This window comes from Nicotiana sylvestris, chromosome 11 (genome assembly GCF_000393655.2).
Source record: "Nicotiana sylvestris chromosome 11, ASM39365v2, whole genome shotgun sequence".
NCBI classification, from domain to species: domain Eukaryota; kingdom Viridiplantae; phylum Streptophyta; class Magnoliopsida; order Solanales; family Solanaceae; genus Nicotiana; species Nicotiana sylvestris.
This window is the reverse complement of record NC_091067.1, coordinates 4,846,714-4,917,639: the sequence shown is the minus strand read 5'-3', so window position 1 is coordinate 4,917,639 and position 70,926 is coordinate 4,846,714. Positions and strand designations below refer to the sequence as shown.

Sequence of the window (70,926 nt, the reverse complement as noted above, 5' to 3'; positions counted from 1 at the left end):
GAAGGAATGCTACCACCCTCGCGATCATCCTTTTCGATGCACAACTACTGATGTTCTTTTTGATAATTATATGGCACTTGTGTATAAAGATTTCAGTGAAGATGCTAGTGATGAGTTTTGGTGTGCTGGTGATAATCAGTTATTTCTGACACCATATGTGAGGGGGGACAGCCGTAGATGTGGAATTGCATGGACTGAGGTTGACAAAATCTTTTTTCCATGTCGGCTTCCTTCAGAAGATGATAAAGTTGTGACACACTTTCTGTTGGGAGTATTGGACTTGAATCAGAAAAAGATTGATGTATACGATTCCATATACAGTGAGCCATATGAAGCAGGAATGAACTACATGCAAATGTATGCACACATGATCCCCCATTTGCTAAAGTTCTCACAGTTTGACAAAAATCACAAGTCTTTTGGGAATGTCTTCAACAAATTTGATATACAGTGGCAAAGATCACCACACCAAACTGGATCAGACGTGTTGTTATTTGTTATATTATTTATATGTACTTAAGATTTATTGTTTAATTCATTACATATCTTACATTTCTCTTAGGACTGATTGTGGTGCATTCCTGGTCAAATTTGCTGAGTTGCTGATGATTGGAAAGGACGTGCAGCAATTCCAACCCGAAGACATAAAAGACTTTCGAAAAGAACTTGCTGCAAATCTTTGGGCACATGGTGAATGGAAAAGAAATTCTGGTTATGATACTCCACCAGAAAATGTTGGTGATGATTATGAGAGTGAAAATGAAACATTCTGTCCAAAGGAGTTGTAAAGAAATTGTGGTGTTATTTTGTATAAAATTGCTGTAAAGGTGACATCTGAATTATGCCAGTTTAGGATAGTTCTGAAATATTCTGTAAATTTGTGAAAAGGCACTTATATTTTGTTTTGTTGGCATAGCGTAATTTTTTGTAACAGCTATGCAAAATTACAATTTCAAAAGTTATGTCAAGGCATTTTGTTATTTATTTCGTTGTTTCTCTCAACTGTTGATTTGTCCATTGAGTTTGTTAGTATTTGTTCATGACTAAGTATAAGTGAACTTCAAATTCAAAGTTAAGGACCAAATATCCTTAACTTTTGAACTTGAAATTCAAAGTTAAGGACCGACAGTCCTTAAGTTTTGAACATGGGACTATAACTTAAGGACATCATGTCCTTTACTTTTGAACTTGTATTTCAAACTTAAGGACTCCTGTAGTTAATGACAAACAGTCCTCAAGTTTTTAACATGGGACTATAACTTAAGGACCTCATGTCCTTAACTTTTGAACTTGAAATTCAAAGTTAAGGATAGACAGTCCTTAAGTTTTTAACATGGGACTATAACTTAAGGACCTTATCTCCTTAACTTTTGAACTTGAAATTCAAAGTTAAGGACAGACAGTCCTTACGTTTTTAACATGGGACTATAACTTAAGGACCTCATGTCCTTAACGTTTGAACTTAAAATTCAAAGTTAAGGACAGACAGTCCTTAAGTTTTTAACATGAGACTATAACTTAAGGACCTCATGTCCTTAACTTTTGAACTTGAAATTCAATGTTAAGGACAAACAGTCCTTAAGTTTTCAAAATTGCAAGTTGAACTTACTGACTCCTGTTAATAACTTTTAATTGTTGAACTCAAAAGAAATTAAAAGAACGTAACAAGATATAAATATTGAAAATCTAGGCATCCGCTCAAATTAGAATAATAATGAATACAATCTATAGCAAAAACTTAAAAGAGTCGATAAACATAAGTGTATATTTCTACTCTTCTCTATGCTTTCTTGAAAATGGATGGAGTGCCGGAGAATATATACAAGCTGTTCTATTATGACCAATTCTTCTGCAACGACCACATTTGAATGTTATTTTTGATGGCTCGGTAGCAGGAATATGCCTTTTCTTTTGCCTTCTACCTGGTGGCACTTTGAAATCTGGAGGTTTAACAATTTGTGACTTAACACTCTCTGGTACAATCCAAGAATCAGTATGTCCTACAAGATGTATTTGTGTTTCATATGTTTTCAGCCAAGATTCCTTTAAGTACCAGTACGAACAAAAGTCAGACTTCTTGATGTTTCTCTTCTCGATAGCTGCAATTGCATGTATGCATGGTAATTCATCAAGTTGAAATTGAAAACAATCACATGTTCTTTTGTTTAAGTCCACCAAGAAAGTTATTCCTTCTTCTTCAACTCTAGAACGCCATGAATCAACAGGGAAGACCTTCAATGTTGAAAAATTATAAGTGAGTACATTATGTTAAAAAATGTCAAAATCATAATATAAACATAAAACATAATACTTACGTTCAAAGTAAATGCTAAATCTATTCTGTTCTTCAATTCCTCCTCTACCCAACAAGAAACATCATAAAATGTTCCTTCTGCTTTATTTCTTCTTTCATAAAACCAATGTTGTAGCTTCACTTGAATGAAATCCATCATTCTTAGTATAGGCAGCTCCCTTGCTTCTAATAGCACTGAATTCATCGACTCAACTATGTTTGTTGTGAGCATGTCATATCTTCGTTGTGGACTACAAGAACGTGCCCATCTTTCCGGTGGTTCTTCCATCAAGTAGTCATAAGTTTTCTTATCTACATTTGCAATATCTGACATGTATATGTCAAATTCTTTACGCTTGTATACTCTTGCAGCACTTTGGAAAAGTTTTATGACCTCACTTTTCACCTTTCTTCGCTTTAGGTTCTGCTCCAAATGATAGATGCAAATCCCATGATGGCTTTCAGGATATACCTTTACAATGCCATTTGCAATAGCTTGATGCCTGTCTGATAAAAAAATCAAATTCTCACGGCTCCCAATTGCATTGCGAAGCTGACTAAAGTACCACTCATAGGAATTGTTGTTTTCAGATTCTGCTATTCCAAAGGCTAATGGGAAAATTTGGTTATTTGCATCTTTTGAAACTGAAATCATTAAAACACCACGATATTTTGACTTCAAAAAAGTCGCATCAATAGCAATCACTGGTCTACAATGATTCCAACCAGCTATCGATGATCCATATGCGTAAAACATATAAAGAAACCTGAAAATACAATATAAAACAAGGTTAAAATACCCGAAGTTTAGGACAGTCAGTCCTTAACTTACATTTACAAGTTATAAAGTTAAGGACATGTTGTCCTTAACTTTTATTTCAAAGTTCAAAACTTAAGGACTGGAAGTCCTTAACTTTTAATTACAAGTTCAAAACTTAAGGATAGGCAGTCCTCAACTTCTGGTTATAACTCAAAAGTTAACAAGGCTAAAGACAGCATGTCCTAAATTGTTTACCTGTTGTTGTCGTCTATCTTTATGTTAGTATAAGTTCCCGGGTTTTTACTTGTCATCATATACAAGTATGAACACAATAATTCATAATTTTCTTCGGGACTTCCTCTTATTAAAGCGGAAGCATGTTGAATAGCACGCCACGCCTTGTGATATCCAATGTCTAGTCCATGCAATTTTTGCATCTCTGCCATGACAAAAGCTGGTGTAACTTCAAATCTTGGGTCCCGAAGATTATCGATAATGTAACCACTAATCAACTTTGAAGTAGCATGCCTTTGATCTGCTTTCCTAGTGTTAACAGAGCAGTCATGCTTTTTCTCAAGCTTTACTATCTTGAATAATGTTGAGTCTTTAATTCTGAAAGCACGCACACACCAATGACACCTATCATCATTGCATGCCAACGAATATCTTGTTGAGCTTGATCTAACAACTTTGAATTCAAAATGTCCTTTGATTGCTATATTGGAAAAACAGTTAATTATGCTCTTCTTCTTGTCAAATACTGATCCGACTTTTATTTTATCCAAAGAAGTATTTTCTCTTAATATCATAGTTGGGGATTCTTTTTGTTTCAAATTTGATCTTCGTCTAGTTATTTGAGTGCAGGTTTTGTCAGCAACTACTTCGATTACCGGTGCACTCTCTAAGACTTGAATACCCAAAGCTTGTTCGTTGTCAATCTCTATAATGCTTTGTCCTTCTACTTGAATAGAATCAAATGTTTGATGCACCTCTTCATTTAATGGTTGAGCTTCAACCATATCTACTTCAACTATCTGTTGGCATCGCTCTTGATTGTCATGTTGAGTTTTTGTGTTGGCATGTTCATTGCTTGTTGATGCAAAAACTCTTTCCGAAATATCAACTATGAAACGACAGCTCTTGAAGAGTGAATGAGTTTTTAGCAACTCTATACATGTGTGAAGATCTAAATCTTTGGATACAAGCATTCCTTTGCTTGTTCCAAGGTTGATATCAAACCATATCACTATTTCAAACTTTTCTCTATCCAATTCAATAAGCTCAAAAATCTGTTTAACGAAATCTTCAAACTGAATTGACTCAGGTGCTAGGAAAAGCTTTGTTTGATGATCAAGATATTTATAGTCTTCAGTCCATCTACCATTAAAAGCAACTATTATGCATATTGTTTCCATCCTACAAGTCAAGAGAATGGGAAACAAAGAACATACGTTATAAAGCAATCCTTGTAGAATTAAGAACATGTGTACTGTAAGTGCAAGACCAAGATAAGGACTGTCCGTCCTTAACATTTAAACATGGAATTAAAAGTTAAGGACTGTCTGTCCTTAACTTTCGAACCAGAAATTAAAACTTAAGGACTGCATGTCCTTAACTTTTGAACCAGAAATTAAAAGCTAAGGATTGCCTGTCCTTTAACATTTAAACATATAATTAAAGTTAAGGACTGCTAGTCCTTAAGTTTTAAACATGGAATTAAAAGTTAAGGACTGTCAGTCCTTAACTTTTGAACCAGAAATTAAAAGCTAAGGACTCTCTGTCCTTTAACATTTAAACATGTAATTAAAGTTAAGGACTGTCAGTCCTTAACATTTAAACATGGAATTAAAAGTTAAGGACTGCTAGTCCTTAACATTTAAACATGGAATTAAAAGTTAAGGACTGTCAGTCCTTAACTTTTGAACCAGAAATTAAAAGCTAAGGATTGTCTGTCCTTTAACATTTAAACATGTAATTAGAGTTAAGGACTGCCAGTCCTTAACATTTAAACATGGAATTAAAAGTTAAGGACTGTCAGTCCTTAACTTTTGAACCAGAAATTAAAAGCTAAGGACTGCCTATCCTTTAACATTTAAACATGTAATTAAAGTTAAGGACTGCCAGTTGTAAGCACGTGATTTTTGCCCTATATGAGAATTACTCCCAAAAATTCAAAATAAAACAATTTTCCTTTATGTGCAATTTTGAGGATTTCGTGGCATTTTTGATAATTATTTGTATTTATCCATGCATGTTTATTTGTTAAAATAATAAAAAATACAAAAATATGTCGCATTTGCATTTAGGATTTAATTCTACAATTATGAGTAATTAAGTTTGTTTTACAAGAATAAAAATTACAAAAATAGGCATCTTTTGCATTTTTAGCCTTTAATGTCCAAATTTTGTGATTGTATTTTAATTGTCATTTCATTTTATATGATAATTGTTGCTAGGAATTAATTAGTACGTTTAATAATTTAATTTAGTTTGTAACTTAATTTAGAATTTTAGTTTTAGAAAGTAAAAGAAAAGAAGCAATAAAAGAGGAAGAAAATCGGATTGGGCCACCTTCTAATTTAAATCAACCATGGCCCAAACCAAATAAACTCCTACCGGGTCGACCCGACCCGGTCCGCCCCATAACCCCAAGCAAACACCCCCCACCCTTTCTTCCATTTGGACATTTGTTTTGAAAAAAAAAACCCTAAAAAAGAAAACCTAACGCTACCCGCCCCTCCCCCTCTCTTCTTCTTCTTCTCCAAAACCACCCCCCCTTCACCTTCTCCAGCCGAGCTCGAGCTCGAGCTCAACCATGGCTGCCCCTTCCCCCCGCCTCTTCTCCTTCAACACACACACACGCACGAGCAGCCCCACGACCATCCTTCATCTTTTTCGTCTTCGACAACTCTAGTCGAGCTCGAGCCCGTCAATGGCGACCCTTTCACCTTCTTCTACTTGGTCTTCACGTCGTCATGGACACAGCAGCTGCCCCATCGTCCATCTTCCTCAGCTGAACGACCAGCCATGAACGACCCCCCTCCTGCTTCGTCTTCCAGCTGTGAACAACACACACAGCGCCACCAATACACCACCCAAATCCGCCATCGTTTTTGCTACGTGAAGCAGCCCAACGACCACGACAGCCTCCAGCCATCGACGGACTGCCCAGCGACGCCACTGTTATGTGCAACTTCACCAGCTGCTTCATCTCCCCATCGTCAACCTCCCGTCTCCGTCGCCCAGCCTGCTGCCCGCGTTGTTGCTGCTGCTTCGTCCAGTTTCTGCCCTTTCGACACATCTGCTCCTCACGCCAGCAGCAGTCCGGCGAACTCGTTGTCATCTTCGTCATCCGGTTCGTGGTCGTCTTCGTCATCCAGTTTCGTCTTCTAAAATCAACCGGAAAATATACAAAATTTCCGGGCAGATTCGAGTTGTTTTGGTTTCAAAGTTTCCGAGCAGATTGGTTTCTGTTTGAGTTCGTCGTTGTTCCGATCCGGTTAGTTGGTTTAAGTTTCATTTCTGTCCGTATTTTGCTTGATATTCTCGGATCCGAAATCAGTGTATGTTTGTTTCTTTCTTGTTCGTGGTTTATCGTTTCTTGATTATTTCTTCAGTTTGTTTTTATTCATTTAAAAGAATTTAGTTTTAATATAGAAGTGTGTTAGTTTGATAACTTGAATCCTTCATCTTGGTTGCAATATTGTTAGATTTAGTTTGAGGTTCAATTGATTATTGAGTTTAGTGATTTGAATCTGTTTATTTATTCCGTTTAAGTTTAATTTGAATTTGAACTCAGTGATTTGAATATACTTGTTTGTTGTTGTTGAATCTGAAGTTAGGTTTGTTGTTTAAAAATATTGTCCAATCAAAATAATTCCAGTTGTTTCTTTGTTGTTCATCATTTAGTTTGAATTTGTTGATTGAATTTGATTAAGAATTGGTTATAGCTGCTATATTTTGGTTAATTGATTAGGTGAATTGGTTATAGCTGGTAATTTGATTTTAGTTCTGAGATAATTTTTGAAGTTTGAACAAATTTTTTGAATCAGGGCAGTAACAGTAGTTTTAAGGGTAATACGGGAATTAACCAATTGCAGATTTATTTAATTTAAGTGCTTTGTCCACTAAGCTCTAATAATAGTAAAATATTATAGTGAGGAACAACACATATGGTAGTGGGAATCTAATATATTTATTTAAGTGGTAGTGGGGAACAAGACATAATGATGTAAAGTAAAAAGGAGGGGGGTTAATAACGAGGTCTTCTTTGACCACTGAAAAAGGGGGGAACCGTGGGGTCCGTGTTGACTGCTTTTACTTAATTAAAAATCAGAAATAGTATAGGTAATAATAAAAGTTAAAAGGTACACATAGTAGAAGAATATTGAGCTGAAGAGTAAAAGAGGTAAAAAGGGGTAGTAATAATAGTTTAAAAAGTAAAAAGGAAATAGGTAGCAATAATAGGCCAATAATGTCATAGAATCAGCAGGCTTGATGCTTTTAATGTGTGATTCAACGTAGCAAGGCTAAGAACATTAATCCATTAGGTGCGAGTTTGAGCAAGATGAGTCAACGTTTAAGTTTAATAAACTTTCTAATAAGCTTTAGCAATTATGGTTAAATCTAGTTTTAAATGGTTGTGAATAATTAATCCCAATAGTTTTTTTTATATAACAATGTGAGCTTTAATCTAGCTATAATTGATTTCTTTTGAATATTAGTTGTCGAATTTCGTAGTTTATTTACAATTTCAAATTTTTCTTTTTTTTAGTAAAATTCCTTTCCATTAATATTTGTCTTAATCTAGCAATTAGTATGTTACGTTTTCTTATTTTTTAAGTTCGTAATTAATTAGGATTTTTTTTCTCTCTCTTTATTTAAGAGACTAATTTAAATAGAAATGTAGTCACTTTAGGATATCCTTAAAATAAAGGAGACGTGCCTCGCCACAGTAAATCACAAATTGCGGGGCCCTCAATAAAAGGATTCAATAACCGGATAGACTTTGGAGTTGGCCGTCTAGTGAATTTTTACGGCCTCTTCCCAAAATAACGATACGATAGTTTCTTTAGGACGCGCCTTAATTAATCTTACCTTCCTAAACTCGGGTGTGCATTTATGTGACCTAAATCCAAATCTCAACGGAGTCGAAATGTGTCGATAACCACGGGTACATTGACTGTGACGTGGTTCGAGATACGTTTTCACAACGTTGCAATTCTCCGTAAAATAATAACAATGATAATACAATTGATAAAAGCGGTTCAAATTTAAAATTTGCATATAAGTTCTTAATTATTAAAAATCAGATAAATAAGCTGAATATAACAGTTGAGCGACCGTGCTAGAACCACGGAACTCGGGAATGCCTAACACCTTCGCCCGGGTTAACAGAATTTCTTATCCGGATTTTTGGTTCGCGGACTGTTAAACAGAGTCAATCTTTTCCTCGATTCGGGATTCGACCGGTGGCTTGGGACACCATAAATCTCCCAAGTGGCGACTCTGAATTAAATAAACAAATCCCGTTTCGATTGTCCTTTAATTGAAAAAAACTCCCTTCTGTGCCCCTTCGTGGCGGCGCGGGCAAAAAAGGAGGTGTGACAGCTCTGGCGACTCTGCTGGGGATCAGACCCAGAACCACTGGTTCAGGGTTAGAAATTCGAGCTTAGAATAATTGTTGTATTTGGCTTTATCGTGTGATTGAGCTTAAATGTGCAAAATGATGCTTTTTACCGCTTTGATATTATTTGAACTGTACATATAAACTGTGTCGAAACCTTCTCTTCTCACCTACGGGGATGTGCTTACTGGTTGAGACTCCCTATTCTGTTAGTGTCATACCCTGAAATAAAAGAGGCTCGGAAAGTTTCTAAGTCGGCTGGCCTTTTGGTTCCCGGAAAGGAGCTCCTTCCTCAACTCGAGTTGTCCGCTCGGGTACACTGTCTAGAACATATACCCAGGTTGAACCTAGAATAACTTGACTTCATGCTGGAAACCTAGTAGGAACGTTTATTTGCATCATATTGCATTTTACTTGGGGGACTCAACACAGGGGTTGGGTCCGTCTAGGACAAGCAACCTGAAATGAAAAAAGACCATCATACGGCATCCTGTTTGTTTTGCACATTTATTTGCTTCAGATCTGCATGCTGACCGACTTCTGAAATCGGGAATTTTTAAAAAATTGTGAAAAAGAAAAAAAATAGCAGTGTAGAAAGATAATTCTGAATTACCGGCAAACTCTGCCAAAATTTTGTGAAAAAAAAATGTTTTTTAGTGTAATTTGTTTAAACAAGTTTTGTTGTCAGAATTAGTTTATTGTCATGGCCCAAACTACGCCGGTTTGATTCTCACAGGATGTGAGATACATAGGCAGCCCTCATCGGGTCCAACCTCCCTTTTTGCAAAAATAGCCAAAAAATGTCAAAAATTTTAATTTTTTCATAGAGTTGGGTAATGATGTTTTTGTCAAAAATAGCCGAATGTTTCCAAAAAGGACGCCGGAAGGCTGACTTTGCATAAACGGCCACCTTTGGTCATGTTTTTAGGATTTTGGTCGGTTAGCTAAAGCAGCCTTAAAATCTTCGTCCCCGAGGTGCTGAAAGGCCGCGTTGGCAAAACCCGGTCTTTTATTTTAATTTGAAAAATAATAAGAAAAAGAGTCAGTGGTCAAGAATACCGTTTAGATTTTTCAAGCCGAGCCAGCTTCGGCGGTGTCTTAAACCGTTCTTGCCGAGATAGCCTTAGAGTATCTTTCAGTTGGCAAAAGGCTATTTTTGTAAAAGAACGGACAAGTTTGTGAAGTGTCATAAAATAATCTTTCTGGCCTCAAAATTCATGTGAAATTGGGAAGGGGCCACGTTTGCAAAAACAGCCGTTTGGTCAAAATCGGCATATAGGGGAAGGAATCTGTCATTTTATTTTGCTTGAGTTTGTATTTCTTTTTAGAGAATGTGGGCCGTTTGACTTTCGAGTCTGTTGTTCGTCTTTAAGTGATTCCAAAAATGTTTTATTGTTGTTTACCTTTTATGTGTCTGAACTACGCAAGGTCTGATTCATGCGGGGACATGACGCACGTAACTGAAGCAAATGCATGATAGAAAGGGTTAACGGCCTAGTTGCATTGCATCCTCAATGTGTGTTTTTCCTATCTGTGAAAAACCCTAACGCTAACTGGTTGCTCTCATTTTTGTTCCCTTTTCAATCTTTAGAAAGGTGGTTGGTTGTGGTTCTGAAAGTAACGCTTCCCTGCAACACAAAGGCAAAAGGCAATGGCAGAGAACAACAGAGCTAAGTGGGTTGGTACCGATGCCCGAAAGCGGTTGGTTGAACAGGACTATGGGTTGGTAGAAGAGGTAAGAATGTTGAGACAGCATGTGGCAAACATGTATCAGGCATGGATGACTGGGAAAGCACCACCCCCGCCACCGCCTAGCTTCTTGAACTCTGTCCTTACCCAAGCACCCAACACCATAACGGATGATCCCTCATACTCTCCATCTCAACCCACTTATGATAGCTTTCCCAGCCACCCGAGTACCTCCATCACTCGTCAACGCTACTCCCCTCCCAACCGCCACTTCTCTCCACGAAACTCCCAAAGACATGCTTCGCTTTCCAAATACCCAGCTCCACAAAATGCCTATCCATCCTTACAAGCCTACCTAAAGCCCTCTGGATCAGGTTTCCGGTCCAATCAAGCATTTAGGAACGAGAGGTTGCTGAAACGAGAAAAGGCTCTCACCCCGATCGGAGAATCTTATGCAAGTCTGTTTGAAAGGCTAAAGCATGCTGGCCTGATTGAGCCGCTCCCTGGATATACTCCAGATCCACGTGCAAGAATATTTGATCCTACTGCACGATGCACATACCACTCCAATGTCCCAGGGCATAGCATTGAGAGTTGTCGTTCGTTGAAAAGGGAAATAGAAAGAATGATTCACAAAGGAGTGATTACGATCGATAACAGTAATAAAGAGCATGGGATATTGACTAAAGCTGAAGATGTTGAAGCAGATGGTGGTCTTAGCAATATCGATGCGAAGCTTAGTGGCTAAGATTCCAGGTTTGATAAGTGGGAGGACGCTTTGTTCCTTGGTTAGCAAGAAAGAAGCTATTGGTGGCTTATCTTGTTGTCAGGATTATTCTTAGGGTTGTAATCCGGATATTGTCTTGTGTCGAACTTTCTTATCTTTCCATTTTTGTCATAGCGGTTTGTTTAGTTTTGTCCAGGTTTGTTTCGGGATTTTATTCTGGTTTGTTTTTGTTTATTTTATTATCAAACCATTTCACCGTTAGTCTAATGCCAAATCCGGTCTTTTATTATTTCCAGTCATCTTTTTGTTTAGTTCTTTTATCATTTTGATCAACGCCGATTCTAGTGACATGACATGCGCACACGGTTTGGGCCTAATCTTAAAAGTTAATCATAAAACCATTGAGAGGTGATCAGAACATTTAAAGGAAATAAGGACGGTTTGAGATTATTCGGAGCTCGAGTCATGTGGAACTGGGGCAAGTAAAACATAAAGAAAACCATTAAAGGCAGGATTCGCCAAGTTGACATGAGGGTCGAGAGTGAGAGTGTTGTCTAACGGTGCTTTAGAGATGATAAATGAAAAAGCAAATGTGTGAATATAATTGTCAAGTCCAACACCATCGGAAGAGGCTACAAATCTTTGTTTAATTGTGTTGTTTGCACTTGGCATGTTTTGAAGACTGAAATGACGAAGGCATTTTGTTCTGCTACCTAAACACTTTATCCTTCGTTACCCCTTTTGAGACTTATTCATTTTCTTTCATACCCCTCGTTCAGAATCAGTAGCAAAGGTTGGAAACACAAACGTGGAAAAAAAAGAAGAAGAAAAAAGGAAAAAGAAAGCAACAAAAACAACAAAAAAACAAGAAATGAGAAAAAGAAAGAAAAGAAAAGAAAATAATAGGTAAATGAAAAAAAAGGAATTGGGAACTACGTTTGACCTGATTCCTCAAAGAGGATACGTAGGCGCCTCACGGCTCGGTCATAGTGTGCATAGTGTGCATAGTGTGCATAGTGTAGCATAGTGTAACAAAAATAAAAATCCCTAGGCAAGAAACTAGGGCAGAAGTTGTGCTTGATGTAAAGAAATCTGGTTCCGAAGGTTGTAAATTTTGAACTCAAATCGATTTGTTTTGAGCCTTTAAAACCCCTTTTTTAGCCTATCCAAAATCCTACATTACAGTCCAAAGAAAGACCTTCTGATCAGTCTTCAAAAAATGTCAAGTTAGACAAATGAGAGAGTCTTACCGGTGAACACTCTAATCTCCAGCAGAAAAGACTCTGATCCCGACAGAAAAGAAATATGAGAGAGTCTAGTGGTAACACCCCAATCCCCAGCTGGAAAGTGATACAAATGAGAGAGTCTTATCGGTGAAAATCTTCACGGGCAACATAAGGCGATGAAAGCTGAGAGAAAAACCAAAATGAGAGATGTTTGACAGTGAAAACCCTTCGGGCACTACAAGTCGAATAAAGATTGAGAATCAGATGGAAATAACCAGATGAAAGTTGTGAAAAGCGATTAACGACGGAGGATAGTCCATGTGTGCATGTCATGACCATTAGAGTTGGTATCCGTATTTGATAGGTTTTTATTTTATATTTTCCTCATTAGAGAGTCATCTCTTTCCTTTGTCTTTTATTCTGTTCCTTTTTATCTTTCTCCTTCCCTAGAAAAAATTCCCCAGTAGAGTCTGTTTGGTCAGAACAAGTGAGAAATGGCTTCAAAATCTGCCATCCGCTTTCCAATTATGCAAGACGAGATCTGACTAGTATATCCAAGTGGTATATTCAGCAAGGAACAAGCGTGAGGCCAGTGTCAAGAAAAATATCCCCCAGCAAGAGGGAATTGACAAAAGGATGAACGAGTGTCAAGAGGGATATCCTCGCCGAAATCAAAAGGTTATAGACCTCAAGGCCAAGGCCCGTGGACAAATCAAGAAAGAACAACGTGGAGAGCAATGGGCATGATTTGAAAAATTCATATGAGACTAAAAGATCGAGGAAATGCCAGTTTCCGAGCTATGCCACAAAAGAAGAGGGATATCCCCAACAGAAAAGGTTGTTTTCAGTGACACGAATAAACAAAGAAAGTGGTTAATCAATGAACATGCAAGATCTGCAAGTGAAATCAGTTGTCATGAAAATACATGAGGTCAGATAAGGAGACTAGGAAAATGGTCAAGAGGTTTGAGAATAAGGAATAGTCAAGAAGGTCGAAAGATATCATCCCAAGCTTCAAGATGGACAGACAACGCATAGATAGAGAATGGTTGATGGCATCCCCAGCAGGAGTATCACAACCAACCACCACGTTCTAAACTGACCAAATTTTCTTTGATTTGAAGCAGGGACAGGGAATGCTACCGATGACGGAAAGATGCGCCACAAGAAAGATTGTCAAACTGGGGCAGAAAATTTTCGTTCATTTCGAAAATTTTCGGGAAGTATAACACAAGTTTGGTGAAAAGCGGTATCCCCAGCAGTTTTTCGGGAGAAGGCAAAATGAGTTTTAAGGGAGGTAGTCTTCGAAGGAAGAAGATAACAAAACAAAATAATAATAATAATAATAATAATAATAATAATAATAATAAAAACTAAAGAAAGATTTTTTTTAAAAAAAAAAAAGAGAAAAGAAAAAAAGAAGAGAAAGACCAGTTTTGCAAAAGGAAACAGTTTGCAGAGGAATGAAAGATCCTACTTAAAGGAAGTAGTCTTGGAAGGAGTAAGATAACATATTTTACTCAGTAGAGTTATCCTCAGCAGTGTTATCCCCAGCAGTGTTACTCAGCGGTTTGCAGTGTTATCCCCAGCAGTCCACAGAGAAGACAATACAAGTTTTAAGGTAAGTAGTTTTGAAGAAAGATAATTCAAGTTAGAAGGAAAATGTTGTTGAGGTCAGGAGCCCCCCTGAAGAACAGAATGGCGATTTATTTTTAAAGTTGTTAAGGTCAGGAGCCCCCCTGAAGAACAAAATGGCGATTTATTTTTCGAAGTTGTTGAAATCTCGCCCGCCTGAAGAAAGGAATGGCAATTTATTTTCAAAGTTGTTGAGGTCATGAGCCCCCCTGAAGAACAGAATGGCGATTTATTTTTAAAGTTGTTGTTGAGGTCAGGAGCCCCCCCGAAGAACAGAATGACGATTTATTTTCAAAGTTGTTGAGGTCAAGAGCCCCCCTCAAGAACAGAATGGCGATGAATTTTTCGAAGTTGTTGAAATCTCGCCCGCGTGAAGAAAGGAATGGCAATTTATTTTCAAAGTTGTTAAGGTTAGGAGCCCCCCTGAAGAACAGAATGACGATTTATTTTTAAAGTTGTTGTCGAGGTCAGGAGCCCCCCTGAAGAACAGAATGGCGATTTATTTTTCGAAGTTGTTGAAATCTCGCCCGCCTGAAGAAAGGAATGACGATTTATTTTCAAAGTTGTTGAGGTCAGGAGCCCCCCTGAAGAACAGAATGGCGATTTATTTTTAAAGTTATTGTTGAGGTCAGGAGCCCTCCTGAAGAACAGAATGACGATTTATTTTTAAAGTTGTTGTTGAGTTCAGGAGCCCCCCTGAAGAATAGAATGATGATTTATTTTCAAAGTTGTTGAGGTCAGGAGCCCCCCTGAAGAACAGAATGACGATTTATTTTTCGAAGTTGTTGAAATCTCGCCCGCCTGAAGAAAGGAATGACGATTTATTTTCAAAGTTGTTGAGGTCAGGAGCCCCCCTGAAGAACAGAATGACGATTTATTTTTCGAAGTTGTTGAAATCTCGCCCTCCTGAAGAAAGGAATGGCGATTTATTTTTCGAAGTTGTTGAAATCTTGCCCGCCTGAAGAAAAAAATGGCGATTTATTTTCGAAGTTGTTGTTGAGGTCAGGAGCCCCCCTGAAGAACAAAATGGCGCTTTATTTTCAATGTTGTTTTGAAGTTGGGAGCCCGCCCATATAACAGAGGAATACATTTCAGCCTTTAAATTTCAAAGTTTTGAAGTTGGGAGCCCGCCCATATAACAGAGGAATACATTTCAGTCTTTAAATTTCAAAGTTTTGAAGCTGGGAGCCCGCCCATATAACAGAGGAATACATTTCAGTCGTTACATCTCAAGTTTTGAAGTTGGGAGCCCACCCATATAATAGAGGAATACATTTCAAGTCAGTAAAGCAGAAGAATACAACCGAAATCCCCAGCAGGAAACAACAAGAATCCCCAGCAGAGGAAGGAAGTCCAACACTCGATGGAAAAATAATCCAAAGCTCCCGAAAAGGAAATAAGCAGTTCGAGGTCGGCAGTCAAGGGAAAATACAAGACAAGAAATACCAGAGGAGTCACCGAGACATCAAAGCAACAAGAGACACAAGAGCATGGTTGAAGATCTAGATAAGATTTTTTAATTCATAGACTATAGTTTAGTCTAGCTTCTTGTTTTCTTTCAGCATGGTGTAATAAGGTGGTCGGCAAGCAGTAATAACAACATGCAACAGTAGTAACATTGCAGTCTCAGCTACCAAAACTTCCCAAACTACATTAACCTGATTCCCTTCTAGCCAGGGATATGTAGGAAACCTTTGAAGCAAAGGTTCGGTTAAAATCTTTTTCAAAAAAATGCTTCACACGGAGTACTCGGATGAGCAAAAATCGCTCACTTTATCTTTGCACGAAAACTCTTCGTGTCTTCGGACAAAGAGGGGCAGCTGTAAGCACGTGATTTTTGCCCTATATGAGAATTACTCCCAAAAATTCAAAATAAAACAATTTTCCTTTGTGTGCAATTTTGAGGATTTCGTGGCATTTTTGATAATTATTTGTATTTATCCATGCATGTTTATTTGTTAAAATAATAAAAAATACAAAAATATGTCGCATTTGCATTTAGGATTTAATTCTACAATTATGAGTAATTAAGTTTGTTTTACAAGAATAAAAATTACAAAAATAGGCATCTTTTGCATTTTTAGCCTTTAATGTCCAAATTGTGTGATTGTATTTTAATTGTCATTTCATTTTATATGATAATTGTTGCTAGGAATTAATTAGTACTTTTAATAAGTTAATTTAGTTTGCAACTTAATTTAGAATTTAGTTTTAGAAAGTAAAAGAAAAGAAGCAATAAAAGAGGAAGAAAATCGGATTGGGTCACCTTCTAATTTAAATCAACCATGGCCCAAACCAAATAAATTCCTACCGGGTCGACCCGACCCGGTCCGCCCCATAACCCCAAGCAAACACCCCCCACCCTTTCTTCCATTTGGACATTTGTTTTGAAAAAAAAACCTAAAAAAGAAAACCTAAAGCTACCCGCCCCTCCCCCTCTCTTCTTCTTCTTCTTCTCCAAAACCACCCCCCCTTCACCTTCTCCAGCCGAGCTCGAGCTCAACCATGGCTGCCCCTTCCCCCCGCCTCTTCTCCTTCAACACACACACACGCACGAGCAGCCCCACGACCATCCTTCATCTTCTTCGTCTTCGACAACTCTAGTCGAGCTCGAGCCCGTCAATGGCGACCCTTTCACCTTCTTCTGCTTCGTCTTCACGTCGCCATGGACACAGCAGCTGCCCCATCGTCCATCTTCCTCGGCTGAATGACCAGCCATGAACGACCCCCCTCCTACTTCGTCTTCCAGCCGTGAACAACACACACAGCGCCACCAATACACCACCCAAATCTGCCATCGTTTCTGCTACGTGAAGCAGCCCAATGACCACGACAGCCTCCAGCCATCAACGGACTGCCCAGCACCGCCACTGTTGCGTGAAGCTTCACCAGCTGCTTCATCTCCTCGTCGTCAACCTCCCGTCTCCGTCGCCCAACCTGCTGCCCGCGTTGTTGCTGCTGTTTCATCCAGTTTCTGCCTCTTCGACACATCTGCTCCTCACACCAGCAGCAGTCCGGCGAACTCGTGGTCGTCTTCGTCATCCGGTTCGTGGTCGTCTTCGTCATCCAGTTTCGTCGCCTAAAATCAACCGGAAAATATACAAAATTTCTGGGCAGATTCGAGTTGTTTTGGTTTCAAAGTTTTCGGGCAGATTGGTTTCTGTTTGAGTTCGTCGTTATTCCGATCCGGTTAGTTGGTTTAAGTTTCATTTCTGTCCGTATTTTGCTTGATATTCTCTGATCCAAAATCAGTGTATGTTTGTTTCTTTTTTGTTCGTGGTTTATCGTTTCTTGATTATTTCTTCAGTTTGTTTTTATTCATTTAAAAGAATTTAGTTTTAATATAGAAGTGTATTAGTTTGATAACTTGAATCCTTCATCTTGGTTGCAATATTGTTAGATTTAGTTTGAGGTTCAATTGATTATTGAGTTTAGTGATTTGAATCTGTTTATTTATTCCGTTTAAGTTTAATTTGAATTTGAACTCAGTGATTTGAATATACTTGTTTGTTGTTGTTGAATCTGAAGTTAGGTTTGTTGTTTAAAAATATTGTCCAATCAAAATAATTCCAGTTGTTTCTTTGTTGTTCATCATTTAGTTTGAATTTGTTGATTGAATTTGATTAAGAATTGGTTATAGCTGCTATATTTTGGTTAATTGATTAGGTGAATTGGTTATAGCTGGTAATTTGATTTTAGTTCTTAGATATTTTTTGAAGTTTGAATAAATTTTTTGAATCAGGGCAGTAACAGTAGTTTTAGGGGTAATACATGAATTAACCAATTGCAGATTTATTTAATTTAAGTGCTATGTCCACTAAGCTCTAATAATAGTAAAATATTATAGTGGGGAACAAGACATATGGTAGTGAGAATCTAATATATTTATTTAAGTGGTAGTGGGGAACAAGAGATAATGATGTAAAGTAAAAAGGAGGGGGGTTAATAACGAGGTCTTCTTTGACCACTGAAAAAGGGGGAACCGTGGGGTCCGTGTTGACTGCTTTTACTTAATTAAAAATCAGAAATAGTATAGGTAATAATAAAAGTAAAAGATACACATAGTAGAAGAATATTGAGCTGAAGAGTAAAAGAGGTAAAAAGGGGTAGTAATAATAGTTTAAAAAGTAAAAAGGAAATAGGTAAAAAGAAAAGGAGGAGTCTTGCTTTGGGTATAAAAGAGGACTCATTTGACACTTAAAAGGGGACTGAATTTGGAGATAGAAATTTCAGAACTAAAGAGGAGATAAAAACAGACTTTTAATCTTGAGAGTTGAGGATTGAGAGAAAAGGACTGATTTTTTCAGAAATCATAGAGAGTCAGTAGTTTGAAAGTGTTCTACTTCGAGTCTTAAAGAACAGAAAATTAGAATTATCACATTGCCTCTTCTGTTTTTTTTTGGGTTCATTTTGTCCTTCCTTTGAGAGTTATTGAAATTTCTAGGTCCTCGCTTGGTTTTTTTTCCCTAAGTCTGGTTGGTTTTTGGGTTACTGCTCCACCGGTTTTCAAACTCTGTTTCTGGACTATTGCATTACTGCTACTGGTTGTTTGTTGTTGTTGCGTTGTTCCTACTGCTGCTGATCCTATTCTTCCTTTCCTTGTATTCAAATACCAGGTACACTACTCTGAATCATTTTGACATATGCATTGAAGCTGAAATGAAATGGCCAGAAGATTTATGCTTCTAATTATAGAATATTCGTATTTTTTAGTTAGATATTCATTATGTGTTTCATGTTATATGAATGGTAGAAATATGTATAATGTGAAGCGTTAAATTGCGGAACTATTGGATGAGTGTCGATATGAACACCATAAGTATTAGTTTCGCCTTTGTTAAATTTTTAGTTTGAAATCACATTCAAATCAAATTGGTAAATAGTCAATATGGGAAATCGATTTAATTTGGGGGGAAAGGTTAGTAAAATCTAGATTTGAATTTGCAAATATTGGAATAGAAGCAATTTGAGGTTTTCTTTTTTTTAATCTTTGAATCTTATTAGTAACGAAGATCCGCAAATATTAGGCAAATATAATAGGCCAATAATGTCATAGAATCAGCAGGCTTGATGCTTTTAATGTGTGATTCAACGTAGCAAGGCTAAGAACATTAATCCATTAGGTGCGAGTTTGAGCAAGATGAGTCAACGTTTAAGTTTAATAAACTTTCTAATAAGCTTTAGTAATTATGGTTAAATCTAGTTTTAAATGGTTTTGAATAATTAATCCCAATAGTTTTTTTTTATATAACAATGCGAGCTTTAATCTAGCTATAATTGATTTCTTTTGAATATTAGTTGTCGAATTTCGTAGTTTATTTACAATTTCGAATTTTTCTTTTTTTTTAGTAAAATTCCTTTCCATTAATATTTCTCTTAATCTAGCAATTAGTATGTTACGTTTTCTTATTTTTTAAGCTCGTAATTAATTAGAATTTTTTTTTCTCTCTTTATTTAAGAGACTAATTTAAATAAAAATGTAGTCACTTTAGGATATCCTTAAAATAAAGGAGACGTGCCTCGCCACAGTAAATCACAAATTGCGGGGCCCTCAATAAAAGGATTCAATAACCGGATAGACTTTGGAGTTGGCCGTCTAGTGAATTTTCACGGCCTCTTCCCAAAATAACGATACGATAGTCTCTTTAGGACGCGCCTTAATTAATCTTACCTTCTTAAACTCGGGTGTGCATTTATGTGACCTAAATCCAAATCTCAACGGAGTCAAAATGTGTCGATAACCACGGGTACATTGACTGTGACGTGGTTCGAGATACGTTTTCACAACGTTGCAATTCTCCGTAAAATAATAACAATGATAATAAAATTGATAAAAGCGGTTCAAATTTAAAATTTGCATATAAGTTCTTAATTATTAAAAATCAGATAAATAAGCCGAATATAACAGTTGAGCGACTGTGCTAGAACCACGGAACTCGGGAATGCCTAACACCTTCTCCCGGGTTAACAGAATTCCTTATCCGGATTTCTGGTTCGCGGACTGTTAAACAGAGTCAATCTTTTCCTCGATTCGGGATTCGACCGGTGACTTGGGACACCATAAATCTCCCAAGTGGCGACTCTGAATTAAATAAACAAATCTCGTTTCGATTGTCCTTTAATTGGAAAAAACTCCCTTCCGCGCCCCTTCGTGGCGGCGCGGGCGAAAAAGGAGGTGTGACACCAATCCTTAACATTTAAACATGGAATTAAAAGTTAAGGACTGTCAGTCCTTAACATTTAATTCCATGTTTAAATGTTAAGGATTGCCAGTCCTTAACTTTTGAACCAGAAATTAAAAGCTAAGGACTGCCTGTCCTTTAACATTTAAACATGTAATTAAAGTTAAGGACTGCCAGACCTTAACATTTAAACATGGAATTAAAAGTTAAGGACTGTCAGTCCTTAACTTTTGAACCAGAAATTAAAAGCTAAGGACTGCCTGTCCTTTAACATTTAAACATGGAATTAAAAGTTAAGGATTGTTAGTCCTTAACATTTAAACATATATTTAAAAGTTAAGGATTGTCAGTCCTTAACATTTGAACCGGAAATTAGAACATACAATTTGAAACTCAAGCTACAGGACTTTGTATACAGAAGAACAGCAACAAAGTGAAGGACATTTTATCCTTAAGTTTTTTTATTCAATTTGCAAAATGAGGCCAGTAGAATCAAAGTTAAGGACATAGTGTTCTTATTTTTTTGAATTCAATTTCTAAAATGAAGACACTATGTCCGGAATACAGAATTATCATAGGAGGCGATGCCTATAAATTTATCAATCCAGAAATTCAAAAAAATCAAATTCTTATCTAGTATATAATCAAATCAATACAGATCTAAAAAAGTATAACTATAGCGAAATAAAAATTGATAGAAACACATGAAATTACAACTTACTGTTTATCTATGTCATTTTTTGGATTAGAATGCTGAATTTTTGAAATCGGGAAGAGAAATGGTGGTTCGTCCTCAGTTGATCGCCACTGTGGTAACTGCTGCTGCTGCTCGCTTCTTCTCTTTGTGTAACTGCTGCTTGTGTTGATAGCGTAGGTATAAGTTATACCAGAAGGGTATTTTCGTCCAGTCAGGTATAAGTTTTTAAAATGAGTGACTAAAGTCTAAATACATTGAAAACAATGGCTTTAAAATAAAAGCCACTGCTTTTAGTGGCTATTTGTGTCGTTCGCCCGGTGTATGGTCCATTAATTAAAGATTTACACAAATAGCCGATTTGATTTACTGTTTAGTTCCCCTAGCCGACATACATAGATTTTATATTGTTATACATAACATATGAATTATATGTATGCTATACATTCACCGACTATTTTTTATTTTAATGATTGGGTGGTTGGCTATTTAAGTTAATTCTTCTTAATTGATTAAAAGACATACTTTAAGTCTTCAATTAGGTAAAGGAGAATTTGCAGCAGTATCCTATATTTGTGTCACCTTTTAACCTGTAACCTATTTTTAAATATTATTAATTTGGTAGCCAGCTGACAAAAAATCCGTAATAATATGACAATTACACCCCTAACATCATATATTAATCGCGTGATCTGCAACCTCATTCGTGAAAAAAGATCTCTTCCTCTCCTCTCAGTAGCTTTATCAAAAAATGAGAAACTTGTCCAGATTTATCTTCAAAATCACACTTGCATGAAGTTGTTTCATGTTGAAGCTAAAAATTCAAATTAGCATGAAGTTGTTTCATGTTGAAGCTAAAACTTCATGCTAATACAGCATGAAGTTGTTTCACATTAAAGCTATACTGAAGTTATTTATCCTGCAGTCTACAATTTTATGAGTTTTATCCGAAACTTCAGTCTAAACATGCTGAAATTATTTAGTTCATTTGCTAAAACTTTAGTCTAAACATGCTGAAATTATTTAGTTCATTTGCTAAAACTTCAGACTAAACATGCTGAAGTTATTTAGTTCATTTGCTAGAACTTTAGACTAAACATGCTTAAGTTTTTTGTCTTGCCGTATGTATTTTCTAAAGAGTTTTTGCTAATGCATGCTAAAGTTATTTAGTTCATTTGCTAAAATTTCATACTAAAACATACTAAAGTTTTATAACACAGTCTATAGTTTTGTCCTGATTTTTATCCGAAACTTCAGTCTAAACAAGCTGAAGTTCTTTAGTTCATTTGCTAAAACTTCAGTCTAAACATGTTTAAGTTTTTGTCCTGCAGTATGTAATTTTCTAATGAATTTTTCCTAATGCATGCTAAAGTTATTAGTTCATTTGCTAAAACTTCATATCAAAACATGCTGAAGTTTTGTGCTGCAGTCTATAGATTTGACAATAGTCTTTTATTAAAAAAGCGCAAAATCATCTTTTTAAAATGCTTTTAACAAAAAAATGGATACGAATGCAAACGAAAAAACAAAATGGGTATAAGTTAAAAAGGGACGATCAAATAGAGCGCTCCATGCAATTTTTACTTGGGTAAAATAACCTACAGTTATTTTTTATTGGATGGATGACCCTTTAACTAGATTTAAAAAATAAAAAATAAAAAATAAATAAAAAAAGAAGTGGTCTTTTTCTTTCCCTGTTTTGATTAGTTATGATTAACTTAACTAGTAATCGATTTTATCTATTTTATTCTTTATCGATTATTTCTATTGTCAATAATCAACCTCCTCCTTTAATTGTTTCTCAATTATGGTCGCTAATCAACCTCTTTTTTGGTCGATAGAGATTCAACCTACTTCTTGATTGTTTCTTAATTATGGTCGCTAATCAACCTCCTTCTTGGTTGACAAAGGTCATTTTCTTAATTTCAAACTTACGAGAAGAAGAAAACGATTCATTTCCTTAATTCAAGACTTATGGGTCCATTTGCCAGCATTTTTCCTTTACAGCAACACTTTCTCATAATTGACAGAAGACCAACACTGAAGTGCTTAACAAGAACAACAACAAACCCAGTTTGATCCCAACATGTGGGGTCTGGGGAGGGTGGTCTGTACGCAGACCTTACCCCTACCTAATGCAGGTAGAGAGGCTGTTTCCAATAAGTGCTTAACCATATAACAAAACAAAGATAACTCGTCGCCATATAGCTAAAGTTCTCAGCTTCACAGGCAGTAGTCTTTCAAAGTTCTCAGCTTCATAAGCAGCAGTTAAGACCTTGTCAAGATGGCTATCGATTCCCACTCCAAACTACAAACAATGTCCTGCAACGTAGCGTTCTTGATGTTATAAATGTATGCATAACATTAACAGGTTGCTAAGAAAATGAAATGTCAACTAAAACACAGAGACGAAATGATTCTCTTAAAGAACATTAGCACATCAAAGTTGTCAGATAAGGTTTCACTTACTGATGGGTTTTGTCGATCAATGTCAAAGCTGTTGATGGCACAAGGTTCAGCAAGAAGCTCAACGGGTTCTTCACCTGTGCAAATGAAGAAGAACCAGATCAGTCTCAGACCATCAGAAATAATACATACGAAATAACATGCAGAAGAAGTCTGAACGCACTATACCTTGTTCAATTACGGCAAGAATGCCATCTTCTGAGCAAATCATGGCAGGAAGAACACGTGATTCTGAGATGTTGCGGTAGTTGGATGAAGTAGTATAGTTGTCATAGTGGACCTCCCAAACATCACTTTCCGATGGTGAAAGAGCAGAAAGATCACTGGTTCCCACGCCAGCAAGTATTATAGGCTGCTGTTGCCAGCGAAGATCCCATGCAAACACAGTACCAGAAGAACCTCCTGCCTTCAAACAAAATAGAATTAGAGACGTGAAACTTGAAACAACCTTGCAAGCCGAACAAGAAAACATCCAGGCATTCTCAGTCATAACGCAGAAAATGACCTTATTACTAGTTACATGGTTCTTTTGCTTCTAAAATTTTCCAGGCCACTCTCTGGTTGCAACTTCATTCACTCCCCTCCCCACTATACCTTCCCAACCTCCAAAAAAGATGAAGAAATATAAGAAGAAAGAAATGAAACTTCATTTAATTGGTCCTTTGAATTTTGGACTTCTGTTGATTTCTTGGAAAAGAACTTTAATTTAAGAAGTTTTCCAAGGGCAGGCCCTCAGATCTATCATGGGTTAAATAAAATAACATATTCATTTGAGACATTTGTATAGTTATGCTATTTAGCTGTAGTTTCTCGATGTGAAATTATTCTAGTCTAGTTATGACGTCAAACGGCACTGAACTCCTTGTCACCGATGCAACTAATGATTCCCTCACTCCTCTAGAAATGGTAATTGATAATATCTTTACATGTTTTAACCACATTGAAGTGGCACAATGTTTCATTTTTATCAGCAACTGAAAGCCAAGGTAGTCACAACTCACAAGCTTTCTTCTCTAAATTATCACTTCTCATACTTCTGTTCAACTCTAGCCATAAGTTCACCTCCTACTAGCTTGTTAAGGTAGTGAATGAGGGGTGACCTTAGTGGTCAAAGAGCTGAGATGACGACCTCGGCCACAGGAAAGGCAATCGAGGTAAATTTTTCCCATTTGCCTAAATCTTGAAGAGTAGATTTCCTGGTACCTCCGCCGGTAACAGTTACCTGGTGGACTAGACCAGGTGCACACAAGTTGACTCAAATAGCACCGTTATCAAAAAGGAAAAAAAAGGTTGAGGAACGAGAGGTGACAAGCGTTGTCGATCAAGAGTTCAAGGTAAGGCAGGAATATCAGCTTACAAGACAAGTATGCTTTCTTGATGGATGAATATCAATTGAATGTACAATGCCAGAAGTTGATCCATGAGTCCTGCAATGTAAATAAACTTTCAGAAAAAGGACTTACAACAATACAGAACAACACTCTTGGCCAGTTAAAGGATGTAGACTATAGAATCACAAAAAAAAAAGTCTTCATGCTATAACTAAGGGACATATGGAATTATTCGGCCTAATCAACTTGTCCACCCCAAAACCCGTCCTCAATTCGGATTGCAGGATGAGAATAAACATGTCACTTTCTAATTTTGACATTTTACGGTACGAGACGAGCCCTAACTGCAAGTTCATGCTATGAGAAAGGTTCCAAGATTACATTTTTCTCCTCCTTGATTTTTTTCCTTTCGATGGGTCAATTCCAACACAATAGCACAGGAAAAACTAGTATGCTGACACATATCATCTGTGAAGTATATACTGGCTCAACTTCTATATTCCAGACAGGCTCACACTTATTTACCTTAACTAAGATTTAGACCTATAGGTTACAGCAGAGGTGCCATTGTAAGAAGTCAGTGTCTTGTCTTCACATCAATTTCAGCTACTTGTTACTATCAATTATTCCTCAAGTAAGAAGTCTAACAAAAGCAATCAAAGAAATGCAAAAATGAACCAAAAATATACACCATCGATATACATTAACTACACCAACAAAAAACTTGGACAGAACTCAGAGATCAAAATAGACAAAACATGAATAGCAACAACAACTAATACGACTCAATTCCAAACAAGTTTATGCCGGCTATGAGTCCTCACTTACCACGTTACTTCATATAAATCATCTCATGCCAATATTATGCAAATACAAATAAAAAAGATTAGAAGTTCCGTATATTTTCTAAATGCATAAATCTCTGAAAGGTTAAACCACTCATAGAATGCATAAAACCAACATTAAATGTACTAACATCTAAAACATATTCTCAACTAACATGTATCGTCTATATAAATCTTTTTCTTCCATTATGCTCTATTACAAAACATAAATAGCAACAACAATTATTCCTACTATGCCTCCGTCCTAAACAAGTTAGGATCAGCCACATGAATCCTCACTGACCACGTTACTCCATTTAAATCATCTTATGCCACAAATAATAAGTATTAGAAGTTCTGTATATTGAGCCTTGGAGCAACGGTCAAGGTGTATCCGGGCCCTATAAGTCACGGGTTTGAGCTGTGGAATCAGCCACTGATTCTTGCATAAGGATGGGCTGCCTATATCCCACCCCCTTATGTGCGACCTTTCCCCAAACCCAACGCACGATGCTTTGTGCACCGGGCTGCCCTTAAGTTCCGTATATAAGGTATAAATCTCTGAAAGGTTAAACCACTCTTAGAAAGCATAAGACCTACAATAAAAGTGCTAATGTCTAAAACATATTCTCAACTAGTATGTATCGCCTATTACAAGAAACGATTAACAATTAACAAAAAGTTCAATTACCAGTTCCCTTTAAACTGCGAAACGGGTCCACCGGGTCGTCGTTGATCCCACCATTGAAGACCAAATCCCAATCCACCACTCACAAACTCCACAGGAGAAGCCCATTTAACTGCCCCGTATGAAACCAGCCCATTCCCATCAAAAACTCTCTTAGAACTCAACCCCCCATTAACAAAACTCACCAGATTAATCCTCCCATCCTCCCCAACACTCACAAACTCTGACCCATTTTCACTCACATCAATACCCGCAACCCGACCCGAATGAAACCCTTTTACCGAATTGAGAAAATCCAACGACCCATTAACCAAATCAGCTTTATAAACCAACAAATCCCCAGAAAATGTAGATGCCGCAATTAGGGGTTTATTGGGGTTTTGTGAGGTTTTTAATGAGCTGATTCTTGATGGTGTTGTAAGTGAGGACTGAAGTGTAATTTCTGGTGAGTTTGAGTCTGAATTTGAAGTTTTTTGTGTTAAATTAAGGAGTTGGAGTGATGAGTTAGAGGAGTCGGAGTTGAAAGTGGCGAGGAGGATGTGACGGTGAAAAGAGGAGAGTTGCGGGAGAAAACCGAGGGAATCAATGTAGTTGTTTTGAGGGAAACGATGGACCTGGAGTTGTTGAGAAGAAGAAGAAGAGGTGATTACTGCCATTGTTGAGTGAGGGTTTTTGCTTTGAGGGTTTTAACTGAGAGTGGACTGTGAGTTAAAAGGAGGGAGAGAGGTTTTGGTGTGTTTTTTGCTGCATTACTATTTGAATTGAAGGAAAAAGAAAAATGAAAACCTTCTCAATGAAAAAGATAGATGGATTCCTTTTTCTTTTTCTTTTTTTTTTTTTTAAATCACTCTTACTTAAAGATCATGATTTCGAGCCGTAAAAATAGTACAATAGACTCTTATTGTTCGGTCTTTCCTCGGACCCCGCACATAGCGGAAGCTTAGTGTGTCGAGCTGCCCTTCAATTGGTCTTACTTAAAGTTGGCAGGTGGACCGAGCTATCCCGATCTCGAACCAGCCCGATCGGGTCCCGCTATCGGTTCGGCTCGATTTCATGTTGGCAGGAGAGAATGGGATAGAGGTAGGTGCGGGGATCGATATGGGCCGGGCCGGGACACTCATCCTATCCCCCTTGTCCCCCAGATAATCCGACATGTCCTAGTCCCTCACTTCCTCTGTTCCATCCCGTTCCAATCCCCCTTCTCCCGTTCCGTCCAGTTCCGTCTTTTACCCCCTAATAACCCTAGTCTTACTCTATCCGTGTTGTATTTAATTGGGAATAAAAAATTTAAAAAAAAAAAAAAGATTTTTAAAACTATGGTATTAAACATTATGTCATGACATGGTTTATAAAATGATAAAATTGAACATAAGAAGTATTACTTATGAAAATTGGAGACCTAGAAAAGAAAGAATGAGGTGAAGAAAAGGAAAATAATAATAATAATTGTATTACAACATACTATTATGTTAAGTTCTCATGACATGATAATTTATAGGTATAAAACTTAATGATAATATTTACTTTATTAACATGCACATAAAGCTAAAAAAACAGATCCTTAAAGAAGCAAAACTATTTTCTGGAAGGAAAAGGTCTGTTATAAAATTCAAAAGCAAAAAACAGAGAAGAAAAAAAAACAGGAAAAACATATATATGGAATGATAAATATTATCATCCCCTTTTTTTTCCTTATCATGTGCTCTTTCCTTTACATAATATTTTTATGGAGAAAAAGAGTGATGAGAGTGAGTAATGGTATTGGAATTACAGCTTTCACAATATATAAAAAAGACTGGAAAATCAAGGTGACAGTGCAGGAAAAAAGGTTTGCAATCTGAACCATTTGATTTGGTAGGTGGACACGTGGCTCTATTATAGACTTATTGAGGGATTTGTAGACTTGTACCTCGTATAATTTTAATACAAGGCATACGTTTGGCTATGTTTTAAATAGGGCTCTGTACGAAGTGGCTATCTAGATGCACACATATGTAAAACCCAAGAAGAAATGGACCCATTCAGCAAAGTGAAAAGGGCCGGCTCATTTTCTCAAGTGGGCTTTTTCAGATAACCACCTGGTTCTTACCACATCGCCAACAGAAGAAACTTTTGCCTGTTTATATACTGACACAGGAGCATCTGGTTTCGTCCCTTCGGGGACATCCGATAAAATTGGAACGATACAGAGAAGATTAGCATGGCCCCTGCGCAAGGATGACACGCACAAATCGAGAAATGGTCCAAATTTTTTTTTTCCACATTTTTGTTCTGGGTTTTGTTGGAATCTGAGGTCTGTTTCTTTCTTCATCGTTTTCTTTAATCTATTGTCCCTCTTTGTCTCTGTGGATTGTTAAAAAGCTTCTTGCTTTAACTATATTGGTTGGAGTATTGTGAAATTTTTAGGTTTCAGAGTGAATCGTGAATAAGCTAATTGTTCAGTATGCGATTTCGGACTTAGAAATTTAAGTTGAACGAGAAAAAAAATGGGATTTTTCCTTTCTATCGTGTGCTCTTTCATTTACATAATAGTTTTATGTAGAAAAAGAGTGATGAAATAGAATTGGAATTACAGCACTCACAATATACAGAGAGACGGAAAAATCAAGGTGACAGAGTGTATTTAAGTTGGAGGAGGATAAAGCGGTGTTTCCACACTCTCTGGAGTTCCAAACGAATTGTCGGAATCCCTAAGGTAATACACTCTTACATGACCACATATTCTTTGTGCTTATAAACAATGAATATAATATTGGTTATTCTTCCATATGTTTAATCCGCTCAGATACGTTTGCAATCGAGATAATTGTCCTTTCAAACATAGCTGCATCTCTTTTTGAGAGACGGTTGAGTCTCCTTGTTTTTTGTTTCATTCTCATGTCCCTGAGACAAGAGGGGTTGCTCTGATGGTAAGCAACCTCCACTTCAAACCAAGAGGTTGTGAGTTCGAGTCCCCAAGAGCAAGGTGGGGAGTTCTTGGAGGGAAGGATGCCGGGGGTCTATTTGAAAACAGGCTCTTTACCCCTGGGTAGGGGTAAGGTCTGCATACACACTATCCTCCCCAGACCCACTAAGTGGGATTATACTGGGTTGTTGTTGTTGTTCTCATGTCCCTGAACTTCTAACCTCTTGTTTCTATAGTGAACCATCGTTAACATACCATCAAGCCATGTCTTATTACACAATGACATCGGGCCCTTATTGCGGCCCACCCTTGTGTTTGTGTTATGTCACTATGTGAATGTGAAGCTGAAATGCTATCTAGTCAAAGATATGAGTTGTAGCTAAGATACTCAATGCAGAAATATTTTTTCTGCTCAGATATTGATCTTTGATGACTTGTTATCTTCCATATGTGATGCTATAGTGGCCTTTTCATCTTCTCAATTCATTAGCATAAGTTGTCTCATTAACTCAACATATAGCAGTGCAACATATTTTGCTACATAGTTAATCTATGAGCTGGTCTCTTGGGGTTTAATGATGCATCAAAACACTACAATCACAAAAAGCTTCTTGCTTTATCATATAATTGTCGATTAAGCTTTGGTGTGAATTTCTCTTTTGGGGTGCAATTGTGGACTTAGATGTATGGGTCAATTTGCAAAGGTCTTTTTTTCTTTTAGATGATTTGTCAACATAGATGTCAAGAAATTGGGTAAGACACTGTTGTGAGCATATTATTTACTACTCTTATTTAAACAGAATAAAGTGTTTTATATGGTGTTGGAAATTAAAGTAAAGGAGGACTTCTGTTTATAATTGTTCTTGCTTACATAAATTTAGGCTAATTACTTAGAAATGGGCAAGAGGAAGTCATTATATATACAGTGCAATTTTAGTATCTGCCATGTCAAATGGGGAGGGGTAAGGTTGCGTACATCCTACCCTCCCCAGACCCTACTTGTGGAATTATACTGGGTTGTTGTTGTTGTTATCATGTCAAATGGGGGAGGGGCTTAAAATATGCAAAATGGGTAAATATAGAATTCCTCTTGTAATATATAAGCTGTTGAATCTCTTCGACATGAGGTAAATTTATAGTGTAGTGGTAAAGGGGTTGAAACATTGTAGTATTTTATTGAATCCCTTATATAAATTTCTAGCTCCATCACCGGGTATGGAACGCTTATGAGTATGTGATGTGGATCCTAAGTCTGCTCTGTATCAGATACTAGTACTCAGTTTGATGAAACTTAAGGCTCAGTTACAGATGTTGGGAGAATTTGTAAGCTCCTCTACGAAAGCAACAGTACTAGTAGCCGTTACACATTAAATTTCATATATACAGATCACGTCTTAAGTATTTTGACGATGATATGAGTTGAACTTAATAAAGAAAGAAGTGAGGATTCATACAGCCAACCCAACTTGTTTGGGATTGAGGCGTAATTGTTGTTTTTGTACACTAAGTCTGCTGCAACCTCCATTTATCCGCTTCCGATTCCATGTCTAGGCCCCTTCTCTAGAGATGACATTGTGATGTACCAACCTGGAAAACAAGGATTTATTTTCAAAAAAGTGATCATTTCTTGAGAATATCTAGGATTGTTGAAACTGGAGGTTCTGTTCCAATTTGCAAGACAAAAGTTGTAAACAATAACATAAACCCCATATGGAGTCCTGTCTGTCTAGTTATGCAACAATTTTTGGATAAGGGAAATTCATTTGTACAGCGCGTCGACTTTAACAGCAGTGAAAATTATGTCCTCGTTGGGAAAATACAAAAAGAAAAGAAAAGGGGACATACCTGAGAAGCAACTGTATAGTTTTCCCGACTATATTTCTAGTGGATTTGAGCTTAGCTTTATGTTTTCTTTGTCGTTTGTTTTAAGTTTTATTAAATTTCAGCTTAGCGCTTTGTTGGTATAAACGTGAAAACTTCATGCCAAAGAGAACTTGCTCCTACCATTAAACTAGTTGCAAGAAGAGTTCTATGAATATGCCCTGAGAACACAGTAGGGCAGCCCAGAGCACTCAGCTCCCGCTATGTGCGGGGTCCTGGGAAGGGCCGAACCACAAGGGTCTGATTGCATCATATACAAGCTATGTAAGATTCTGAGCATTCACTAAGAACACAAAGTATCTAACCGACGTGAGAAATTATGCAGTGTTTCTTGAGCAGGGTAACCAAAATGCTTTAAGAATCGACTGAATGGTCCTCTATAAGAGCAATTTACTATAACATCTAAGTTTTTTTTCTCTATAACAACACTTACTATAGTAGCCAAAGAATGTCGCAACAAACGAGGTTGTTATAGAGAGGTTGAGGCTGTTATAGAGAGGTTTGACTGTATTTAATATATCCCTCTTTTCCGCTTTCAAAACTGGCTTTTTATAATCCAAGATGAACATGTCTGTTTGTAATTATACATGTTTTTACATTCAGACGCTATATCTGTTGGTTTGCTAGTTATTCTCACAAAACATTGCAACACATTGCAACAGCCATGTCAATGAGCTGATTTAAGGTGACTACTATTTCGTTTGATCAAGATCTCTATATATAACCCCCTTTCTCCATCCACTTTTCTTTTAATTTGAATATCTTTCTCTAGGTTATCGAATTTGCAATGAAGGCATTGTTATTTACCAGTCTTGGTTGCAACCAGAAGTTCCATGCAAACTGCTAATGATGCACCATTTCATTTGATGTGATTTCTTTAGTATAATTTAGCTGATTCTGTTCATTTTTTACATTTATATATATGTAGCTTTGTCCATTTAGTGATTGCATGAATGCTATATCTTGATTTTCTTTTAATGCACTGAAACTATAAATGGACGTACAGGCAATGGGTCAAGGTATACAGTATGCGCACGTCATGGGTTCGAACGCTGCCGCAAAGAAAAGCCTGGTATCTAAGTGGGGAAGGGTAGGGACGCGATCCACCAAGCTTTGAGTTGTGCAACACTGGCCCTTGGAGTTTTCTCAGTCATCAAAAAAAGAAAATGAATCAAGGTATAACTGCATATATATAATGCTCATTCTTGAATAGAGTGAGATTTGGCATGCTACTATTTGCATGAATAGTAACTTAATTTACAAGCCTCTGAAATTCTACATGATTAGTAACTTAGGCAGCAAAAATTCTGAACCCAAAATCTCCAGATTTTGATAAATTCGTTTAGCTCTCACTTTACCTGTTGCTATTCTCACAATATTTACCAACTGAAACAAAAAAAGGCAGCTCGGTGCACAAGATATCTGCATTCACGTAGGGTTCGAGAAAGAGCCGCATCTCAAAAGGTGTATGTAGACAGCCTATCCTAATACAAGTATTAATGGCTTGCTTCCACGGATTGAATCCATGACCTATAGATCTAACGAAAACAACTTTACGTTGCTCCAAAGCTCCCCTTCACTTACCAACTGAAACAATTTCAGGAAAATATGAACATGAACAATAGTTAATTCCCTGAAGATCCGCTTATTGGCTCAAGGAAAAGAAGAGATGAAAATAGATATGAGCGTTACACTATGTTGAATGCTGATATTAGTAAATTTGATTATTATACTATTGAATTTATATATGTTAGATGAGCGTTACACTATTGTATTTTCAAAAACATTGAGAAGTGCAGATGAGAAAATTTGAATGGTAGATGGTACATTTTTTTTCTTTACATTTTGCTTTTATTAATTTAGATCCTTAGGACTTGCCAACTCTACCTACCTGTTCAATTGGTTGTTGAGCTTTAAAAATCTAAACTAATAAAGAACTATATCCCAGAGATTTTGCTCTGATGTCTAGATTACATCAACTATTTCTTGATTTTTCCTTTGTCTATCTTCTTTTTAATTGCTTGACTTAGGAATCTTGCAGATATTTCTAATTAATTTATTCTATTTCCTCAGTCTTGAATTTAATTTGCTTTCTTTTTTGGAATCTCTTGAAACTCACTGTTGATTCTTTTTTTAACATAGAAGTACCTGGTAGGTATGTTTAAGCAATTTTTAGCCACTTTTACTACTACTATAGAAAAAGCTTCTTTTATGCAGCAACGAAGTTAGAATTTTCATTAAAGAGTGTCAAAATTTTAAGAAGTAAATATACAAACAAGTCATGGAAATTCAATACATAATATATATATTTAAAAAGATAACTTTTACCTATCTAAACAGTAAAAGCCATTGTTGCGCCAAAAATTATAGCTCCGCCCTATTTGGTGGTGAGAATATCCCATGGTAGAAGAACCCTTTTACAAGAGGTGTCATCCAACATTGTTGCGCAAAAAATTGTGGCTCCGCCCCTCTGTGGGCATGTCCCGTGACAGAAGCACCCTTCTACAAGAGATTGTAGGTGTCATCCAACATCGTTGCGCCGCAAATTGTGGCTCCGCCCCCATTGGGTGGTGGGAATGTCCTGTGGCGGAAGCAGAATCACCCTTCTACAAGAGGTTGTAGGTGTCATCCAACATCGTTGCGCCAAATATTGTAGCTCTGCCTCTATCGGGTGGTGGGAATGTCCCGTGGCGAAAGCACCCTTCTACAAGAGGTGTCATCCAACATCGCCGCGCCAAAAATTTACAAATATATAACTAAATAAGATCTTCCTCTATAAAACAATATGTTTATATATTCATCTCATGAATCTAATTACCACTATTCAATTGAAAAGCCATTGTTGTCTTTTTTTAGCTTTTGTTCCTATCAACTATATGATATTCATGTGATTGGATGGGCATTTATGGCCAAAAAATTGAGTAGGCTAAACATCTTACTAACAATTTTATTACATATAACATGTGATTGCCTTAAATGAGAGATTATATTAGGCACCTCATCCCATAGATAGACATGTTTTAAAGTTTCTGGATTTGGTATTAAAAATTAGATGTATAATTTTACTCTCAACAATATCTTTTTTCTTTTCTCTAGAACCTAATCAACTTGTGCTACAAATAGGAGCGGATGCAGCAGGATTTGAAACTAGGGAATTCAAAAAAAAAAAAAAAAAAAATTAAAATGTCATAGCTAACGGTCAAATTTATGACCTAAAACATTTTATGAACATCGTTTATTCGACATATACCATAAAAAGGAAAAAAAATCACTTATATATAATATAATTTTCTGACAAAAAAAATAAATCAATTGACCACCCTCGGCTAATATGACTCCACCACTGGCCACAAAGGCGTAAATCTTTTTTCTTGATCTATTGTTAACTATGTTTTTTTTTTGTTATTTTGGAAAAGGTGTCTTCTCAATTACTCCGTCGTGATGAGGTGCTTTCCTTTTTTATCCGTTCCAAAATAAATGACACATTTCTAAATTTGGAAATAATTTAACTTTAAACTCTTTATTTTACTCATTTTACTATTAATGAGAAACTTTTATAACTATACAAATATTATGGCCCCACAAAACTTTTACCCCTTAAACTTTTAAAGTAATAAGTTTTAAAAGCCTTTTTTTCTTAAACTCCGTGCGAGTACATCAGAAATAAAAGATGGTGGGACCAGTGGCGGACCCAGGATTTTGTGCCAGCGGGTTCAGTCGAAGAAGTCCATAACTAACATAAGCGGTATAAGCCGTATAAGTGAGTTCAAAAATAATTTTTATACAAAATTTATCTTGCTTTAGCCATAATTTATACATATACACAGTATTATTTTTTAACGAAGCGGTTCAATTGAACCCACTTCTCACCACTTGGGTCCGCCCTTGGGTGGGACCGACCCCATTCCATCGAACAAGCCGTAGCTAAAACGTGAGTAACTTGATTCGCCGATTTTCTAACTAAAAATACAGGAACTAATTGAAAACCCTTTATTAATGTCTTACAATCATTGACAATAGAGTCAAAATCAATATAGATGGTAGTTTCTTGATTGAGAATAGTAAAGCAGGAATTGATGACACAGTTAAAAAAAATAGTACAGGAGAGTTAATCATAACTTACTCCGTCAAAACTCAATGTTGCTCTAACAACGAAGCTTGAGATGGTGCAATCAGAATGGGTTCAACCGATATGACTTGGACATGGATTCTCTAATCTTCACCAACATGATTAGAAATGGAGACACCAACAATTTAAAGCTGAGAAAGATGATTAAAGACATTGCTCAAATGATTGAAATGGTGGATGTACAAATTCTTCGTTGTTTCAGGAAAGCCAATCAAGTGGCTGACTACTTAGCTAAGTTAGCATCGTCAAGTGGAAATAGTATTTTCTCGTACCTCTTTTAACCAATTACGTAAAGAGGCGATAAGAGGGGTTGCTCTGATGGTAAGCAACCTCCACTTCTAATCAAGAGGTTGTGAGTTCGAGTCTCCCCAAAAGCAAGGTGAGAAGTTCTTGGAGGGAAGGATGCCAGGTTTCTATTTGGAAACAACCTCTTTACCCCAGGGTAGGGGTAAGGTCTGCGTACACACTACCCTCCCCAGACCCCATTGTTGTTGTTGTTCTTGTTCTTGTTGTAAAGAGGCGAAAAGACCATTTCAACTAGATAGATGGCAACTTCCTAATATTAAAAGAAGATATGACAAGGATGTATCTCTTCCTAGGGGTGTACATGGACCGGGTTGGTTCGGTTTTTTATCAAAACCAAACCAAATCAACTATATCGGTTTTGTCGGGTTTTCGAGTTTTTTTGTTACATGAATATTATTTCAACTTTACTTTGTTAAAATTATAAATAAAGTTTTGATAAGTATGTTTAGTAAATATGGAAAAAATTTACAAACATATGATCTATTAAAATATTCTAATGGGAGAATTTTTTTTGTAACACATGATAGTTATTTTCTTAGTCGTCTAACAATAATTTTTTGTTAATTTTCGTTTTCAAGGTTAATACATGAGAGAATCCCAAATATTTCTACATTTTCTAAAGAAAATTCATTATAAAGTCTTAAAAATATAAATAAAATTTATATATTTACATGTCGGTTTGGTTCGGGTTATTTTACTCAATACCAAACCAAGTCAAACCAAACTTAATCAGATTTTTTAATCAGTTTGATTTGGTTTTTCGGTTTGGTGCGGTTTTCCGGTTCGTTTTGAACACCCCTATCTCTTCCTTTTTTAAGATTGAACTAGTCAATCTTTTGAGTTGGAGCCTTGGATGTAAGGTTCATGTCTCCCTCTGGCTTTGTATATATATATATTTTGACATGGTAGGGGTCCAGCCAAATCTCTCATAACCAAAGACACAGTGTCGGAGGTTAATGGCTTAAATAAAATAAAAATAAAAATCATTGACAAAAGAATCAAAATACTTCAAATTATTTTTTGTGTTAAATTTTAATTTCTTTTCCGGTGAGTTAACTTTATGTTTATATTCCTTTAATTTTCCTTTTCCTCTACGTTTATTTCTATATATTTAACTTTTACCCTAACCAATTTGTTTGTGTGGTGTACATATAAAAATTTTCACTTCTAAGATTGGCCACGTGGCCTTAATGCAAGGTTAAGCTAATTGATTAATTATAGTTGTTGCTTTTAAGAGACAAATTTATTGCTTTAAAAATCTTTGGAGTGATCCTTGTTTTGCTTCTCTTTGAAATTTGGAGATAAATAAATAAACGTCTCCCCTAATAATAAAATATTCTCCCAATGTTTTTGAAAATACTTCCATAGGATCGTAACAAAACGATTAAAAGATTTTAGAGCAAGTTCTACTTAAAAAAGAAGATATTTTTATTTACAGAAAAGGGCCAAATATATCCCTGTACTATCAGAAAAGGTTTAAATGTATCTCTCATTATACTTTGGGTCCAAATATATCCCTGTCGTTATATTATTGGTTCAAATATACCCCTTTACCATTAAGTTTGTCCAAAATGGACATCCAATCTTACGTGACACTAACATTTGATGAGCTGGATGCCACATAACTTGCCACCTCAGTACTCATAACCTATTTTATCCCTCCCTTTTATTTTTTTTCCTCCACTAAATTTTTCTTCCATTCCACCACTATTGCCATCATTACCATCAAAATATTGTATACAAATTTTTGTCTTTTATATATTAATTAGGGGCACTGAGGTGGCATACCATGTTACATCCACCTCATCAAATACCAGTGTCACCTAGACTGGATGTCCACCTTGGACAAACTTAACATAAGAGAAGTATATTTAAATCAATAATATTATGGCAGCGGTATATTTGAATCCAAAATATAACGAAGAGTATATTTAAATTTTTTTCATAGTACATGAGTATATTTGGTCTTTTAACGTTTTATTAATAGGTACGATTCTGTTTTAACTCTAATTAGATTTTTTAAAGTATTTACTTTATTATATATTTCGAGATGTATTACTTCGCATGATGCTCTAAGGCATCTTTACTTAAGTAATAGCCAGCAAAGGACTTATTTGGATTATTCGCCAACCAATTCTAGGCAAAAGCCAGCAAAGTACTTTTTTTTTTTAATTTAAAAAAAATGTAAATAGGAAAACTCAATTAATAGTCAAACTCAAAATTACTCAAGAAAATAAATATTTTTTTTAAAATTTTACCACAGGCATTTTACCGAAGAATAAAAAATGAACCCATCACTCATTCTCCATTTCTCACCTTCCCTCAACTTTGAAATTTCATTCTTGTTTACTACTACTATTTTTAATTTTTTAATTTTTATTTACTACTCAACAACAATATGGGTACTCACAAAAAGAAACATAAAATTTTACATGGAAGTTGTTTAAGTGTGTTCTTGCAATTAGACTTTTTTTCTTTATTATAAAATTTTTGAAAGATACGTTTTGAGTAAAAGCAGAAGCTGTTTTTTGAGAAGTTGAATAAATGTAGCTTTTATTCAAAAAATATTTTTTAAAAAGCACTTTTGATAAAATACACTTAGAAAAATTTGGCCAAACTTTACTTGTTGCTCAAGAGTGTTTCTCAAATTGATTATCCAAACGCAAACTGCTTTTCACCAAACGTATATTTTTTAAAAGTACTTTTAAGAAAATATATTTTAAAATAAGTTAATTTTAGAAGATTGGTCAAGACTATCTCCAAATATTTATCCTGTCATAAACATTCATGATTCATATAATTGAAAATGATAATATGCAAATAAACTATGTTCATTATTGAATTCTAGATTCTAGTTTAATAAATTGAAAGATACACTGTGAAAATATTAATATGGAACAAAATCACCTATTTACTTGATATATTCATAGACAAAGTGTAAATTTGGTAAGTAGTTTCATTAATTTCACTAACTTATAATTAAATCACTGCAAATATCTACTATATTAGGAAATAAAATTTTGTTAAAATTAAGTTATATAAACTAGGAGTATATAAAAGGTACTTACACGATTAGTAAAGTTTAACTTATTATAGGCTTATAGCAAATCAATTATTATTTTCATCATGTTATCAATTAATATTTAACATAAAGATTTACATGTAAGTATTTTATAAGTAATCTTTATGTTGTAAGATATTTTTAACATCATCAGTACATAAAACATAAATTCATTTTGTTTATATGTGATTAGAACTTAAACCCATGCATTATAACATGTTAGTTGTCATTAAGTTTTATGCACTAAATTTGTAAAATATATTTAGACAATTAGGTCTTTTATGTGATAATTATAGATAGATATCTTAATAAGCACTAATCTGATTAAAGTAGTAATTAAGTCACTATTTGTTTAAATTTTTCTTTTATGTTTATATTCTTCTTTTATGTTGTGGTGAATTAAGACCTATAATGGTAAATTTTACTCCAACAAAATCAATCTCATTTACATGTGTCTCTCTTCTATTAGTCAAAAACACCCTGGAAAATCAAAAGAACAATTCAACTAATCCAAAAATTAATTAAAAGATTTATAAAAAAAAACTATAATTAAAATAATAATTAAAGGCCGCACGTCGTTTACTACTATAAATATTTATGTGCATCTATCAACTTTCAACTAGCTCCACATCATTGGTAACAGTTAGATATATTAGCATTTTCTCAAACACATTCATTCAACGTTTTCCGGCGAAAATTCGCCGGAAACTGAGATCGACGACGTCGGAGAAATTGAGCTAACATGAAACGAAGAGGAGGAAAGAAGATCTCTAAACTCAGCAATGGCGAACGAGTTGACTCAGGAGATCGAATCAATAACGTAACAAAAAATGGTCAAAAATTAGATCGAAGAAAATTGGTGAAATACGAGGCATTACCTGAATATCTTCAAGATAATGAATTTATCAGAGATTATTATCGTTGTGAATGGCCTCTTAAGGACATTGCTCTCAGCGTATTTTCATGGCACAATGAAACTCTCAATATTTGGACGTAAGATTTAAAAATAAATTCAAAAATTTGAATTTGAATTTGTTGCATTTGCATTTAATTTGAATTTCGTTGAGTATTCTTCTTTTCCTTTTTTTTTTATTTAAATTTTTGTTAGGCATTTGGGAGGTTTTGTGATATTTGTAACGTTAACGGCGATGAGCTTGACGGAGAAGACGACGGTGGAAAATATATTTTCCGGCATTTTCAGGTTCGATTGAAGTAATTTGCAGACTGTTTTGTGCTAGATTTGTAATTTCAGCTGTTTAAAATGGTTAAATAATGATAAACAGACCGACGGGTGACGGACAGTGGATGACAATGAAGAAAAATGGATCCGCTGATTCTTTTCCGGTGAGTTTGCCGATCATCTTTAAGGTGTGTCATTGTTTGATTATATTACTAAATTTGAGAAAGGAATGAATTTTTTAATACTTTGTGATCTCTATGATATTTCTGTAATTATAAAAACTTGTCATTAAGTATAAAATTAAAAACTTAAAAGTCATTATGTATATTATATATTTTGATTAAAATTATAAGAGCAACAATATACCTAAGGGAGGGTCCGGGGAATATTGATTAAAGTTACATAGTAAAAAATTTCTTAAACTATCAGTAAAATCCTTAACTAATGATAATAGGTGATATTTACTAAAAGATTTACCTGTAATGACCTAATTAATAAGTGAATAATTTATTTGTGTAAATGTTTCATCTTAGTGGGAAACATGGTCAAAGAAAACCTGTTTACGTAGTTTTTTATAGTGCCGGGTCTATGTAATGGCCATCACTTTTGCTTTGCATCTATTTTATGGTTTTCGTGATGTTATTTTTCTTATAATTTCTGTTGGTGATACTAATATTGTCTTTTTTCTTCTTCTTGAGCAAAGTGTCTTTAGAAAACACCCTCTTTACTCCATCGAGGCAGGGGTAAAAGGTCTACGTATACACACTACGACCACACTATTTCATCTTATAGCTTGTTTGGCCAAGCTGCAAAAATCAGCTTATTTTGAGAAGTGTTTTTTTTTTTAAAAAATTGTTTTTCTCAAAAGTACTTTTGGTGAGAAGCAGTTTGTGTTTGGCTAATTAGTTTGAAAAACACTTCTGAGCAGCAATTAGTGTTTGGCCAAACTTTAAAAAACTGCTTCTAAGTGTATTTTTCTCAAAAGTGCTTCTTAAAAAAGTGCTTTTGGAGAGAAGCTACTTGCTTTACCAAAACTGTTTCTGCTTCTCCTCAAAAGCACTTTTTTTCCTTCTAAAAGCTTGACCAAACACCTCAATTTTTGGCCAAAAGTAATTTTGACAAAAAAAGAAGAAGTACTTTTGATAAAAAAAAAAAGCTTAGCCAAACAGGGTGTTAGTAGGGTATTTTGTTTTCCAGAGATTAGAGACAGTGTCAGACGTGAGAGGTACAGCGGTCAGCGAAAAGTTAGGAGTGTTGTAGGTCCAACGTTTTATTATAGGATTTTCAGTAGAAATATTAAATATAGGTATCTAAATTAATTTTTTATTACTAATTTCCTTTTGTCCTTAATTTTATATATTAATTTCCTTTAGTAGGAGTATTTTATTTGACAAATTTGCAATTCTGAAGTGTTTACAGCTAGAGATTTTTAGGACTTCTTCTAGCTGTATCTCACATGCATGGTTTGCTAATGGCCCTATATTTTTCCTTTTGGTGCTTTATTGTTCTTTTCTGGTTTTCTATAAGGGTCTTCCCCGAATAGTGGCGGAAAAATTGAAAAATTATTTATATCCACGTGTTGCAAGATGAAGCTTTCAGTCCATTTTAGTTATTATGTTTCTCTTTTATCCCTCCCTTAAAAAATTATTACTTCCTCCGGTCTACAATAAATGATCATTTTATTTTTTTATTTTGATCCAAAATAAGTATTCATTTACATAATCAAGAAGGAATTAATTTTATTTTTTCAAAATTTACCCTTATTTATATATTCTAATGTGTCAAGATAACAATTAATTTAGTGAATATTTTTTCTCTCTAGGAGTTCGAATTTCCTTAATGAGTATGCCAAAGGTAAAATTGTTACTTATTGTGGACGAGAGGAAGTAATGAGAAGACTTTTTTACTATTATGCCCTTATTTACTTTTCAAGTTTAGATTTTTATGCTATGTAATCAATGTTTTTTACTTTTAAGAACAATTAATACTAAGGACAAAGTGAGAGATAATAATTGATTACATCTTGATTTTCTAAAATGACAAATATTTTAGACTAGTTATTTGAAGTAACCTCGACAAATAAAATGGACTACATTGAATACATGCTATGTTGGACTGTGGAGTAATTAGCTTAAAAATATAGATGGAGTTTATTAGTGATTTTGCTAAATTTAAGGTAGCTATTCGGTCGACTACAAGACATGGCCGGAAGTAGCAATAGAAGAAGAGATAAGTCCTTCAATCAACTCCTTAATTGTATAAATTTCCTAAAGAAACTATTTATGTCAATTACAGCCCCTAGTAACCAATGTCGGGCAGCAGGGGACAACCCCATTGTACATGTATAGCAATGACAAACGGGCGGGTTGGATCGGATATGGTTGGGTCGAAAACAAGTAATGAAAAAAAACAGATAAATTATCCGACCCGACCCCTATTTAATATAGATAAAAAACGGGTTAACCGGCGGATAATATTGGTAAAATCCATGAATTCTTGCATATGATCACTTTTTGGGAGAATTCTTAGAGTCAGTTTGGATTGGCTTGTTTTAAGTGCTTTTAATTCAAAATAGCTTTTAAGCCATTTTGTAGTGTTTGGATAAAGTAAAAAAGTGCTTTTAAGCACTTGTTTTTAAGCTAAAATGACAAAAACAAGTCAAAAGCCAAAAGTTAGAATTCCTAACTTATGGCTTAAAAGCTATTTTGGCTTAAAAGTCACTTAAAACAAGCCCATCCAAACGGGCTCTTAGTTTTTCTAACTTGAGGAACTCCCAATTTGAGACTTTACAAATATAAAAGTTAGACCCATTAGTTATCCATTGGTTATCTATTTTCTAAATGGATAATATGGTTCTTATCCATATTTGATCCGTTTTTAACAAGTTCATTATCCAACCCATATTTTAGTGGATAATATGGGTGGTTACCTGTTTTCTTTTAACCATTTTGACACCCCTATACATAAAGATGAAAAAGTAACGTAATCCAATGGAAGTATTAACATTAGGGGTGTCAAATGTGCGGGGTTGGGCCCGATTTTGAGCGGGTCAAAGTGGGTTGAGTCAATTTGACCCGCCCAAAAGTTACTTCGGCTAAGATGAGTTGGGTCAAGATGGGCTAAAATTTGGGCTAGAGCCAAATTTGACATCCCTAATTAACATTTTTTTTGTTGCTAAACGAACTAATAATGTCATTTAAGCTAGTGATATTGTGAGAATTGTGCTTTGATGACTTTAGCAACGTAATAGCTTGGCTTCTTAAGTAGAGGCGAAGCCATGATCTAGATTCACTAGGTTCATAATAAGTGTGATTACATATTATAAATTTAGTTTGTATATGCATACATAGTTCGAGCAGAAAGCAATGAGTTTAGTTTAACTCCAGGAACTCGCCCTAAATCTGTCTCGGGACTAAAAAAGTCTTTTGATTGAGTGAAGCCTAAGATTTTTATCTTTCATAGTTTAGTGGAAGGGGAGGGTGCTAATTGATGTGTTAGTATTTGACCACTAAGTTTGTTTTGCTTATGTGAAGATTGCAATACAAGAACAAGACATCAACTAGTTTGATATTTGACTGCAGGATTCTTATGCCAAGCATATCTCAAAATCAATTTTAGATGTAAGTGGAGATGGCTATGAAGTTGCCATATGGCCTTGGTTTGTTTTCTTAGGAGGAGCAATGAGTTGCTTAATCTGCAGCACTGTCTCCCACTTATTTGCTTGTCACTCACTTAGATTTAGCCTCTTCTTTTGGCGTCTAGATTATGCTGGTATTTCTATTATGATAGTCTGCTCTTTCTTTTGCCCCATTTACTATATCTTCTGCTCTCAACCATATTGGTGTCTCTTTTACCTATCCACCATTACTATATTTGGCATACTTGTCATTATCACCCTTCTTTCCCCCGCTCTTTTCTCCGGTCGTTTCAGATCATTTAGGGCTACTCTCTTTCTTGCTATGGGTTTCTCAGGTCTGATTCCAGCTACACATGCCCTTTTCCTCCATTTTAATCATCCACAAGTACTTGTAGCTCTAGGATATGAGATAGTCATGGGACTTTTATATGCTACTGGAGCAGTATTTTACATGACAAGGTTTCCGGAAAGATGCAAACCTGGTGCATTTGACCTAGTGGGACACAGCCATCAAATCTTCCATGTATTCGTCGTTGCAGCAGCCTTAGCACATTGTGTCGCTTCCCTTCTTATTATGGATTGGCGTCGAGGATGGCCACCCTACAATGCAGGTATGCAGTAATAGACATGGCTACAAAAGGGCATTTGAGCTTCAACAATGTTCTAACATGACTAGGATTTTAGGAAGAATACCATTCTTGTTGGTTTTAATGCACATACTCCAGCATTTGTATATAATTTAATTTTTGTACCTTGTAATGTTGTTGGAACCTTCAATTATCCAGTATGCCAATGACTCTCTTGAAATGCTGACATTCATGAGATGATATTCAAGTTTACATATTTATTGCCTATTATCTTCTCAAACTCCTCTCTTTGAAGGGGAGCCTTGGCGTAATAGGTAAAGTTGCTGCCATGTGACCATGAGGTCACGAGTTCGAGTTGTGGAAACAACCTCTTGCAGAAATGCAGGAAAAGGCTGCGTACAATAGACCCTTGTGGTCCGGTCCTTCCACAGACCCCGTGCATAGCAGGAGCTTAGTGCACCGGGCTCCCCTGTTTTATCTTCTCAAACACCATGGAGGGGAAAAAAGTTACTAACTCAAGGACTGTATTGGATTATGAAATTCATACTTGATTATCTAAACAAGTGATTGTCAAATAATTCCTAGCAACAATTAGATATTACCTCCAGAATGGCTCTATTATGCAACAATGGCCTTATTTTTATATATTATGGATTTAATAAATAGTATAAATTAGATCAGGTAAAATATTTGTGAAAGTAATAACTAAAAGGCATATGCAAAGCTCAGAAAAGCAAGTCAAGAGTAGATTTCGAGAAGCCAAAGAGTTGCACTCAAGGAGGATGGTAAGATAAATTACAAAATCCATGAAGCTGTCTTTACTATACAAAAAGTTATAGACTAAACTATAAAGCATCACTTATTAGAGGATGGTAATCAGCATTCAAACCTGGTTATTGCAAAAGTATGTGAGGAGAAAACAAACAACCTTGAACTCAATTTTAGAAGAGGATTTGCTTCTAACGCACCATTGTTTATCTCAAGTGTATCACCTGACAAACTCGAAACAGTTGCAAATCTTTTGCTTCTTCTGTTCGAGCCCACAAAATTGAAGAGAAAAATGGAACTTAACACATACATGGAAAGACTCAGTTCCTTTAGGATTCGATATAAATCTCCGTGCAGCAACCTATGGTTGAGCTAATAAAAAATTCCACCAAGCTTGCTTCAACCAACTCAAACTGTACCAGGAAGTCGACGCATTACCGGACTTTGAACTTCACCGTGTGTCCTAAGCAGGAAGTAACTCTCAATTCAATTCCTGTCCTTAAGGGGGTTCCCCAGTCTGCTGTAAAGTAAAGAGACAAAACTAATAGACCAAGATCAGGTCACTGCTCTTAACACAAATGTAGTAACTCTTCAACTTGCTACCTCAACAACCTCATTTTCACCATCACTATAATCTCCCCAACGCTTGGTTGCTTTCTCCTCAGGGGAAACAGTGTTGCATGTTTCTTTTGAAGCAGTAATCTCATCAGATGGTGCAGCTGTATCTCCAGACTTTTCTCCATTTTCACATTGTGATTTGTCAACATCTTTAGGCATGTCAGATTGCAGTTTTGCCCCATCTTCTTCCTGATCCTGTGTGATCTGCTGACTTCCTGTGTCGGCTGTTACCAAACTACTGGAGGGTTCCACGTCGGTCCCATCAGCCTCTGCCATCTCGTGGTTTTCAGCAGCACCTTCCACAATTACAGCTGAAGGGGATTCTCCTGCCTCAACCGGAGAAACTGGAAGGTCATTTTGAGTTGTTGGCATGTCGTTCAAAGATGCTGGAGAACCATCTGGCGACACTGGTATGCTATTTGGTGATATGGCATATCCATTTGGTGAAACAGGCATACCATTTGAGGAAGCCATGTAACCATTTGGAGCGACCGGAAAGCCATTTGGAACCCATGGTTGACCAGGGACAAACTCGGCTGCATGTGGGTTCATGATTCTAAGAGTACTGAAATGGCTCGCATCTCCATTATGTTCACCATTGAGAAAAACAGGCTTGTTTCGTGGAACTCGATTTCCAGACCTACCATAGCCACCTGACAAGCGTGGGCCATAAGGAACTCTTGCTGTTGCTGACTGATGCGGTGATCTACGAACAGGATTCACGGTAAGCATAGGAGGGATATTCACAGGAGGGGGTAATATTCCTCCATGCTCCTTGAAACCTGCTGCTGGGATAGTGCCAAAAACTGGAACAGTCGATGGATTAAATGGAGGTGCAGCGGCCGAAAGTTTCTTGGCTGTTTCTTTTGCAGTCTCAGAATCACCTTGCTTATCTGATTCAGTAGGCACAGTACTAGCATTTTCGGTAGGTTCATCATCATTTCTCTCTTCCACTGCAGCTTCTGCATTTGTAAGACTAGCATCCTTCTCTGTTGCCGAATCAGCAGCAGGTTCAAAATCAGAAGAGGTGTCGGGGATTTTATCAGCTTTGCTTTCTGGCATATCGACTTTGGGAGTTACATTTGCATCAGTGGAAGAATCATCATTTTGGATCCCCGTGACAGAGCTATTTGCTGAGTCTACTCCTTTGTTTTTAGCAGCAGTCTTTACTTCTGAAGCTGTGACGACATCTCCTTCCTTCTCTCCAGAAGTGTCAGTTTTTGTACCCTCCGAAGATTTGGCTGATATAAGTCCTTCTTTACTTTGTTGAGGGTCATTGACTTCTTGATTGGTTTGTCCACCAGAATCATTATGTTGCTTCTCTTCACTGACTTTCTGAGCCTGCTCTCCATCACTGTTTCTCGCTGTTGTCGGCAGCGTTGAATCTGTTGCCACAGTCTCCTTGTTTTGTTCTGAACTATTGTCCTTTGGCAATTGCTCTGCCACTGCTTTTACAATTGTACCGGGTGGAGCTAAAGCAACTTCTTTGTAAGAGAATAATTTTCCAGCTGCCTGAACGCTGATTGAGCTGACAATCGAATTGGTTTTGACAATTTGTTCTGTTGGAGCAGGGCTGATGGGTGCCGATTTGGGATTAGAAGCAGCTGGTGAAGAAGCACTGTTTACCTTAGGGCTGAAACCAGCACTTTTAACAAACTTCTTTGAAGCAGGAGATGGCGTAGACGATGTTGCAGATTCATTTGGACTCGATCTTGGAGATGTAAAATTAGTGGCTTTACCTCGAGCTCTTGGTAAATGGGAAGCATTCGCAAAGTTGGTGTTAAGTTTTGCAAGGTTAGGTCTCCTAGAACTAGAAAGCTTACGCCCCATCATTGAACGGCCTTTGGGTAAAGCCTCTTGCCATCCTTCCTCAGACGTATCCTCTTGTATCACGTCATCATTTTTCTCCACTAGTGTCTGTTCTACCAAAATGTGATCAGATTGCTTAGGTGTGGAGTCTACAATCTGTAGTTCCTGTTTGTTGTCTATTTCAGACTTGTTCTCTTTATCACTGGAGTTCTCCACAACAGGACTATTTGGAGAAAGAAGTTCATCCTTCTCAAATTCATCCGTAGCTATTCCCCCATTTTGCCCTGCTTTGCCTTTAACCTGTACAATAAATGAGGAAATGTGGACAGGATACTTCAGTTATGTAAACTACAAAGAAAATGGTTGTGTATATTAGGAAATGCAAACGACAGAAGTCAAAACTCAAACCTTTGCGCGAGCTTGCTTCTTTTGGGCTTCTCTAGCCTTCATCTCTGCATCTGGAGCTATGTAATCCAACAAGTCCGAGACACTACGTATATCAATGAGGAAAACAATTTTTGATTAGCATATATAAGATGTCACACATTTCTTTATTCTGGTTCTTCCCAAGAGTAACTAGAAAAATAATGGAAGTATGGAATAGGAAAAAAGAATATTACCTTAGATGGCCTTTGCTAGAGATAGAGGCATCGGGCTTTGGGGTACCATTTCGTGCAGCTTCTTGCTGCTCGAGAGCTTTGGACTCGAAATACTCAAGCCATGCAGCAGCATCCTGCAGAAAATTCTGAATAAGATTGACACGAGGATCATCATCGGGAACAAACTGAATGACCAGACTTACAAACTAACTTTTTACCTGAGTACGTAAATCATCAGGTCCAAGTTTAGATTGTAGTATCTGAAGCGTAGTTTGTTCATGCTGAACGCTCAAGGAATATGCTTCCATTAAAGAAAGAGCAATTGCAATTGCATGATAGCTGGCAGCAGTCTGGAGGAAACAAACATTTCGGTTAAATAATTTAAGACGCCAACAGGCTGATTTTCTAGACACTCAAACATATTCCCTCCCTCCCAATTCATGTGTTTGACTGGGCACTGAGTTTAAGAAATAAAAGAATGACTTTGAAGCTTGTGGTCCAAAACAAACCATAGAAATTTGTGTGACTAGATATTATTACTAGTCACCATTGTTACTAAATATAGAGAAATGTGTTATTCTTTTTTTTTGTGTGACTGAATGAAAAGGAAAGAATGTCATAAATTGGGACAGAGGGAGATAGATAGAAAAGAGAGAGAAATTACTTGAATGTGGTCCGCTCCAAGAAGTCTCTGGTTACACTTAAGAGCCTCGTGAAGATACCTAAGTGCAACATGGACATTTCCGAGACCTTCTTCCATCATTGCTACGTTTATATATGTCGCAGCGGTATTTGGATGTGAAGGTCCACAAGTAAGATGCAAAAGATAGAGGGCACGATTGACATACCTGAATAGAGAAAAACAGGTATCAGTTTTTGTCATTAAACATAACGATGTGTTCTCATACAAGATGATGCAATGTCCTAGTTGTAAAAAAAAAAATTCACGACTTTGAACACCAGAGTTTTCCGTGGTGGGAGATAGAGTCCACATACTTTAATGCCAACTCTGTGTGTTGAAGTCGGTAGTAGAAAACTGCCAAATCTCCATAACTCTTCATTGTATCTGGGTGGTCAAGTCCAAGTTCTCTTTCATTAATATCCAATGCTTTTTGTTGATAAATGGTAGCCTGATATGAGGAAACATTACAGATATAAGAGAGAAAATCATGATTCCTACATGTTAAAGGAAACTAGTATAAGAAAATTGCTGTTCTATCCAGCAAAATAAATATGGTCAGATAATGCGGCACGCTGAATTTCTATTACAGTTTTTTCCTGAAATGGAACACTCTGCTTCTAAAGAATTCTACCGACTAATTATAGAACACTTTGCTTCTGAAGCCATTTGAGAATCTAATTATGAACTAATACCTGATTAAAATCTCCGGTGTGGTAGAGTACCACCGCTAAGAGACTGTATGCACCAGCTGTCATTCGATGGTAAGGACCACAGACAGACACGAGTTTTGAGAGTGCCTTCACAATTAAAAACAATCTCAGTTCAAGACCTTGAGGTTGAATGATATCAAGACGTGCCACTCAACCACAACGAGTGTTACCTTAGTTCCATAGTTTACAGCATCCTCCAGCTTGCCTTTGTCGAGGGAAGTTTTTGATGATTCCAGCAGCGTACGCCCATCCGCTGACGAGCACGCAACATGCTGTTAAGGAAACATATACCATTGTTAAAACTTCTTGAAGTCCTCCTAATAATTCATATTCTACATCTAAAAATTGGAAACTAGTGCATACCTTGTACACGGGGACCATGCTTATGATATCCGACTTCTTGAAAGGAAATGGAGAGTCCACATCATAATCTTTGGGAACAAGCTCAAGTCCTACCTGTAATAGCATTTGTTAGTACGGATGAGGAGAGTAAGACTTACTAAAGACAGGACACCGATTTCTTAGCATTCGAATTTGTATACCTTATGGCAAAGACCTCGAAGAATGGCAAATTTTCTAAGGTCCTGCCGACTTTCATCCTTCCACTGCCACCCAAACCTCTTCGAAAGAAAAGTTTCAATCCATTTCCATTTCAAGTCATCATCTGAATCACCATTTTCTGCAGATGGCGTCCCGAGCAATACATTTAAACAAGAAGCTATTGATGCAGCCACATTAGCAATATTATCAACTGCTGCCACAACAGCCTGCAGTATGTGTTTGTAAGCTCTAACGACCATCTCGTGAATACAAAGAGATTGCACATGAGGAAGCTTGTCTGCAAGTTCCACCTAACATCAGAAGCAAAAAAGTTAGTAAAAGAAAGTAATGCTAAATATCAACCCTAGAAATTAAAATAAAACTTAGAGGTTGGAAGGAATATTTCTACCAAGAAGACATCAAAGAGCATAACAGTCCCCACTTTCCCTTCCCTCAACTCCTCTGTCACTGTTCAATATTCTATAGAACAGGAATCTCAAAGAGCCTATCTACGGATTTAAAAAAGCCAATAGAAAAGAATTTAAGCTGAAACATGGAGTAAAGAAACTTGGTAATAGTATCTCTTTTTCGAGGAAAACTTGATTAAATCTCTCTTGAAGCCAACTCTTATTCACAGAAGACTCTCCAAAAGGATAAAAGCTAGACAGGTCAGAGTTTCTGACTCTGCTAACGAGAGAGTTTTAAAGTATTGCTATTGCTGTTATGAGGAAGGTTAATCATATGGAGGGAAGTTGTCTCAAAAGACCAATCAAATCCGCGAACTTAGAGAAAGACAAAATATAATGATCCATATAGGTGATATCAACTAGCTGGGAATAATGCGTAGTACTGTTGCTCCACTAATATTAGATCCTAATATTTATCTAGGGTCCTTTCTAGTCTAATTCAATACTTATTTGTCAATGCAAGAATAAGTGTCCGATTTACAGCTATGTTGGGCGAACTCTTCAAATGCTGCCACCCCCGTGTCGGATCTTCCAAAAATACACTACTTTTGGAGGATCCTACGCGCACCCGGCGACATTTTCGGAGAGTCCGAGCAACATAGATTTAGAGAACTCCTAAGTTGTAGTTAATAGAAATCTATATCCTCCCCAGACCCCACGGTGTGAGATAATACTGGGTATGTTTGTTGTTGTTTGTTGTACTAGCCTTACTATAGAATATAGGAAAAATTAGGGGCTGGGGACTGCACTAATAAAGTTGGAAATGACATTCATTCATAGATTTATTGCGCTAAATGTAGGGGCCTGAAGCAATTACCACGCGCCCCAAGGAGCACATTTGCAAACCCCTGGTGTGCATGAAATCTGTCAGTGTCCTTCCATCGACAGGTGAAAGCTCCAGCGACCCGAAATCAGCAACCTTTCAGAAGTTCAAATATTGCAACCAGCAAGCGTTAGTTCAATTTCGAAGCAGGATAGACATGCAAAGTATATAGAGGCACACTAACCAGTTTTGGAAGGGCAGTATCAGCATAGTATTTATGTGCCATATCAATCAACTCATCAGGTGACTGACAAAATAAACAGAACCAGAACTTGGTTTAAGAACTGGATACGATCACCTCTTGCAAAAGTTACTTGTAACAACAAAAATTGCAACACACCTTAAGGTGAAGACCAGCTTCTGATTCTTTTAGGCGCAAATATGCTGCTTCAGGTAGCACCTTTTTCCAAAGAATCTGTGTTTCCACGTCTTGTTTCTCTATTTCCTTCTTGTTAGTTTCACTTGAAGAAACTTCCTTTCCTGAACTCTTGTCATCTGATTTCTTCTTAATATCCTTCAGTAGGCCACCATGTTTCCCGAGACCCTTTACCGCCGGCTCTACTTTAGCTTCATTGATTTTTTTTGCTTCAGCTTTCGTGGAGGCCTGATTTTGCAAATGTTGCACCCAACATGCACCCAACTCCCATCTAATAGATTTCACTTGTTTGCTTTCTTCTTCCTGTAACTTGTGCAAGCTTTCACTGAGCACCTGTCTTACTAAAGGCTTAGCAGCCACAACGTCTTCGACATCTGCACCATGTAATTTATGTACTTGGCTAGATGACTGAGGTGTTGATGACTTGTGCAATAGCATTCTCAAGCTGCCCCAAGATGAAGAATACAGTTAGTAGAATATTTCATGAAAATCAAAAACAATTGACTAAGGTACATACTTAATCTTCGGGCAAGTTACACATTTGGCCAATCAGCCAAAAATAATTACATCCGCTAGCCAAATATACAATATGTATAAACATGTCTAAAATATGTAAACTGTACGCATATTATACATTAATATACAAAAAATCCACATTTTGCCGGCTATTATGTTTGGAAGTGGCTATACTATGTAGTTTTCCCTCAATCCAATCATCTAATCAATCGATCTAATCTAATCAATCTAATCTTATTGGTATCTGATTCTGGTTAACTCTACTGACCTGTTAACGTTTAATGCATTGGCACCTCCCTCCGCCTGGTCATCTATTTCAATGTCCTGAGGAATGGGATTAGGACCCCAGTTCACCTCAGCTGCAACTTTTATGATAGCTGTGTAGCCGCAGTGTCTAACCACCACTACACCCAAGGTAGAAGTATCCTACAAACAAAAACAACATCATAAGATAAACAAAATCTACTTGCAGATAAATGACAAATTATCATATTTATATTCAAACTGACATGAACTGTAGCACTCTCATCTGCAGTTATGCCTTTTAACAAATTTCTCTTCGCAAGCTCCTCCGCGGACATGCTCAGCACCTGATTCCCGTCATTTTTGTTGTCCAATTTCTTGCTTGCATCTGAAATGTCTTTTGTCACACTGATTAGAAGATCTCCAATTCTTTCCTCGTATGAACTAGAATGATTTGTTCCATTTTGGCTGTTGTCCGCTAGATGCTTTATGGCAGCAACAGCTTTGAGAACTGACACATCGACGAATAGACTGTGAAGTAGAAACGCTTTCCTATCTCGTATTTGCCTTTCTTCTGCCGTTTTACAAGGCATTGCTGCAAGAATAGCAAATTCCTTCGCCCATGGCCTATGATCATGCTTACCATCTCTTCCTTGTCCACCTCCATTTCCTCCCCAATTCTCATCTTCCATTGGAAGTGGAGGAAAAGTAGCCGGATTGTCGGCAACAAAAGGAGGGACAACCCATGTGTTTGCTCGAAAACCATAAGGAAGGTTCCCAAACTGTAAGTAAAGGTAGCCATTCCTGAGCAATCATTGTTTTTAACATTCTTGAAACCAAGATAATCTCAAATGTCACTAACCTTATTGTGCTCGGTGAAAGCTTTCATGAGAGCCTTGTATGCCTGGAACAAGCAAATAGTTAACGACGAATTGGCATATATAGTCAATGCCACTATCAGCAGCGGAGCCACATGTATTTAAGGTTACACTATGTAGCTAGGTAAAAAATTCCTTTTTATATATATATATACTATGTATTGACTCCCTTTGGCTTCTGCGTGGGTTTACTTCTTTATATTTTGACCCCCTTGGTAAAAATTCTGTCTCCGTCACTGGCCACTACATACCGAATCTTTATGGTTCGATAGACAATAAAAGTTTTAACAAAATAATTCTTACTCACAGCATCAAAAACTCGACTTAATTGTTGCAATAATCCAACCAAAGAGTGACTCAAAAGAGCGCGTTTTCCAGCAGGATAGAAACCTGTCCGAGAAGCAACAATGGTTGTTGGCTTGCCACTACAAATCCGGACCTGTAATGTATTTCAAGAACCATTATTCAAAACATTGATAGAGTTCTAAAATTTCGAGAACCCCTCAATATTTGCAAACTTCGCCACAACAACAACAACAAAAAACCCAGCGAGTTCCCACAAGTGGGGTCTGGGGAGGGTAATGTGTATGCAGACTTTACCCCTACCCTGGGAGGGCAGAGAGGATGTCGCCACATTATATTTAAAAGAAAGAAAGCTCACATCTATTTGGAAAAAATCATCTTCTGTTTTATCCTCGAGGAATGGCCGACTTGATCTCCTAATATCTGCAAAATCAAACAACAATTACCAGTTAAGGAAAAAATCTTTATGACAAATTTTTAGCACTAAACAAGATGTTTGCAGCTTGCAAGTTGGCTCGGACACCGCCATCATTTAAAAGAAAAAAAAAAAGATAATTGCAGCTATGAAATGCCACTGAAAATTCTTTCCCGTGCATTTCCAGCTCCAATAAACTGAATTATTTATTTCTTTGCACACCATTTCAAAAACAATTGAAAGGGTATTCTTCTAAACTTTTTAATAACTTGAAGATGTAACCTTTAAGTCTACATTGTCACCAATTTCATAAAATAAAAAAGTAAAATTCTGAACAGTAATGAATAGTTGAAGACTATTTTGTTAATCAAATAGAAAGAATAACATATATCTATATTTAAAAATAATTTAACTTTGAACTGTTTATTTTATCCGAGAAAATCACATATTTTAGACTATAAGTTTCAAAAAAAAAAAAAAAATCTTATACAATGTGAAGAGTCAAAATCTCACATAAACTAAAAGGAACGAAATAAATAACATAAAACCAATAATGAAAAGTAGTAAACTTAGTTACAAAAAAATAATAAATAAATAAATATTAAAACAACTCACATTGGATTGGAGGAGTGAGATGAGCAAAAGAGAAAAAGTCATAAAACTGTCCCAACCGGGGTGGGGGGCACATCATTGCTGGATCGCCTTTCTCCGCCGAGTCGCCGGCGTCTACGCCGCCGCATACGGCGGTGGCATCTGGCTTCGACGGCTTGGCCTTAGGTGAACCGGCCGCCTTTTTCGGTTCCTGGCTTTTGGGCTTGCTTGATTTTGATTCGACATTTTCTGGACCGGGTTCAGTTGAACCGGTTCGACCGGTTGGTTTGGGTGAGGAAGATGAACCGCCGAAAGAAGTGGTGCAGGCCACTATGTCCAGAAGTCTTCTAATATGAGCCACTGATTGTTCTTCTGTATAGTCCTCTGCACAATAAATTAAAATAAAATTTAATTAGATTTTAATATTTTGAAATTTATGAAATTATATAAAATGTGAATAATGTCATACTATTTATAAAAAGAAATGTCATATAAAATGAGAAAGTTACATTATGTTAAAAAGTGCTCGCATATTTTTTGGGCAACTTATATATTTGCTAGTCAGACAGCTAATTATATTAGATATACTAATATGAGTATTCACATTTATTTTTCATAAAAGATTATTAGGGGCTGCAACATTCCTAAGGTGAAGCGACTACTCTTGTCGACAAATTATATTGTGTATATAAATCAAACAAAAAAGAAGGGCAAATCGGTGCATTAAGCTCTCGCTATACGTGAGGAAGAACGAGATCATAAGGTTTATTGTATGTAGTTTTATACTATATTTATGCAAAATGTTGTTATCACTATTTGAACCCGTGACTTAGAGAAACAAAATCATATATATATATATATATATATATATATATATATATATATATATATATCAGGTGGGACCGAGAGCATAGAGAACAGTACCTTCGACCAGGCTGAGGTGGCAAGGTTTGAGCGACACAATCTCCACTGTATCTTTTAGCCTTGTTCCTCGCACCTGTCCCATTCCAAAATGCCACCATTATTTTCTATATATCTATAAAAAAGAGTTTTAACTTTTTAATTTTTTAAAATTTATCATATTAAGTAAAAATTAATTACAAATATAATTATTTAATAGTAATATAGTATTGCTTACTTAGAAAGTATGATAAGCAACGTAGTATAATATAATCAAATACTAACCATTTGAAATATGATCAAATATACTAATTAAAGCAGTTGTTGAAAGTCATACTGCAGTCGTACTGATACCTAAAACAGTAAACTAAATACCATGCCTTTTATTTGAATAAAATTACGATTTAAATAAGCACAATTACATTTTAACCACTTATCTCATAATAATCTTTTTACATATATCATTTTTTTCTAATTTTAACTTGTAATAAATTGAAGCTAATTATACAAATAATTTTTTTTATTTAACTCTGGCAAACTTGTTTTTACAATTAAATGGCTAAGAGCCCACATGATAAAGTAACTTTTTTGTCTTTTGTATATTTTTTTCAAAAAATGAATTACATTTTGAATGGAAGATGAAAATGACATGAAATATCTAATTTTAGGGTACAAAAAAGGAAATAAATTATAAATGTTACCTCATGTGACATGGAGTAATTGGTCACGTGACATGTCTCCACATTGACGGCTAAGAGCTTTCTCACATCTAAAATCTTGTCCGTTGATATTCCCTAAAGTCAACGATTGTAAAATTTACCAAAGTCATATACATGCACCATATCATTTCTTCTAACTACCGTTAATTTTCTTTTCGTTTCTTCAACGAACTACCGTTAAAAATTAACGGTAACTGTAACTGTAACTTTACCTTAAGCAACACTTGCGAATCTTCAGGTGTTCCCACCGTTATCTCTATAACGTTAGGCAGAACTGTAATTCAAAAATTAACATTAGGCAAGTTATAAAATAAAATGCTAAAAAAAAATAAAAAAATATTCCTACTATATTCTTTGCATAAACAATGATTTCTTTTCGATATTAAATTACATACACAGAAAATAAAGATGTTTTACGATTAATGTAATTTAACAAGTAATAACAATCGAGTTATCATTTTTACGTAGTACTAATTAATGTTTATTATAAATATTCGTAATAAAAAACTTATTTTTGTACATATTTTTACACAATCAGTACGTATAACCTAAACTCTTATAAAAAGTTGGTATGTGGTACAATGGTAGGTAAATTTTTGAAGTGATTAGAATACTTGAATTGGAGTAATGTTTTAAATTAACGTGGTGGACACGAGGAAAAAGTTTAAAAATTATTATAATCATAAATTAGGAGTGCAAGTGTAATTGAATTGAAAATTGTTGTTATTGAACCACCTACATCAAATATATTAAAAATGTTGCAATTTTACTGCAAACTACATTTAAACAGAAAGAGAAGACATAAAAAGTTAGAAACATGACTAATATAGAAACTTATTAAACAATAATTTATTTGAGTTATTTATTAAAATTTTGAAAAATTGGAAAAGACAGAGGGAAAAAGCCATGAAAATATATTCAAGATAATAAGAAAAAGATAAGGTACCTTTCTCTTCTTTCTTCTTCTTCTCCCCCTTAGCTTTGTGTGGCTTAGCTTTTCCTGTTTTGGGAGCCATTATTTCTCTTCCTCAAACTTCCCAGTAAAACGCGGCGTGTTCGAATTCTTCTTCAATAAAATGAATAACACTAGCAATAAATAAAGAATTTCAAATGCCCATATATTCACATGAGGAAGAATAAGAATAATGAAAATCCATCTTCATATATATCAAGAAAATGCAAATGGAAGGGTTTTATTGGTAGAAGAGAACTTAAAAAGAAGCAAGATAAGAAGGATATTATGAATGAAAATTCATTGTTTTTTTTTTCTTTTCACTTTGTTGTTCTTGAGAGTATAACTAAGAGGATATAGGAAAAGAGAGAAATAGGAAAAAAATAAGAAGAAGGGGTTTTATTTTATTTTTGTTGGAGATAGGATAAGGTAATACACAATCCAACCCATAGCCTAAGAGCTTTTAGCATATATTTTCTTGTTTGTACTCAAGAATGTAAGGCTGGCAATTTCAGACCTCTCATTTCTCTTCCATTCTTCTTCTCTTTTTTCCATTTGGGAGTTTTATTTTTTGTCATTAAGTGGACTAGAAGCACCTATATTACTCAAGAAAATGTTAAAAATCTTGTTATCATCTTCAAACTTTTTGACCAATCACTTAAAAAACTTGAAATAAGCTAGAAAATTCATCAATAATCTAATTAGCCCAAATAGCTGCACACTTAATCTCTTATATATATATATATATATATATATATATGTGTGTGTGTGTGTGTGTGTGTCCCCTCTCTCTCTTTGAGTATGTATGTAATATGTGTATAATTGTGTATAATCTATGTTTACTGGCTAAAAAAGTAAATAATGAATTTGACCGGTTATTTGTGTAACAAGCTCGTAGCTAACAACATTTTTAGATAATGTGACGCTAATCCGTCGCTAACAAGATTTTTCTGTTTAGTTACAGATTTTATCAGTCGTCAATTTCTATTTTTTTTAGTAGTGAATTTTTTCCACATAGGTTTTAGGAGTGTGGAAGAGTGTGTGATCATTTTATTTAAAAGTTTTAAGTCGTAAGAAAGAGTTAAATTTTATTTACTTAGTTATGTTTTCACAATAGACTTCTTCGATTGGAGTTGATTCTTTTTTATGAGTCAAGTATGCGTGAAACTTTCTTTTTATAATGAGTGGTTGTAAGATTTGAACTCAGGATTCCTTCAGCTCTCGTATTATATTAAATATTTAAGCTATTTGATAGAACATATTCTTATTTACTTAATTATGTCTTAGGAAAGAAGTTGAAAAAAAAAAAAACAGTTCAATTTGGCTTTGGTTTAGAGGATAAGAGGTTTATTTTGAAATAGTAGATTTTAAGGGTTTAATCTGATGCCACGTTCATATAAAGATAATTTGGTTTCAAGACGCATTTACATGTCAGCACCAACATTTCTTCCCCTTTTTCTTTATTTATTTTAATTAAATAAATTATAAACATTGATAATATAAAAAAATTTATGTTATTACGTACTAGTATAATTTGACTAGCTATAACACATTATTATTCTCCTTTCAAGTTATCTTCTTGTACTTGTTATAAGAAATTAACTCTTGTTGTAATTTAACTTAACTTGATGATGTAAAAATTATTACTATTATTAGTGTATAAAAATTGAACTAATTTAATTCATTGGTCATTATTTAAGAAATGAGACAGGGGATTTCGCTATTAATACAAATTATTCCACTCGAGCATAGTGGCAAATTTGACTGCCAAATAGAATTTGAATTAACACGCAATTAAGTAACATAATTAACATGGCACACCCTAAGTAAGTAGGGGTTTTCCTTTTTTTGTCAGACCTATTATAGATAATAAATTTTGTCGAGAAAATAAAATCAAGACCGAAAAATATCGTAACAATCGTAGTGTTTTATTTCAAATATTTGAGTGCACAATCTCTATGATTCCTCTGATTCTTCTTCTCAATAGTAAATAAATTCAAGGGCCTTTGAGCTTGAACTTGAATATGTAGTTGTCGCCACGAACAATGATCTTGTTCTTGAGCTTTAGCTTGATTGCTTCTACTTGACATTGATTTGTTCTTCGTTCTTGTGCTTGAACTTGAACTTGATTGCTTGAAACTTGAAACTTGTAGAGAAATTTGTGGTGTTTGATCCACGAGCTCTCTCTTGCTTCTTGTTATAACTTCTGGTCTCTTTTTTGAGTTATGAAAACCCCTATTTAGAGTTGTGGAAGGGAGGAGTTGTGATAAGAACAAACTCTTTCCGACCAATCAAATTGAAGTGTGACATAGCCGCATTTGATTGGTCAGAACATGTCACTTGCACACATGGCCCGATTTCATTGGCCTTTTAGTGTGACTTGGCATGCCTTGTTATTTTGACACATGGCATGATCCCATTGGCTCTTCCGTTTGACTTGGCGTGTCACGTCATTTGACACGTGACACCAAACTGGGCCTCTAGGAAGATGATATATTGGGCCTAATAAAGTGGGTTCATCATTTGTAACCCAACCAAATGGGCTAGCCCAATCAATATTTATTGGACTTAAGCAATTAATCCAATTATATTAACCCACAATATTTATTTGGACTAATATATTTCAATATAATCCAAATTATTTTATTGAATTTAAATTCAATAAATTTTGCATGCTTACACCTATAATTTTTCCGTTTCTCGGAATTTTAACTTAAGAGTTTCCATTTGCATTTTGAAAATGAGAAAATAGATATGTAACGATAGGTGTGAATTTTAACATAAGAGTTTCATGCTTACACCTTATTTGTTTGCACTTAATGAATGTCTGAAGTTTAACCATTCAGATCTCAGACATTAAGTGTATTTGTTTTTTAAGTCTGAATCTTAATTATTCAAATTTTAATCATTATGTGTGTTTGTTTTTTTTTACTTCACAATAACTTAATGAGTCTGAATAGGTCTGTATGATTAAGATCTATAACTGAGATTTAATTTCATTAAGATGCTATCACATACTCATTATTAACTGCCATCACAGTCTACCATTGTCAACTACCATCATGCCACCACCACCCTCACCCCCCACCACCACCTCCACCACCACCACGCCACCATCATCCTCAATCATAGCCGCCACCATTATCGACCATCACCACTCACTATCCCCACCACTAGGGTTGTACATGGACTGGGTTGGTTCGGAATTTTATCAAAACCAAACCAAACCAACTATATCGGTTTGGATTGGTTCGATTTTGGCGGATTTTTCGGGGTTTTCGGGTTTTTTGTTACTTAAATATTATTTCAATCTTACTTTGTTAAATTTTTGATAAGTAAATATATGTTTAGTAAAAATATAAAAAAAATTGACAAATATATTATCTATTAAAATATTCTTATGAGAGATTTTTCTTAGTAACACATAATAGTTATTTTTTTAGTCGTCCGACAATAATGTTTCGTTGATGCACACTTTCAAAGTTAACCGAATTTAGTAATTAAACATAAAAATCAATATGATACCTAAATCATAATAATCACTTCACATCCGAAAAGATATAATGATTTAATAGATCTTAACATATGATATGAATATGGAAGAACAAAGAGATTGACTCATTTCAATAATACTTGATGAGAAAATGATCGTACAACCCTTTATTTAAGGTTAATAAATATGGAGCACTTCATATACTATTAAATATTATATCCCGCAAGAGAATCGCAAATATTCTAGACATTTTTTTAAAGAAAATTCTATATAAAATCTTAAAAGTATATATAAAAATTATATATTTATATGTCTGTTTGGTTCAGATTTTTTTTTTACTCAATACCAAACCAAATCAAACCAAACCTAGTCGGATTTTTTAATCGGTTCGGTTTGACTTTTCGATTTGATGCGGTTTTCCGGTTCGGTTTGTACATCCCTACCCACCACTCCGACCACCATCATTCTCACCCACAATCAACAGTCATCCACCTCAACTACCACAACTGACCACCCCATCGCCATCAACAACCATAGCCGGCACTGGCCATCATTATAGCCTACTACCTACCCCCACCCACCCACCACCTTCCTCAGTCACAACTACTATCACTACCTGCCATTATTAACTATCACCACCCACCACCGCCATCCTCAATCATAATCGTCACCGCTACCAATCACTATTAGCTACTATCATGAACCACCATCATCAACCAAAACTACCACCAATTACCGCCTCTAGTTGGTATTCACCTGTTAGCCATCACCACCAACAACTATCATATTTTAAAAAATTATATACTTTATTGATAGAATATTAAATTAGTTAATATTTTATTTGAATTTTATGTTTATTAATTTTTAAATAAAGATAAATTTTATACATTCAGATGTTAAAAATCAAATAGTCTTAATTAATTAGTATTCAGATCTTAATACACATCTTAGTATGTTCAGATGTGTATTCAGATTCAGATGTTTTAATCTTAAAAAAAAACAAAACAAATAAGACCTTAATCTAATTTCAAATCTTATTTTAGGTGTTACAACTTAGAGGATTATATTTCAATATTGTTGTAGGATATATTTGGTAGAATTATGCTGTCAAAGGAACCAATGGTTGAGGCTAATTGACATCAAAAGAGATGGATAAAAAAGTAATAAATGAGCCAAAAGGAATTAAATTGATAGGTAATTTATCTCTTGATTTTACTTTTTATTTCTGGATCTTAAGGAGGAATAAGCCAATGAGTCCTTGCTCTAGTGGCAAATGTCAAACTTCTTTATTTTTTTGGTTGGTTTTTTAATTGGTATTCGGTATTAATTGCTTTGGAATCCTATTAATCTGAATTGGTGTCGAAAAATCTCATTTGGGAGTATATGTAGCATTTTCTATCAAAGGTAACTTCATATCTAATGCTCGAACCCTAGACCCTCTGATTAAGGATGAATGAATACATATGATTCTACTGCAAAAGTTGTTAGCTTGTGGCAAATGTCTAAATTCAAAAGCATTTAGGTTTGTTCTTGCTAACAACAATATATCACTAGTGATGTTGATAACTATCTTCAAATATGAATATTATATTGTTTCTCATTCATATCTCGTTACTTAATTTCTAATTCTTTAGCTTTGTAATAATTTTAGAACTTGGTCCCAAAAAAAAGTAGGAGATGTGACTCTCATAACGGATCGGGCAGCTGATAAGGGCAGATCAAAGAAAAGGACTGACAAGCATTTAGGTTGGTAAGCTCATGAATAAGGTACATATAATAACACTTTCGGCAATTTTCACATCCAAAAATGAAAGAAAAATGAAATGTAAGACAGAACACAAGGTTATATGATACACACGTTCTAGACTTAATAAAGGTGTAGCCCGACGGACACATCTGTGAGGTCTGTTAGGCCAAGCATACAATGACAATTCAAGCTCATGACACCTATTGTTTGCTCGACCTAACAGACCTAGAAAATTTGTTTCTTGGTATATACCATTATAGTGTCCAAATCGCGCGTCCATATGCCTAAGATTGCCTAAAATGTCATATATACCTCTAATTCAAAAGCTTGCCAGTCTAGCAATATGCCCATCCTTTGGGCGTCACATGTGCTACAACTATTAATTTCTAGTAGTGAAAATCATGTGATTTACGTTCATTTTTGTCTTGGTTCTTATAACTTATGGTCTTTTCATTTTATTCAGTACAAAGTACTTGAATAAAATTGTCAAAGCTATGTGTCTAATATATATACCGTCAATACTTTATCTCTTAGCCCCTATGTGTCTAATATATATACCGTCAATACTTTATCTCTTAGCCCCATTATTTTGACTGGCTAATTTGAACTTATTTTAAGGCAAAAGGTAGTATAGGTTCTCAAACTATTTAAAAGTCTGAATTAATTCGTTATATTATTCTTAATCATCTCCAACTGCTTAAGTTTTTCTTTAAAAAAAAAATTTAAAGTTTCAATTACCACACTCTTATTCATACTAACACCTTTGACAGATACATCAAATCTTCATTCATTTAGTATTAGCTAAAGTATAGTTATATATGTGACAATACCTTTTTTTTCTTTGTTTCGAAAAAATGACATGTCGCAATATTTGAAAATGATTTAATTTTAAGCTGTTCATTTACCCTTAATAAATATGATTTATAACCATACAAATGACATGACTTAGCTTGTTTAAGATCATAAATTCTATTATTTTTTCTTTCTTTCTTAACGTCCATGCTTAAATCGAACAGAATCATGTAAAATGAATGGAGTTGTTTCCCTTTGTGTGATGACCCAAAAGATCATCACTTGATTTACGAGTAAATTCTGTGTTTCGAGGCCTTAGAAGCCTCCTTTTTCCTTACCTCGATTTGCGTGCGCAGTCCGGGCGTATATCCGGAACGCTTTTATATGGAAATGTGATGAAAATATTAATTTAACCTTTAAAATTGAATTTAAGTTGACTTCGGTCAACATTTTGGGTAAACGGACCCAGACCTATGCTGTCTCGGAGGGTCCGTAGTATGGGACTTGGGCATATGTTCGGAATCGAATTCCGAGGTCCCAAGACCGAGAAATGAATTTTTGAAAGAAATTATTTTACTGAAAATATAAGAGTTTTTGGAAATTTGATTATATTTGAACTTTATGGTATCAGGCCCGTATTTTGGTTCCGGAGCCCGGTACAGGTTCAATATGATGTTTGAGTGGTGCGTGTAAAATTTGGTAAGAAACGGAGGTCGTTTGATGTGATTTGGACCCGTATTTGTGAAGTTTGAAACTTTGAAAGTTTTGAGATTTTTCTTAGATTTCTATGCTAAATTCGTTGTTTAAGATGTTATTTTGGCGATTTGATCGCACGAGTAAGTCCGTAGGATATTTTTGAGGTAGCGTACATGTTTGGTTTGGAGCCCCGAGGGGTTGGGTGAGTTTCATATAGTCGTCGGAGTGTTTTTGGACTTAGAAAATCTGGTATTTTTGCTGTTTGCTAGTGTCTAGGTTTTTGTGCTATGCGATCGCATAGATAGGTTCGTGATTGCATAGTGTAGTCTCAGGGGGGCCTATTTTGTGTATTGTGCGAACGTAGCATTAAGTGTGCGATCGCGAAGCTTCGTTTGGGCAAGCTGTGCGAACGCACTCCCTTCTGTGCGAACGCATATAATTAAAACAGGCATGGGGGAGGGGAGGACCAGTACTCTATGCGATCGCACCCCCCTCGCGAGCGCACTGCCCAGTTTCCCTTACCCTATGCGAACACATGCTTTTGAGTGTGAACACATATGTCTGTTGCCCAGCTAATATAAATACTCTTTTAAAAACGGGCAAACCTTCTTCTTCACCATATTTTCGAGATTTATAGCCATAAGAACGATTTTCTTCAATAATTATCATCCCCAAATCATAGCTAATCATTGTTCTTTCAATTCCTTACTGTTTTTCATCACTTTTAAAGCAAAAACTAAGAACTTTTATGGAAGAAATTAGGAATTTGGGTAGAGTTAGGACTTTTTGAATAATTGAAATTTAGACCTCGTTTTGGGGTCGGATTTTGAAACTAATTGCATATTCGAGCTCGTGGATGAATGGGTGATTGGGTTTAGATCCGAACCTCGAGTTTCAACCAAGCAGGTCTGGGGTCGATTTTTGACTTTTTGGGGAAAATGATAGAAAACTTATAATTAAGCATTGGGTATGAATTCTTTAGCATTTATTAATATTGTTAAATCAATTTCGACTAGATACGAGTTATTTGGAGGCGAATTCTAAAGGAAAAGCGGTGTTTGAGACTTGAGTTAGCCGTGGAAGTTTGAGGTAAGTGTTTGGTCTAACCTTAGCTGGAGGGATTAGGAGTTGTGTCCTATTTGCTATGTGTTATTTGTTGAGTACGGTGTATAGGCATGTTGAGGAGTATCTATACGTTGGTGTCAAGCATGCCCATGAGTCTTATATTATGATTATTATGACTCTGTTCGTATTGTTCATGCCTTATGTGATGATTCTATTTGAGCAAAGCTTGTGGAAGTAATATTGGTAATTGAGTATTGAAGAGTGTTGGCTCAAGTTGTAAAATAAATTGTGGAAGTAAAATTGGTAATTGAACCTTATAGAGCATTGGATCAAGGTGTAGTGAGTTGTGAAGTAATGTAAAAAAGAGAAGAGGATTATTATATTGTCTCCCTTGCCGGGATGTTATTGCTTTTAATGCGATCTCCCTTACCGGGATGTTGATATTTTTTTTATATTGTTCCCTTGCCGGAATTTAATTGTTGTACTATTTTTTTGGGTGATGAAGAGTGTTAAAGCACAAAGGGTGATGCCGTGCATTGTTTTGGTGAGAGAGTGTTAAAACACGAAGGGTGATGCCGTATATGATTTTGTGAGGAAGAGTGTAAAAGCACGAAGGGTGATGCCGTGCTACACGATGTACAATTCCATGCCGATTATATTGATTTTATGGTGAGGACGAGAGTAAAAGCACGAAGGGTGATGCCGTGTAGATTATATTGATTCTTGTGGTGAGGACGAGAGTAAAAGCACAAAGGGTGATACCGTGCACTTGTTTGATTTCTGATTCTTGTTGATAATTGAGTTATAGTATTCCTTGTATTTACCTGTTGTCCTTCTATTATCATTTGATGTTTCCCCGCAGCATGTTCCCCCCTGTAATGACCCGAACCATCGTTTCCTGTATTTTTGTCCCGTATTCCCCATTAAATGCTTATTCATGTTTCAATATGTGTACTTGGTGAATTTGAGTCAATTCGGATCGAGTTTGGTATGAAATGGGACAATTAGTCTCTTTAAGGAAGAATTAGTTTGGAAAAGTCAACCGGACGTTGATTTGTGAGTTAGAGGGCTCGGAATTGAATTCCGATGATTCGGTTAGTTTCGGGGGATGATTTAAGGCCTAGGAGGGCAATCGGAATTAATTTTGGAGGTCCGGTGAAGAAATTAGCTCATTTTGGCGAAGTTAGTATTTTGGCGATTTCCGGTTGATAGGTGACATTTTGATCCGACGGTCGGAATGGAATTCCGAGAATTTTTGTAGCTTCGTTATGTCATTTTGGACTTGTCTGCAAATTTTGAGATCATTCGGACTAGTTTTGACATGTTTCGACATCGGATGTGAAAATTAGAAGTTTCAAAGTTCATAGGCTTGAATCCGAGGTGAATTTAGTATTTTTGCGTTGTTTTTGGTGATTCGAAGAAACAACTAAGTTTGTGTCATATTATGGGACTTGTTAGTATACTTTGTTGGGACCCCATGAGGCTCAGACAAATTTTGGAAGAGTTTTTAGAAGATTTTTGCCGTTTTGAGCATAAATGTAATGATCTAAATGTTCATTTTTAGTTCTAGAGATCCAAATTTGATTCCGAGACTTCTGGAATTTTGATGATGAATTATACGACTGATCTGGAAATTTTGGTCTAATTTCATCAAGTCGCGATTGGGTTTTTGACGCGAAACATGAGTAATTGTTTAACGAGCGAAATGGATATCGTACTGGGCAAATGAGCTCTGAATTGAGTTTCGATTGAAGGGTTGTGTTCGTATTATTATTTGTGACTCATAGGAACAAGAATCGTCTAATTTCGAGTTCGTATGAAGGAGTTAGAACCTTTTTAGTGAAATTAAAGAGTGCTGGTGCATCAGGTCTGGTGTGGCACTTTTAGCGACCATATTAGCACCTTTAGCGACTAGATTTGGGTCTTTAGCGACCAGATTTGCTTATTAAAAGCTGCTGCGTTTCTGCTCGTTTTTTTTACCTATTTTCTTGCAAAATAACACGGTTTGGGGCGATTTTTGAGCAAGAAATCATGAGAAATCTTGAGGTAAGTCACTTGTGATTATTTCTACTCCATAATATTGAATTATCATCGAATAATCCGACTAGATTACATGTTTTTGAGGTATAAATTGGAGATTTTGGACCTAGGGATTTGAAAATAAGAATTGAAGATTTGAGGGGTCATTTGAACTCCGATTTTGGTAAATTTTATATGTACGGACTCGTGGCGAGATGAGGAATCCAGTGATGTGACTTTCGTAATTTTTCGAGAAGTGAGCCCGGGGCTCGGGTTTTGCCAACTTCGTGATTTTTAGCATTTTTCGAGTATTTTCGATTGGTTATTGTTCCCTTAGCATATTGTAATGTATTCGTTGTGGTTTTGACCAGATTCGACGCGCGAAGAGGTAAATTCGAGAGGCAAGGGCATAGCGGAGTAGACATTGGACCGTCTTGAGGTGAGTAATGATTTTAAATGATGCACTGAGGGTTTGAAACCCCGGATTGCACAACATACTGCTATGTTGAGATGAGACACGCGTTGTATGACGAGCGCGGGGTCATTTACTATTGGGGATTGTGACTTGGTCCATCCCAGTTGATATTTTTACCGCGTAATTGATAAAGATTTATTGTTTTTCACTATGATTGGGCTTATTGCCATATTTGGGCTTCGTGCCAATTATCTGAAATCTTTTGTGAATTTACATCACTATTTTCCTCACGAATTGAAATATTATTTGAACTCAGTCCAATTGAATTATATTATTTTGTGAACTCAGCTACATTTATACTCAACTCGAGATTTAATGATATTTATAATGCTGTTGAGCTGAGCACTATTGTTTTACTGATGCCCAAGAGGCTTATGATTATTTTCTGGACTGATTGAGGCCGAGGGCCATACGTGAGGATATGTTGAGTGATGTGAGGAGGCTTTCAGGCCTCGAGTGTTATATGAGGAGGCTTTCAGGCCTCGTGTGTGATGTGTGAAGGCTTTCAGGCCTATTGATATTGCGCTTGGGCTGTAGGAGCCCCTCCGGAGTCTGTACACACCCCCAGTGAGCGCAGGGTACCCAGGTGAGTTGGGAGTGGGCCCGAGAGGCCGTTGCTTGTGTGTGGTGAGTTGGGAGTGAGCCCGAGGGGCTGATGTTGTGTGCTGGTGAGTTGGGAGTGAGCCCGAGGGGCTGATACTATACTGAGATTTACATATTGAGCCCGAGGGGCAAGCTTTTGATTTATCCTTACTGTGGAAATTATTTGTCTTTACTGTTTTAAAAGAAGAATTATCTGATACTCACTATTTTACTGTATAACTGATTTTACTGCTTGGGATAGCGCTATATTGTGCCGTTATGAGATTTCATGTTTTCAGTCGTTATTTATTTTTATTACTCACTGGGTCGGAGTACTCACATTACTCCCTGCACCATGTGTGCAGATACAGGCAGAGCTGAGTTCGCTCCTGAGCGCTGATTCTTTCCAGACCAGGCGGTGACTAGGAGTAACGAGGTAGCTGTTGACGTCCGCAGCCCCGTTTTCTCCCTTATCTTTGTTATTTATGATAATTCCAGACTTTGTAAAATATTAGTAAACTCTGTAGTAGCTCATGACTTGTGACACCCCGATTTCGGGCTGAGTTGGGAGGGTTTTCCTTGTTCTATCACGTTTATTTCGCATTTAAGATTATATTGCCCATGATTTAGACTTATTCCTGCTAAGTAATTATAAAGAGATGTACTGTTTTGTTGATTGGCTGGCCTTGTCCTCACGAGAGGCGCCATCATGACCGAGTTGGGATTTTGGGTCGTGACCCCCCCCTTCTTAATTGTACGTTCCTGCTTTTATTTTCTGTTGTATATGATTTAACTGCACAGGTTTATTTGGTAGTCTGGTCCTAGCCTCGTAACTACTTCACCGAGGTTAGGCTAGGCACTTACCAACACATGGGGTCGATTGTGCTGATACTATACTCTGCACTGTGTGCAGATCCCGGTACTGGAGCATACGGACCATAGCTTTGGATTGCTGCCTTCAGTCCCTTCGAAGATCCAAGGTAGTCCTGCAGGCGTCCGCAAGCCCTGACGTCTCCCTCTATCCTTTCATCCTGTTTCATTTATGTATTCAGAAACAGTGTTGTATTTATTTTTCGGACCTTGTCTGTAGTTTTCCTAGACTGTCTGTGAAGTTGTGACACCAATTCTGGGTAGTCTTTGTTTAAGAAATTGTATTGAAAATATTTAAATGGTTTTATTTGTTTCTTCCGCTGTTTATAAATTGTTGGTTCATAATTGTTAAAAAATTAAAAATGGGAAAAAGGTAAATTATTCAAACGGTAGGCTTGCCTAGCTTTCACTAGTAAGAGTCATCACGACTCCCTAGGATGGGACATCCGGATCGTGACACTTTGAAGTTTGTTGTCGAATTGCTCGATGATGGCAATTAATTGAGCATTTTTATATGGGAAAGTTACATATTTGGTCGTTCTGTTAAAAATATTAACAGCAAATACTAACAGCCTTGTTGATATAAATAGATTATACATTAATTTTGTATGATCATATATATACTTGTTATTTTTTGGATAGACGACTATTTAGATTAATATTTTCAGGGATTTTTTCATACCTATACACTATTTGAAAGTTTATTATCTTTAATGTCCATGTTTAGTTAATTACCCGGTATAACCAAGTTTTGTTTACAGAATATATACAATCCACCTTAAAATGCTCTCAAATCCATTATTTGTGCCTTCAATCAAGGGATTTAGTTACCCCTTTCTTTTTAAATGATACCACTTGATCCAAACTATTCCAATCCTATAGGAAGTTTCTAACTTGGGAAATCGATAGAATTTGAACTCATAATCTCGTATTTGTGTTCCCTTTAGCAACAGTGCTATATTTTTACAGTGAAATGCACTTTGGTTCTTAGTTCTTAATTTTCAGGTGAGTTTATTCCTAAGTTCAAAAGAAACTTAAAATCTAGTAACTCACTCTCGATAATCCAAAACTACTGCTCCATTCATTTTAGAAGCTTGATGAATAATGATGGAAGGATTCTATCGCAATCTATGCTGCTTATAAGGTGATTCTTAAACAAAGCTCTGTATATTAGACTGCAAACAAGATCCACTACTAGATATTCGGCAAAAACCGATCAAGAAAAACCGACCAACTTTGATCGGTCAAAAAACCAGCCAAAAATTGACCAAAGTTGGTTGGTTTTTTAAAATATATTAATTTTTTTTACGAAACCGATCAACTTTGGTTGGTTTTCTTTGGCGCAAAAATGCGGGAAACTATTTTTGATTCCCGCTAAATTTATTTTTCAAGAAACCGACCAACTTTGGTCGGTAAATTCGGCTGTTCATTTTAATAAACCGATCAACTTTGGCCGGTTATTTTTGTGCAAAAATACAATTAAACAGTATAAATAAAAAATAAGACAATCTTAAAACAAAATGCACCAATGGTCTAGTGGTAAAATAGTATCCTGCCACAGTACACACCCCGGTTCGATTCCCAAATGGTGAATCTTTTGATTACATAATTAAAATACCGACCAACTTTGATCGTTTTTTTTTTGCAATATTTTTTTTGAATTTAATTGACCGATCAATCTTGGTCGGTAATTAGCGACCAACCTTGGTCGGTATACTAAAATGACCACCAAAATAGCGACCAAGCGTGTTTGGACGCGTTTTGGTCGGTAATTTGCCAAAACCAACCAACATTGATCGATTTTTGTGATTGCTAATTACCGAATTTCTAGTAGTGATCAACAAAGTTGGCCTTGGAACATAGTCAAGCTAGTGTATGGTGTAGTGACAATTGGTAGATTTGACGTTCAAGTTCTAGTGAAGCTAACGTCTATGCAAGTGGCCAGCTCTCTTTCTCCTTCTCTTTTTATTTTTTTACAAATCTAATCAAGTTTTCCTTTTACCGTTGTTTTCTCTTTCATTAATTTAACTAATATCTCAATATCTTTCTTGCCTGCTACTTTGTTTCTCTCTTGAAGTAACTATCAAAGGAAATATTGTCCATAATATAGTACTCTCCTATATCACATGCATGCAAGATGTCTTTTGTATATTTTGTATCTGATTTATATATAGTAAAAATAAATTTCATACAATTAATTATATATTATACAATTTATCTATAATTTATCTACAACTTTCACACATTATTTCTACCCAATTAACTATAAATATAATAACATACAACTTGAATACAAATTTTAAACAAAATTTATACAATATGTCTTTTGTATATTTTGTATCTGATTTATACACAGTAAAAATAAATTTCATACAACTAATTATATATTATACAACTTATCTACAATTTTCATACATTATTTCTACTCAGTTATATACTAACTACAATATC

At 35.9% G+C, this 70,926-nt stretch overlaps 3 protein-coding genes, 3 long non-coding RNA genes and 1 other non-coding gene across 12 annotated transcripts; 4 read left to right on the top strand and 3 right to left on the bottom strand.

Moving 5' to 3' along the window:
• Positions 1 to 22,746: 22,746 nt before the first annotated feature.
• LOC104238678 (nuclear pore complex protein NUP43) lies at positions 22,747 to 26,882 on the bottom strand. Its single transcript, XM_009793114.2, has 5 exons — positions 26,145 to 26,882; positions 24,656 to 24,725; positions 23,467 to 23,704; positions 23,302 to 23,375; positions 22,747 to 23,154 (listed from the first exon to the last, which is right to left on the bottom strand). Exons 1-5 carry the CDS (start codon positions 26,795 to 26,797, stop codon positions 23,101 to 23,103), a joined length of 1,089 nt encoding a protein of 362 aa, XP_009791416.1. The 5' UTR covers positions 26,798 to 26,882; the 3' UTR covers positions 22,747 to 23,100.
• Positions 26,883 to 28,260: 1,378 nt separating this feature from the next.
• On the top strand, positions 28,261 to 32,746 carry LOC104238677 (uncharacterized). Of its 2 annotated transcripts, XR_713944.2 has the most exons (4): positions 28,261 to 28,434; positions 28,717 to 28,836; positions 31,934 to 32,103; positions 32,329 to 32,746. It is a non-coding gene; the product is annotated as an uncharacterized lncRNA (long non-coding RNA). The 2 variants fall into 2 exon arrangements; XR_713943.2 differs by having other exon boundaries at positions 28,264 to 28,434; positions 31,934 to 32,746.
• Positions 28,292 to 28,394, top strand: LOC138882546 (U6 spliceosomal RNA). Its single transcript, XR_011404138.1, has one exon. It is a non-coding gene; the product is annotated as a U6 spliceosomal RNA (small nuclear RNA).
• On the top strand, positions 28,844 to 31,864 carry LOC138881993 (uncharacterized). Its single transcript, XR_011403425.1, has 2 exons — positions 28,844 to 31,612; positions 31,700 to 31,864. It is a non-coding gene; the product is annotated as an uncharacterized lncRNA (long non-coding RNA).
• LOC138881992 (uncharacterized) lies at positions 32,098 to 35,017 on the bottom strand. The gene is made up of 2 exons (XR_011403423.1): positions 33,256 to 35,017; positions 32,098 to 32,514 (listed from the first exon to the last, which is right to left on the bottom strand). It is a non-coding gene; the product is annotated as an uncharacterized lncRNA (long non-coding RNA).
• A 4,023-nt stretch (positions 35,018 to 39,040) lies between these two features.
• On the top strand, positions 39,041 to 44,092 carry LOC104238676 (heptahelical transmembrane protein 2-like). 4 transcript variants are annotated; one of them, XM_070162288.1, is made up of 4 exons: positions 39,041 to 39,416; positions 39,532 to 39,624; positions 39,707 to 39,767; positions 43,576 to 44,092. In XM_070162288.1, the coding sequence occupies exons 1-4, from the start codon at positions 39,166 to 39,168 to the stop codon at positions 43,579 to 43,581; spliced, it is 411 nt and encodes a 136-aa protein (XP_070018389.1). In that variant the 5' UTR covers positions 39,041 to 39,165; the 3' UTR covers positions 43,582 to 44,092. The 4 variants fall into 4 exon arrangements, with proteins under 4 accessions (XP_070018389.1, XP_009791415.1, XP_009791414.1 ...); XM_009793113.2 differs by having other exon boundaries at positions 43,185 to 44,092; XM_009793112.2 differs by having other exon boundaries at positions 39,707 to 39,791; positions 43,185 to 44,092.
• Positions 44,093 to 44,576: 484 nt separating this feature from the next.
• LOC104238675 (protein REDUCED CHLOROPLAST COVERAGE 2) lies at positions 44,577 to 57,339 on the bottom strand. 2 transcript variants are annotated; one of them, XM_009793107.2, is made up of 23 exons: positions 56,731 to 57,339; positions 55,997 to 56,058; positions 55,767 to 55,859; positions 55,090 to 55,162; positions 54,190 to 54,549; positions 53,518 to 53,582; positions 53,164 to 53,295; positions 52,841 to 52,882; positions 52,245 to 52,760; positions 52,004 to 52,161; positions 51,184 to 51,664; positions 51,028 to 51,090; positions 50,838 to 50,939; positions 49,556 to 49,864; positions 49,377 to 49,469; positions 49,184 to 49,285; positions 48,996 to 49,100; positions 48,618 to 48,751; positions 48,286 to 48,469; positions 47,840 to 47,971; positions 47,643 to 47,767; positions 47,431 to 47,512; positions 44,577 to 47,322 (listed from the first exon to the last, which is right to left on the bottom strand). In XM_009793107.2, exons 1-23 carry the CDS (start codon positions 56,798 to 56,800, stop codon positions 45,187 to 45,189), a joined length of 5,619 nt encoding a protein of 1,872 aa, XP_009791409.1. In that variant the 5' UTR covers positions 56,801 to 57,339; the 3' UTR covers positions 44,577 to 45,186. The 2 variants fall into 2 exon arrangements, with proteins under 2 accessions (XP_009791409.1, XP_009791413.1); XM_009793111.2 differs by having other exon boundaries at positions 47,643 to 47,755; positions 56,731 to 57,337.
• Positions 57,340 to 70,926: the final 13,587 nt, after the last annotated feature.

Bases quoted from the DNA above. Each gene is read 5' to 3' on its own strand.
- LOC104238675 (XM_009793107.2), bottom strand. From the start codon at position 56,800: ATGGCTCCCAAAACAGGAAAAGCTAAGCCACACAAAGCTAAGGGGGAG. The intron at 51,091-51,183 runs GTGTGTTGCAAT...TTATTTTGTCAG, and splicing joins AAGCTGGTCTTCACCTTAAG to TCACCTGATGAGTTGATTGA. The intron at 49,286-49,376 runs GTATGCACTAGT...TTTCCTTAACAG, and splicing joins GCATGGTCCCCGTGTACAAG to CATGTTGCGTGCTCGTCAGC.
- LOC104238678 (XM_009793114.2), bottom strand. From the start codon at position 26,797: ATGGCAGTAATCACCTCTTCTTCTTCTTCTCAACAACTCCAGGTCCAT. The intron at 24,726-26,144 runs GTAATTGAACTT...TTTACATTGCAG, and splicing joins TCGCAGTTTAAAGGGAACTG to GACTCATGGATCAACTTCTG. The intron at 23,155-23,301 runs GTAAGTGAAACC...GCTACGTTGCAG, and splicing joins TTGATCGACAAAACCCATCA to GACATTGTTTGTAGTTTGGA.
- LOC104238676 (XM_009793112.2), top strand. From the start codon at position 39,166: ATGAAACGAAGAGGAGGAAAGAAGATCTCTAAACTCAGCAATGGCGAA. The intron at 39,417-39,531 runs GTAAGATTTAAA...AATTTTTGTTAG, and splicing joins GAAACTCTCAATATTTGGAC to GCATTTGGGAGGTTTTGTGA. The intron at 39,625-39,706 runs GTTCGATTGAAG...AATGATAAACAG, and splicing joins ATATTTTCCGGCATTTTCAG to ACCGACGGGTGACGGACAGT.